Consider the following 72,089-nt stretch of genomic DNA (forward strand, 5'->3'; position numbering starts at 1 on the left):
AATCAGCGTCAGCAAAAGAGCACATCATAAGGGGAACTGGCCTGGTTGAGGGGTCAGGGGAGGCTTGAGAAGTGTCATTTAGGCTGAGACTCATAGTTGAGGTGGTGGGGTCAGGGGGACACACACATCTTTTATTCTCTCCATACCTCTTCATTCTTGGACTGGCCCTTGAAATTGCTCTTGCCCTCAATCTACTAACTCCTAGCTATCCCTCCAGACCTGGCTTAAACTCACACACACCTCTCCTGGCCTCCTTGAGCCCCAGGCTCCCAGCTTCACCTCTGCCACCGTGATGCTCCCCATTTGCTCCCTGTGGGTTATTCTGCTGCTCCTATTTTTGTTTTCTTTAAAGGGTAATCAACTTGGATTCAAAGGCCATTCCCTCCACGTGGTAATAATAATTATACTTACAGTTAAACACATGGCTGCTGTGTACAGAGTGCTTAATTTGCACTAGGTCCTATCCTGACACTTTTCCACAGGCCACCTACCTTAATCCGTACAACAATCATGAGGTAGACATGATTATTCCCACCTTGGAGGCAAGGAAACTGAGGTCAGGAGATACTAAATAACATGACCACATTTCCAAGACTGGTGAAGAGGATTGCTTCCCTAATAGGGCTCTGTCATATTTGCTAAGAGATGTGTTCCAGAGCTCTGTATCTGGAAGTAGCAATAACTTCTTTCAATCATCCTTATGGTACTTTTCTGGACCGTGAAGGTTGCATGAAAGCAATCTACAAAACTCTAACACCTTTTCCAAAGTTCCTGGCCTAGTACTGGAATCCTAATGGGCACATCCCTAGATGTGAGTCAGTGTTCATGAGCCCCAGGGTCAGGCTGAGGCATTTACAACCAGGTGCTAAAGCCTCCTCCCTCAACCACTCCTCATTCCACACAAAAGCAGAAGTGCCTTCTGGATGCTAGGGACTAAAAACCCAAGCTGAACAGAAGAGCAGAAAGGGAGGGCCCCAGCCTGCCATCTTGTCTCCCAAGGGCTGCTGTGAGCCCTTCAGAGACTAATAGTCTATGGGAAGAAAGTGACATGTAAATAAAAGATTGAAACTTCAGTGACAATGTGGTAAAGACAGGTGCTGATACTGGAGACCTTTAGGCCATAACAGCTCTTTGTGCCAACCAAGAAAAGATGTTCCCTTTGAGAAGGCCCAGAACTTGACAAGCAGGACTCAAAACATAAACAGACAGTGTCTCAAAGCTACAGAGGCAGGGCTACTCTGAGCCCTGTTGGGCCCTCCTCGGCTGCATGCCTTGGAGCATGGCATGGTCCAGCAGGAGATGACCAATCAAAATAGGGCCCCGGGAATCAGAGCTGTGCTTCAGCTCCAACACTGCAGCCTGGTGACCTTGGGTGTGCTAATTCACGACTGAGTTCATTTTCCTCATCTAAATAAAAAAAAAGAAAAAGAAGATGATGATGATGTTGAAGTTGTCGTTCAATTCATAGGGTTATTTTGAGGATTAAATGAGAAAATGTTTGAAAAGCCCTTGGCCCAGATTCCTTTTTGGTTTTAATAAGCTGAGACCTGGAGGACGGACTACCCAGGAAGGCTATCCAGGAAGTGCGGAGCCAGAGTGAAAGGGGAGTCTGATAGCTCAGCCAGGGGTCCTGCCACCCTGAGGAGTCAGCTGTCCACCGCTGAGGGCAAGCCCACTGCCTCCAACCTTGGTCCTTGCTCTCCACCAGCCTCTTCCAGAAAGGGAGGGCCCCAGCCTGCCTGCCGTCTAGTCTCTCAAGGGCTGCTGTGAGCTGAGTTCATCTCCCAAGTCTCAGCACGGGACATTCCATGCATTCTTTTTGTTTATTTATTTATTTATTTTAAAATTTTAATTTGTTATATATGACAGCAGAATGCATTCAAATTCATACTACACATATAGAGCCCAATTTTTCATATCTCTGGTTGTATACAAAGTAGAGTCACACCATTTCTGTCTTCATACATGTACTTAGGGTAGTGATGACTGTCTCATTCCACCATCATTTCTAACCCCATGCTCCCTCCCCTTTTCCCCTCTGCCCTATCTAGAGTTCATCTAATCCACCCATTCCCCTGCCCCAACCCCATTATGAATCAGCTCCTTAAACCAGGGAAAACATTTGACATTTGTTTTTTTAAGACTGGCTAACTTCCACTTAGCATTTATTATATTTTCCAGTTCCGTCTATTTACCTGCAAGTGCCATGGTTTTATTCTCTTGTAATGTTGAATAATATTCCATTGTGTATCTATACCATATTTTCTTGAACAATTTATCTCCTGAAGGGCATCTAGGTTGGTTCCACAGTTTAGCTATTGTGAATTGTACTGCTATAAACATTGATGTGGCTGTGTCCCTGTAGTATGCTGTTTTTAAATCCTTTGGGTATAGACTAAGGAGACGGATAGCTGGCTGGATCAAATGGCGGTTCCATTCCCAATTTTCCAAGGAATCTCCATACTGCTTTCCATATTGGCTGCACCAATTTGCAGTCCCACCTACAATATATGAGTGTGCCTCTTCCCCACATCCTCGCCAACAATTATTGTTGTTTGTATTCTTAATAGCTGCCATTTTGAATGGAGTGAGATGAAATATTAGAGTAGTTTTGATTTGAATTTCTCTAATTGCTAGAGATGTTGAACATTTTTTCATATATTTGTTTATTGATTGTATATCATCTTCTGAGAAGTGTCCGTTGAGTTCCTTGGCCCATTTATTGATTGGGTTATTTGGTTTTTTGGTGTTAAGATTTTTATAAATCCTAGAGATTAATACTCTATCTGATGTGCAAGTCAGGGGTTGAGCTCAGCTGAATTCCATTTGTAGGAACCAAAGAGTAACCAGGCAGACAGAACCCACTCCTACCCTATGAGCCCTAATGGCTAAATGGGGAGTCATTGTTGAATGGGCACAGAGTTTCAGTTTGGGAAGACCAATACAGTGCTGGAGGTGGATGAGGGTGATGGCTACACAATGACTTGAATGTACTTAGTGCCACTAAATTGTACACTTTAATATGGTTAAAACAGTAAATCTTATATATCTACATATCTATAGATACGCAGATAGACAGATGCATATTGGCTTAGGAGGGAGTTACATCCATCCCATAAATCCATTTTAAGTTGAAAATATCATATAAGTAAAAAATGCACTTGCTGCACTTAACCTGCTGAGCATCTAGCACAACGACAGTCACTGTAGAGTATCAGTTATTTTACCTCCTGATCACAGGGTAGACTGAGAGTTGCAACTGGCTGCTGCTGTTCAGTGTGGTGAGGGAGGTTGGCCAGCCCAGGAGCACATGCAAATTCCAAATTCCAAGTATGGTTCAACTGAATTTATATCTCCTTTTTATCAAAAATATCCTCAGATGAACCATCATATAAGGGTGGGGGGAGAAGAGAAGTTCAATGAAGTAGACAAAGGGGAATGAAGGGAAGGGAGGGGAATGGGAATAGAAAAGACAGTGGAATAAATCTGACATAACTTTCCTACATGAATATATGAATACACCACAGTGAATCTCACCACATGTATATCCACAAGACTGGTGTTGAGAGCCACAGCCGAAGGGGCTCCAGCAAACTTTCAGACTGCCAGCTGATGATTGGCTCACAGCGGCCCCAGCAACACCTAGCTGATTGGCTCCTCTGTGGAGATGCTCATTGAGCTGTTTCCCTGCCCTTTCAGACTACCAGCTGATGATTGGCTCACAGCAGCCCCAGCAACATCTAGCAACATCTAGCTGATTGGCTCCTCTGCGGTGATGCTCATTGGGCTGTTTCCCTGCCCTTTCAGACCACGGAGCTGCTCATTGGGGGACTTTTTTGGCTCCGCCCATGCGACCCAGCCAATCGGCCTCAAGAGCAGGAGGATTGTGGGAGGAAGAGGTTGTTGGAGTGTGTGGTGTGTGGGAAGCCGGTGGTGGCAGTTGGGCTCTGAGGGTTTTTTCCTGAGGAGCTGTTTTGTTTATCTTGTGTGGTTCTAAAAATAAAGTTAGTTTCTTTTGACAAGTGGCTCCTGAATTGTGCCCAGCCAGACTGTGGCATTTGGTGGCCCGCACGGGGAGCGACTGAGGGTAAGTAAACCGCTCGCCCCTGAGGGCAGGGTGAGAGGATGGGGAGCCATTTTAAGATTCCTCTTTTGTTTTGCTTCATTTTTGTTTTAAGTTGCCTGTCCCTGGAGATGAGTGAGACGGAAGAAAAACCGCTCACTTCTGAGGAAAAACTATTTACGTCTGAGGAACAGATAGGGAGAAAGGACGGATGCACATGTAAGGAGGATAGAAAGGTTATAATGATTTTGTGTGGTTCCATTTTTATTTCATTCTGTCTCGGTTTTGTTTGGCGTCATCTTGTTGGGTTGTATTATAGTAGAAATATGGGATCAGAAATTAGTAAAAAACAAACCGAAAGAGTGTTAAGTAAATTGTTAGAGGAAGGAGGCATCCCAGTAAAATCAAGAGCAGTCAGGGCATACGTTGATACAATGCAAAAATGTAGCCCATGGCTTTTTAAGGAGGAGTTGTTAAATATATCACAATGGAACCATCATGGTGAAGATTTAAAAAGAATAGAAAAGAACAGCCCAGGAACTCTGCCAGCTGGCACATTGGCATTGTGGGCGTTCGTATCTGGTTTGCTTAGTCCAAAACCTTCAATTCAGACAAAGGTAGAGGAAGGAGAAGACATATTGATTCAAGTAAATGAGGAGGTCTCTCAAGTTAGTCAGAAAGAGGAAAAGATTCAAGGAAAAGAGAAGGTCTTTCGAGCTAATCAGACAGAGAAAGAAAGTTTAGAGCAGAAAAAGCCATCAGGGGGAAAGTTACAAAAGGAGACTGCTACTAAAACCTTTCTATCACCAGAGGGCTTACGTGTCCAACCAACAGCACCACCTCTACAGGAGACTGCTACTAACACCTTTCTATCACCAGAGGACGTAAGTGTCCAACTGACAAGGCCACCTTCATATGCTGAGAGGCCCCCAACCCCCGCAGTGGATAGTTCAGATCCTGAGACAGGATCTCAAGTATTAACATGCCCTGTATTTGAGGTAGGAGGGCAGCGAGTTTACCATACTTTAAATTTCAAAACAGTGAAGCAGCTAAAAGAGGCTGTGACAACCTATGGTCCTCAAGCACCCTTCACTGTAAGCTTGGTCGAATCCATTACCAACTTGAACATGACGCCAGCAGATTGGGCTAATATGTGTAAAGCTGTGCTAAATGGAGGACAATACCTGTTATGGAAGGTTGCCAATGAGGAATTTTGCAAGGAGACGGCTAGGCGAAATGCAGCAGCTGGTTATCCTCAGAGAAATCTAGATATGTTGTTAGGAAAGGGACCTTATGAGGATCAGCAGCAACAAATTGCATATGATCCTGGTGTATATTTACAAATTGCTGTAGATGCAGTTAAGGCATGGAAGACTTTACAAGGACATGGAGGTTTACAAGGTCAATTATCTAAGATAATACAAGGAACTAATGAATCTTATGCTGAATTTGTAGATAGGCTTATTCAAACAGCTACCAGAGTTTTTGGGAATACAGAACAAGCAATGCCATTAATAAAACAACTGGCTTATGACCAAGCGAATCGTTGGTGCAGAGATATCATTAGACCATGGAAACATGAAGATTTAAACACATATATTAAATTATGTAGAGACATTAATGAACAAGAGCAAGTCATGGCAGCTGCAGTAAAACAGGCTTTAGATGCCAGAGACATTAATGAACAAGGGCAAATTGTGGCAGCTGCAGTAAAACAGGCTTTAGATTCCAGGCCAAGAACATGCTACAATTGTGAACAAACAGGACATTTTAAAAGGAATTGCCCCATAGGAGGAGGGTTTAACAAAACTAGGTATCAAAGGAGTAGAATACCGGGTATTTGCCCACGATGCCGTAGAGGGAGACATTGGGCTAATGAATGCCGTTCTCAAACCACCATAGAGGGTACTCCATTATCAAAAAACGAACAAGGACCAAGTGTTTATCCACGATATCGTGGAGAAAGGTACTGGGCTCCATTGCCAAAAAATGGACAGGGGGGCCCAATGCTCCGGGGCCCAAAACCACAAATATACGGAGCACTGGAGGAACCCAGCAACCCTATCAGGGTAGTGCCCAGGACACTGGAGGAACCCAGCAACCCTATCAGGGTAGTGCCCAGGACACATTGTCCATCAGATCCCTCATCAGACAAACCAGAGGGAGCGCAGGGTTGGACATCTGCGCCTCCGCCAGATCAGTACTAACTCCAGAGATGGGAGTTCAAATCATTCCCACAGGGGTGAAAGGACCTCTTCCCAAAGGAACAGTAGGCTTATTATTGGGACGCAGCTCTTCTACTCTAAAAGGACTTATGATAAGTCCTGGGGTAATTGATCCCGATTATGAAGGTGAAATAAAAATTATAGCCAGTTCTCCAAATGGTATATCAGTAATTTCACCAGGAGATAGAATAGCACAGTTACTAATAATACCAAGCCTACATGATAAATTTTCCAGTCGTGCTATAGAAAGAGGTTCCAAGGGATTAGGCTCCACAGGTGTAGATTGGGCTATGCTGTCTTTAAATTTAGATTCTCGCCCCATGCTAAAACTAAATATTCAAGGACATGAATTTAATGGGCTACTGGATACAGGTGCAGACCTTAGCATCATCTCTCGTCAAGAATGGCCAAAACATTGGCCATTACAACAAGCCACTCAAACGCTTCGAGGCCTAGGAGTGGCGACTAATCCCCATAGAAGTGCAATGGTATTAGATTGGAAGGATCCTGAAGGATGTGAAGGAACTATACAGCCATATGTATTGGATTATCTTCCTATAAATTTATGGGGACGAGATGTCCTAGATCAATTAGGTTTGACATTAACAAATAACATCAACCAAAATGCACCCACTATTATGACTAGACAAGGTTTTAGGAAAGGAAAAAGATTAGGAAAACAAGAACAAGGTATAGCAGCACCAATACAAATAGATCAAGGAACAGACAGACATGGGTTGGATTTTCAGAAAGGGCCACTGAGACAATAAAAATTACTTGGAAATCAGAAAGACCAGTATGGGTTCCTCAGTGGCCCCTGACTAAAGAAAAGATACTAGCAGCCCATGATCTGGTCAAACAACAATTAGCAGAAGGACATATACAACCTTCTGTATCTCCCCATAATACTCCCATTTTTGTCATCAAAAAGAAATCTGGTAAATGGAGATTATTGCAAGATTTAAGAGCCATTAATAATGAGATGGTTATTATGGGACCTGCTCAATCGGGGATTCCTCAATTGTCTGCTTTGCCAAAAACTTGGTATGTTTTAGTTATAGATATTAAAGATTGTTTTTTTTCAATTCCAATTCATCCTGAGGATAGTCCACGTTTTGCATTTACTATCCCTGCACTGAATCATGAAGGTCCTGATCAGAGATATGAATGGAAAGTACTCCCTCAAGGGATGGCTAACAGCCCAACTATGTGTCAAATTTATGTTGACAAAGCAATCCAGCCACTTAGAAATCAAAATCCTGAACTACAAATATTTCACTATATGGATGATGTATTATTAGCACACAAAGCTAAAAACACATTGCTAGACTGTTATGCCACACTTACAAACTTATTAAAAAATTATAATCTAGAGATAGCAATAGATAAAGTACAATTAAATTTTCCAATTAATTATTTAGGAGTTCTATTATCCTCAACCATGGTCCGTCCACCAAAAATTCAAATACGAGTAGATCAACTCAAATCACTTAATGACTTTCAAAAGTTATTAGGAGACATAAACTGGATAAGGCCTTATCTAGGCATACCAACAGGAGAGTTGGGACCTTTATTTGATATTCTAAAAGGTCCATCAGATCCAAACTCACCCCGCATGTTAACGCCTGAAGCAAGAAAGGCATTGAAAATTATTGAAACATATATGGAAAATATACATTTGGATAGAATTGATATAAGTTTGCCTTTATTATTTATTGTACTACCAACAAAAAATATTCCTACAGGAGTATTTTGGCAAGAAGGTCCATTATTGTGGATACATTTATCTTATTCTCCTAACACTATTCTTACTAGGTATCCTGAGGCTGTAGGGCAATTAATACTCAAAGGAATAAAAGCAGCAAAGGGAGTGTTTGGAATTTCTCCCAATAAAATTATTACTCCATATACTATGAATCAAATTGATGAGTTAGCTAATGAGTTAAATACTTGGGCAATAATCATGTGCAAATCTAATGTTTCATTTGATAACCACTTACCATCTAATCCTTTATTGTCTTTTTGGTCATCGCATCCTGTAATTTTTCCAAAAATGACAAGAAAAACACCTATCGGGAATGCTCCAAATATATTCACTGATGGATCAAATAATGGTACAGCAGCAATAGTTACACCTGATCAAACTTTTACATTTTTAGTACCCAAACAATCAGCTCAAAAGGTAGAGCTTAAGGCAGTATTACAAGCTTTTGTGATGTTTAAAAATTCTGTATTTAATTTATTTTCCGATAGTCAGTATATAGTTAATGCTATAGTATCCCTTGAAGATGCTGGTAGGATTTCCCCTTCCTCTACTATTTTCTCTTTGTTTTCCACTATACAAAGTCTAATCTGGGACAGAAAAGATCCATTCTTTATAGGACATATCAGGGCACATACAGGATTGCCTGGAGCCCTTAGTTTGGGCAACGATTTAGCAGATAAAACTACACATGACATACATATTTTCTCTACACTAGAAGAAGCTATAAATTTTCATAAAAAGTTCCATGTCAATGCTAATACTTTACAAAAGCGTTTTAAAATAACTAAGGAACAAGCTAGACAAATAATAAAACAATGTCAAAATTGTGTGACCTTTTTACCACAAGTTAATCTTGGAGTCAATCCTAGAGGATTGATACCTAACCATATTTGGCAGATGGACGTCACACACTTGCCAGAATTTGGAAAATTGAAATATTTGCATGTTACAGTTGATACTTCTTCTGGATTTTTGATGGGCTCCCTTCATGCCGGAGAAAAAACTAAAGATGTTATAGCTCATTGCTTACAAAATTTTGCCACTGTGGGCGTTCCAAAACAGTTAAAAACAGATAATGCCCCTGGTTATACTTCTACCTCTTTTAAACAATTTTGCTTATCATTTGGCATTACTCATATAACAGGAATCCCATACAATCCACAGGGACAAGGCATAGTTGAAAGAGCTCATCAAACTATTAAAATGTACTTATTAAAGCAAAAAGAAGGAATTGGGAAGGGGTATATATTCCCCAAAGATAAACTTAAAATAACCCTTTTTACTCTAAACTTTTTAAATTTGGATTCATCAGGGCTTAGTGCTGCGGAAAGGCATATGTGTCCAAAAAATGTATATAAGCCCAAGGTACTTTGGAAGGATATTCTAACAGGACAATGGAAAGGTCCTGACCCAGTAATTGTCTGGAGTCGGGGGTCTGTTTGTGTGTTTCCACAGGGAGAACAGCAGCCGATTTGGATTCCAGAGAGATTAACTAAGGTCCTGACCCAGTGATTGCCTGGAGTCGGGGGTCTGTTTATGTGTTTCCACAGGGAGAACAGCAGCTGATTTGGATTCCAGACAGATTAACTAAAGCGATTTCTACAGACCAAAAAGAAGATGTGATATCCAGAACTCCAGTTTGGTTATTCTTACATCTGCGACAGAACCAGAATGCTTTTTTCAATATTTATTTTATTATTGCCCTTTCCCATATTTTTTTTTTGAGCTCATACAGACCTAGGTTAATGTTTTGCTGATCAGTTCTATTTTTTGACTATAGAGTTTTTAAACATTGCAATGGAGATTTCACCTGCAAAAAGTTATAAGGCCTTTACTATTATGTTATGTGTCGTATGTATTATGTGTGCACACTTGTGTTTTGTGTTTGAATGTATGTATGTCCATATGTCATATATGATGAGCGCTCATGAAAAAATGGATCCAAATAATTTCTTTTTTTTTATTCACGTGATTTAAATGGTTTAATTTAAATTGGGTAAACAGCTGTTGAAGATTGTTTTATAATGTGAACAAAAAAGGAGGTTAACAGATCTGTTTGTTTACTTTCACCTTTCCTTTTCATTATATTTAATAATTCTCTTAAAGATAATGTAAATTGTTAAGAAAATTGTTTTCTTTTAATGCCTTCTGGAACGTTACATAATTTTTTCTTTAGCCATTATTGCCAAAATTCCTATCTTCATCCCAGTGCCGGTGAAGACAATGTAAATTGTTAAGAAAATTGTTTTCTTTTAGTGCCTTCTGGAATGTTACATAATTTTTTCTTTAGCCATTATTGCCAGAATTCCTATCTTCAGTGAAGACAATGTAAATTGTTAAGAAAATTGTTTTCTTTTAGTGCCTTCTGGAATGTTATATAATGTTATATAATTTTTCTTTAGCCATTATTGTCAGAATTCCTATCTTCATCCCAGTGCATGAAGACAAAGATAAAACCAATCTACAGCTTCTGCAATAGCCATCACTGAACTGCTTGCAGAACTTGCCTGGACTATGTATCACTTATATGCATTGTGAACTCACTTGTATGCATTGTGAACTATCTGTTGGTGCAGCAACTTCTGGTAGTGTTGGGGTATACATGCTGATGGTGTCATCGGTGGTACAATTTTTCCAAAAGGAGCGAGCCATCAACTGGCTTGGTGTATCTTCCTCCCTTCTGTTTGTCATGATCGTTCAGCTAAAATTTGGGGGCCAACAGAGGTGAGGCAAAGAACCTCACCCCCCCCGCTAGTACGAAGACCTCTACACAGGTGTGGCTATATACTGGACTGGTAGTCAATGACGGGTAAGATCCAATTACTATGGTACCAACCTAAGACAGGAGGCTGACGCCTTGAGGTCAGCTCATCCAATAACGGGTAAGAACCATATGTACTATTGGACAACCTAAGGCAGACACGGTCCCTAAGCCACATGCTTCTTGTTTAAACAGAGAGGGGGAGATGTTGAGAGCCACAGCCTCCAGCAAACTTTCAGACTGCCAGCTGATGATTGGCTCACAGCGGCCCCAGCAACACCTAGCTGATTGGCTCCTCTGTGGAGATGCTCATTGAGCTGTTTCCCTGCCCTTTCAGACTACCAGCTGATGATTGGCTCACAGCAGCCCCAGCAACATCTAGCAACATCTAGCTGATTGGCTCCTCTGCGGTGATGCTCATTGGGCTGTTTCCCTGCCCTTTCAGACCACGGAGCTGCTCATTGGGGGACTTTTTTGGCTCCGCCCATGCGACCCAGCCAATCGGCCTCAAGAGCAGGAGGATTGTGGGAGGAAGAGGTTGTTGGAGTGTGTGGTGTGTGGGAAGCCGGTGGTGGCAGTTGGGCTCTGAGGGTTTTTTCCTGAGGAGCTGTTTTGTTTATCTTGTGTGGTTCTAAAAATAAAGTTAGTTTCTTTTGACAAGTGGCTCCTGAATTGTGCCCAGCCAGACTGTGGCAGACTGGGGTCCTAATCAGAATACGACATATTCCGTGCTTGTATAATTATTTCAAAATTGATTCTTCTGTTATGCATAACTAAAAAGAGCCAATAAAATAAAAGAAAATATATTTTAATATGCATGTATCATATATACATATTTATATATGTATCTATACTATTTATATATATATATTTTTATAAAAAATATATATTTAAAAAAAAATTTTTTTAGTTGTAGATGGACCAATACCTTTATTTTGTTTATTTTTGTTTTTGTGGTGCTGAGGATCCAACCCAGTGCCTCACACATGCAAGGCAAGTGCTCCACCACTGAGCCACAACCCCAGTCCCCATTTATATATTTTACACATTTTATAGGTATATATACATTTTATGCATATTTCATATTAAACATTATTTACATTTATGTGGATATATAATATGTATATGAGCATATATATCTATGTGTGTGTATATATATACATATATACGTTATATATATATATATATATATATATATATATATATATCACATTTTTATTGCAGTTAAAATCAGAAAGTGAGCTAGGAAGAACAGGAGGTTGCTATTCGAGGGTGGCATGTTTGGTTGAATTATTTTGGAGATTGCTGAGTTTCCTATGGGAGTCTAAGGTGTGGCTTAGGAGTGGGTGTCGAGTGGGTGTCTGAGGGCAGAAGACAACATTATTAGAAGGCAAGAGGACAAGGAGCTAAGATGACGCCACCAGCATGCCTGTGAATGAAGAGAGTCATGGGGTGATAGGGATACTGAGGGCCCTGGTGGACCACCAGGATGCTCTGTGGAGGAGAGCAAGCCTCAGAAATACTGGCATTTATACAAGGCTCATGGTCTGCTGTAGGAAACAAGCAGCCTTCCTTGAAAGGGGTGCAAAGAAAGTGGGGTCCTGGGAGTGAACGAGGGCTCTCCTAAGGTGAGATGGCAGCATTGAGCAAGGGAAGGGCACAGAGGTGCCAGAGAAGCTGCTCTGAGTTGACTCTGCTGAGTTCACCTTTGTCTTGAGACTGGGCTCCCTCTCCCTGCCTCTGCCAATTTTCAGTTTCATGCACTCCATGCTGAGATGAGAATTGGTGCCAGTTATTCTTCGTGACTACTAACGAGCACCTTTCATCACAAAGATCAAGATGCAAACACAGAAGAGATCTTGGCAGAGCTATTCTCACTTTGAGGTCAACACAGTCTGGCCCCAGAAGCCATATCCCGGGAACAGGGCCTGGCAATGTTCCTCCTCCTGGTCCAGAAAATCTTATCAAAATCACTCTTGACACCTACAAAGAGTGCAGTCCTGGAGATCAAGTGCAAGCCGGGACTGCATGCACCCCTCTGCCCAGGCACACAGTAGGTCATTGAGAAGACAACAGGTCCTGCCTCATGTGCTGCAGACTGCTCACATGGGCTCCTGTTTCACGGGGTAAACCTACCAGCTCCACATGGTAATCCATCTGCTTGAATAATTAATCCAGCCCATGTGAGTAATTAAGGCTCAGTCGGGACCTACAGTTTAGAAATCCTGCAGTTGTTTGGCTTTTTCCTGCTGTGTGAAGGAGGGCACCAATAATTCTTTGACAAGGATAGGAGAGGTGACAGAGGATAGAACATGCTCATCCAACCTTGTAGATTCACCAGGAGCTCCCTGAGGTAACAGCTGCCTGCTCTTACTGTGTGCTAATAGCACGATTCCACCTGCTTGTCATTTCCCAGGCCAGTGCTGGAGCTCATGATTCCTCGTGCTGTGAGGGGCTTCTGGCTGCCTGGATCCCAGCTGCTGCAGAATCATCTAAATTCTAGAACATTCACAAACCTTGTGAAGGGAGCAAAAATGTGCTAAGGCTTTGATGGTAAGAAGGTGTGTGTTTATAGTTCCCAGAAAGAGAAGACCTACTATGCACCCACACTGGACAAGGAAATCCAGGCTGTTTGTTTCCTTGAACTCATGCTTCTTGAACCAGTTTAGGAAGATGGTAGTAAATCAATGTGTGCCCACCTTTAGGGTCAAGCTGCTTCTTGCCTTTTCTGATGCTATTCTTGCTCGAGGGCTGCTCTTCCCTACCACCTGCCCCCTGCTTTATCCTCTCTCCATATTTCAGTTTAACACTCACTCAAGGGAGCCCAGTCAGGCCCCCAACGGCATGGGCTTCCTCTGTGTCACCTGCTCCTACACATATCTCCACAGCCATCAGACGCTGCATGACATGTCACTCCAGCTAGAACATAGAGATGGTTCTTTATACTAAAAGTAGGTTTGAGCACCTTATGTTAAAAAAAAAAATTTAAAAATAAAAACAGTGTGATTGCAGATTTCACAGAGGCAAACAGAAGTGGGAGGCCTTGATGGGAGAGTGGTTCTGTGTGTAAGGACAAAGGTGTGGGAGGACATGGGGACCAGATCACTCACTGCTCAGGACTGGAGTCCTGAGAAAACCCAGGGGGTAGATAGAGGGATGGTGCCACCAACATAAGCCAATTGGGCTGCAAGATCCCACAGGCCAAAGAGCTTTCTTGCAGCAGTTTGAACAAAAATTGGTTAAACCCAAACCAACTATCCTTCACCCACTGTCTTCACCTGTTTCTCTCTATCCTGTTCCTTGAGCATATCCCTCTGATACCTGCTGTTTGTGTTCTCATCTGAATTATCCATGCAAATGTAAGAATAGCCTCACTCAGTCTGACCAACCATCCACCCAGCTCACGCCACCAACATCGGGGCACCCAGGGGAGGATAGGGTTTGTTCCGATCTCAGAAACGAATTGGCCCTTGGGACTACTCAGCTTCCCTCTGTGCCGCAGTCTGGCTGGGCACAATTCAGGAGCCACTTGTCAAAAGAAACTAACTTTATTTTTAGAACCACACATGCCAAACAAAACAGCTCCTCAGGAAAAAACCCTCAGAGCCCAACTGCCACCACCGGCTTCCCACAAGCCACTCCCCCAACCACCAGCCTCTCCACCTCCCACAATCCTCCTGCTCTTGAAGCCGATTGGCTGGGTCGTGTGGGCGGAGCCAAAAAGTCCTCCAATGAGCAGCTCCGTGGCCTGAAAGGGCAGGGAAACAGCCCAATGAGTATCACCGCAGAGGAGCCAATCAGCTAGATGTTGCTGGGGTCGCTGTGAGCCAATCATCAGCTGGCAGTCTGAAAGTTTGCTGGGGCCCCTTCGGCTGTGGCTCTCAACACCTCTGAAGATTCGCACGCTGTGAATTGTTCTCACCCTCTTCATGCTCATTTAGAAATATAAGTCTCTGATATGTGGATGCTAACCTACAACAAGGGAGGGTGGAGAGGGAAAGAATAGAGACAAAGGGGAATGAAGGAAAGGGCCGGGGGGAGAGGTAGAGGAAAGACAGTAGAATTCATCAGATGTAACTTTCCTGTCCTTGTACATGAATACACGAACAGTATAACTCCACATCATGTAAAACCACAAGAATAGGATCCTAACTAGAATAAGTTATACTCCATGTATGTGTAATATGCCAAAATACACTCTAGTGTCATGTGCATCTAAAAAGAACAAATAATAAAAAAAAATGAAATGCTTCATTTTTAAGAAAACCAAAATAAGTTGTTCCAGACCAAACTGTGACACAAATTGCTGAAAATAGAAACCTAGTAACAGAATCTATCATTGAGCAACCACACTTTTTAGACGTTGCGCTTTCCATCCTTATTTTATTTCAAGTCTCACAACAACACTGATTAGTGGTTATGATTATCTGAGCTTTCAGTAAACTCAGATCGTGTGACTGGTTCAGAGAGGTCACGTGAATGACTCAGAGAAATCATGTGATTGGCTCATCAATAAAGGGGATGAGAGGTTTTTTAGTGGTGTAGTCAGGATTTGAACCCAGGTCAGTCAACCTCTGTGCTCTACTGCTCCTTGGAGAATCACAACAGCAACTGTGATATTTGTTTATTATTATAAGAGAGAAATTATAGCAATAATGACTTCACTACTAAAGGATAATAATAATTATTAATAGTAACAATTAAATGGTACTTGAATCTATGTTGGTTAAGATAATCAGGAATGAATGTAAAAGTAAATCATCACTTCCAAGGGTGGGCTTGGCAACTTCAGGTATGAGAAGGGGAAAAGTCAGACTCAAGAAATAATGGCAATCATCCCTCTAATCCCGCTAGACCAATGTCACCCAGGCAGGCCCTGCTCAATGTCAATGTTTCCACCTGATTATTAAGAGTATGATGAAGTAATCAAACTTGTTAGATGTTCGTTAAAGATCTGTGAAACAGAACTTCTAAGTGATGCTCCAGTTGATTCATCTCCAGAACCAGCGTCTACTTCACTGTGAGAGAGTTGGCCACACAGAGTGGATTACGTGGGCTCTGAGCTGTGGATGTCAGAGCGGCAGACAGACACCTGTGGGGGAGGTGCAGTTTTGTAAACAAAGCACAAAAAGTACTAAATCCACTGCAGGTCGGGAGCCCCCTGGCAGCTATGCCATGTGCTGAGTTGGTGGATGACAGAGCCTTAGCTGTGCAAGGCTCTGGGGTCCCAAAGGACCAAGAGCTTCAGCAGGGGGGATGGGGGCAGGGTGCCTGGCAGGTGAAAGGCAGGTGCCGGGGCTCCACTCAGGAGAAGGTATATTCAGGAAAGGCCCTACCCATGAGGCGTCTGGATGCTCTACCTCCACATTGAGCCCATGTGACAGGAGTTAGGGAAAAATGAGCCAGTCCCTGGGTCCTTGTGACTCCTGGCACCCAGGTCACAGCCGACCTGCCAAGGGCTGGGGAGAAGCTCCTTTCATAGGACTGCCAACCTCTGGCCAAGCTGGGACTTTCTGAACCTCAAGGGCTCCCGTACCCTAAGGTGGGGCATCCCTAATGCTGTTCCTTTAAGCAGCTAAGTGAGACCTGATAACATGCCACAGACACGTTCTCATTTTTCCATCTGATGATCCATCTGGTGAGTCAGAGAGAAACTCTTTCTGGCAAGGGAAAGGTGCAAATCTCCCCCAGGGACTATTAAAGAGCAAGTTGAACCGGATTCCCAGGGGAAAAAAAAAAAAAAAAAAAAAAATGAAGCCTCCCTGGGGGAAGCTCTGGCACTTGGGAGAGGTATTAACCTGCTGGGGCGCAGGATATGCTGCTCGGTGGCTGTCTGGCGCCTCCCACAGGTGAGGCCTCTTTCCAGGGACAGCAACGAGACAGGCAAGCGAGACTCGCTAGTTCTCATTTCATTTAATCCAACCCAAGGGACCCTGGAGGAGTTCTGGGACTGTCACAGTGCTCAGTCCTTGTGTGGGTGCCCATCACACACCAGAGGAGTTCAGGTCTATAGAAAGAGCTGCTTGTGCATCCCATGACACCCGGTCTGAGCTAGGAGTGCAGACTCGGTGCAAGGTGAAGTCACGCAGGCTGGAGAATATTGCCCCTTCCACCAGGACGGCTGGAGCTCCCAGAGGCTTGGGGCTGAACAGAGACTGAAACAGTCGGGGACTTTTTCCTACCATGGTTAAAGAAAACCTTCAAACGTCCTGCCAGGTAGCTGTCCCTCGCACACCTTCTCATTATCCTTATTTTACTCTGATTGATTTTATTTCTTCTCCTTTTCCCTCTTCCCTGTCTCCTCTGCTCTTTCCTCTCCTTCCCCCATATTATGTTTAAGTGGGGTTTTTCATGGTGACTCATGTCCGCTCAGGACTGAAACAGCATCTCCTACATCTCTGTACCTTCAGTGTCTTGCACATGCTTGGGATATACAGTAGGTGCTAAATAAAAGTCCCTTCTCTTTCTTCTCCTCTTTCTGCTCCTTGTCAAGGGCCTTCCTTGGTTTCCAGATCGGATTTGGATGACAATTGTCACGTCACAGCAATAGTCGTGCCTCAGGAGTTATGAGGTCCTTGTCACTATCTACCTAAACTCTCAGAAGACTAACTTCATGGGCTTTACTATAGACCTTTCTCCCCAAAACAGCAGGTTCCAGGCTGACTCCGTCAAGTCCACTCTACTCAAGAAATAAAAAGAATAAGTTAAATGGGGGAAAAAGGTAAAGAAGACCGTTTTTGATGAGTCAAAATTTCAAGTCACTGGGGAATTTTCAATCCAATCATCCAATTGTTCCAGGGCATTTCTGAAAGCCCTCGCTCTCTGTTCTCTGTTTCCACCACGACACATTAGCAGCTGAAATCAGCAAAGATCAAATCCGCCCCCCTGCTGGGCTGTATGGAATGCCAAAGGGATACCTGGCCATCAAGCTCCTTTTGAATGAAGAAAAGTAAACTGCTTTGGAATATAAAAATCTGTTTTCCAAACCATGAAGGTGAAGTACACCCCTTATATTGTAGGAGTCCTGCCCCTGGTTCCCCCAGGCTCTGTCGCCATTGTGAGGGCCGTCTGTCTTCAGAAGGAAAGAGCTTCGTGGACAGAGACTCTCATTCTAGAACTAAAACCTACACTCAGCTTCTTTGAGGATTATGGCCAATCCTAGCGCCATAGCTGCCTTTATCAATAAAGGGGGTGAGAGTAATAACCCAAAATATGTGAAACAGTGGGTTAAGAGTGGACCTTTATGGACCGTTATGGATTGACTGATTACAACAATGACTCCCCTTTGTCCATGCCTGCCTGAATTCATGCCCTTGGGTAGTGTCTCACTACACTGACCCTGAACTTGGCCATGTGACTTGCTTAAACCTATGAGACGGTAACAAGTGAGTTGCAATCAGAAACTTGGAAAGCACTTGTACATTGGAGTTTTCTTTCTAACTGCTCTTAGAACCATGAGTTCCCATGTGGGGGGGGGGGGGGAACTAGCTGATCCAGATGGAGAATGAGAGGTTACATGGAGTGGAAAGGATGAGTTATTCTATCCCTCCGTGGACCCCGCCAAGACCATTCAACCCTGACCCTGAATAACAGAATGACCAGTTAAGCTAAATCCGAATTATGGGCTCACAAAGCTGAGAGCTAAATAAGCAGCCATTCAACTATCATGTTTGGAGCTTGTTACGCAGGAAAAACTGACTGATACAAGGTATCGTTTTTCTTCATATACAAAGAACTCCTATTTATCTTTCTCATACGGAGAATCTCTAAAAGTCAATAGGAGTCTTCATTCTACAAATGCATCCTTGTTCATGAGAAATTTTGTATATCCAGGTGTTTTGCTTAATACTTTGCTATAGAAAAGTATTTGAAATGATCCCATTTTCCATCAGTGATGGTCTAACAATATCCACATGCATTGCATACATTCAAATGCAAACTAGAATGACACTTATTGATGAAATTTGGCAAAATCTACCAAATTATAAGTTCATCTACCCTTTGTCACAGAAGCCTACTTTGGGGGAAATTATCCTATAGCTATACCTGCACATGTGCTGTGAAAAGGCTGTTCACTGAAGTATTGTTTGAACAATCAAATAATAATTACAAAACACTGGAGTGCTGCACACATGTCCATCAATACGGGACCACTCAGAAGATAATGGCAATGAAGCATTGTACAGAAAACGAAGAGTGAAGAAGCTTTTAATATCCTCAGGCTATCGGAAGAAAAACTTCAAGGTATAGAGAAATGAGTATAGTATGTTTGTATGTTAAAAAGTGAAGAATAAGAACACATATTTTCATGTAGAAATATCTGCATAAAAGTTCATAATCTATGGATGTGAAATTAATAAAATGGGTTACTTAGCGGAGGTAGAGGGTTCTCAGAAATGGAAGATGGTTTATAGGAATGGGAAGAATTTTTATTGTATGCTTTCTATTCCAATCATGTCTTCGTCCTCATCATTCCACTAGAACCGCTCTTGTCGAGATTGACAGTCACTTTGGCTGTGCTTAGACCCAGGGTTCTTTTCTCAATCTGCACTATACACGATTATCAGCAGCAACTGACTTAGTAATTTCTCTGCTCTTTCAAACTCCTTCTTTGTTGGCTTCCAGGATGCTATTTTCCCTTGGCTTTGCTCTTATTCCCTGGCCCATCTCAATCTACATAGTGAGAATCAGCAAAAGAATCAGTAAAGTTCCTTGTGGATTCATAGTGGTTCTTTGTAGAAGTTCTTTGTGCATGAGTCAGCTCCTGCTGTGTAACACAAGTTCACAAGCTCCTCACTCTCCTATGCGGGAGTATCTGTTAACGTTGGAGAGTCCCAGGGCTCAGTCCTCAACTCTTTTCTACCTCAACCCTCTGTCATGGTGATCAAGTCCAGTCTCATGGCTCTACATATTTTCTATTTCTTATGACACCTCCCAAAACCTCCACCTCCATATTTATTCTCCTGTCTGAACTCCGAACTCCAATAGTAATTACTAGTCACCTCAAATTCAACATACCTAAAACAGAATTTCTGATCTTCCTTTTCAAAACTGCTCTGCCATTGCAGTTGAGGTAAACGGAATGATCTTGGGCTCATCCCTCCATCTTGTGGCCAACCCTGAGTCCACTCCTCTCTTGCCCAGGGCAATCCAGTTACAACTTACCATTCACAATGGGCCGGGGTCTACTTTCTTCTCCTGCCTGCATTATTGGAAAGTCTCCTAACTAGCTGTGTGGGCTAAGTGTTGGTGTTTCCCCCCTCAAATTCACACGTTGAAGCCTAAGCCCAGTGTAATGAAGAGGGAGGTGATTAGGTCACAGGGGTGGAGCCCCCATGAATAGGATTAGCTCCCTTATGAAACAGGTCAGAGGGAGCCTATGTGTGCCTTCTGCCTTGTGAAGGCACATAAAAAGTGCTCTTTATCAGAAAAGGGACCCTCACCAGACATCAAATCTATCAATGCCCTGATCTTGGGTTTTCTAGCCTCTAGAACTCAGAGAAAAGCTTCTGTGGTTTATAACGTGTTCGGTTTAAGTCATTCTGTGATAGTAGCCTCACATTAATTAAGACACAAGTTTCCCTGCTTCCACTCTTGCCCCTCCGATCTGTTCTCCACTCAGCAACCAAATGATCCTAACCCATGTCCTATACCTCACTCCTCTGCCCATACCCTCCAGTGGTTGCCTTCTCACTCAGAGTAAAGCCAAAGCCTTGCAATGGCTTTGAAGTCCTCAAGGCTACCCCCAGAGAGCCATGTGACTTGCTCCCTCACTCCCTTCCAGATCTTATTCAAACATCACCTTCTCAGACGAAATGGCCTCATCACCTTATCTAAAATTATAGTCACAACCCTCAAACTCTTCTTTGCTGCTCATTTTTTTCTCCAAGGCCTCCAGCTTACCTTCTATATAATTTCCTTGTTATTATTATTATTATTGCTCCCCCTTTGCTGGAAATAAGTCATTGCTCATTGCTACATCCCTAGTGCATGGATCGTCATCTGGTATGCTGTGAGGACTCAACAGTATTCCATAATTGATTAGTGTGAGTCCGTGGGCTAAGAGTTTGAAACATATGAGTGGTTTACCTATTTTCAAAATTAAATTAAAGTAGAAAAAGAAACAGAGAGGATCTATGGAGAAATAAAAGGGAAAATGTAGCTTAGCTTAAAAAAATAAAAGGTACATAGGTAAAAAGAATGAGCGCTCTCTATGAATAATCCCCAACCCAACCATTAAGTGAGAGAAATCCAGGTGTATGAAAGGGTATGCTACCTTTTAAAAAGATTATATGCTTCTGAAGTGTTACCCAGGAAACTGGTAATAATAACTGTCCCTAAGCATGGGAACTGAGTGTCGAGGGACAGGGATGAGCAGGAACAATGTATTCAATGAGCAACTCTTTTTACTCTTAAATTTTGTACCATGTGCAAACAAAATACTAATAAAAGATGACTATTGTGGGTTATACTCTAAAATTAACACTGGGTTGGAGAAGAGATATGCAAATTTTCTTCAAATTGGAAGAATTGACCCCAGTATGTTAGTGTAAGACCTATATGAATGTAAGAAGTATCTAGGAAAGAATGTGTCTGGAAAGCACAGTCTACCACAGCAGCTTTGCAGAGGCAAGTCTTTCAGTGTCATCAAGCATCAGCTAGTGGAGAAGAGATCTTGACCAAGCCAACCACCTTTGAGTGTTTGATCCTGCAGGTGGCCCTAATGGCTCCCTCAAAGATGATGTGGGTAAAGCAGGAAAACAAAAGTGCTTATCCTCCTACCAATATGCTCCTCCTGGAGAAGCATTCCCCCGGAGATCAAGGATGCTTCAGGACCAAGAAGAGAACATCCTCCCTCCCCACCCTCATCTGGACATTTCAGCCATAGCTGCCTAACAGCAAGGTTACCCTGACTCAGGAGATACTAAGGTTTAGATTTCCATTAGTGAAGTCATCCCTATTGTCTCTCTGTTCAACTCAGGATTTCCAACAAATTCATTGCCTGTCTTTGTCAAGTTTTCACTTGCCCACAGAAAAATGAGAAAAGCATAGTAGAGTCACTTTTTATATTGCCAATTTATTCAATTAATGAGATGTGAAAATGCCTTCCATGAAAACTCTAAAACCTTGGTCCCAGTGATATTTCCAGTGGTGTTAATCTAATTATTTCCCTCTATTCCAATTTCTATATTGATGGAGCCAGCCATTTTCTATATTGATGGAGCCAGCCAATTTCTATATTGATGGATCATGATTTGACTTCCCAGTTGTAGGGAAAGAGAAGGTACTGGCCAGCCATAGTTTCTACATATTCTGATTTCTGGGTGACTTGTTCCTATTGTAAATTGACAAATGGGCAGCCATTATGGCATTTGGACATCTGCCTCAAGGTCATTTAAGGTGAGTGTGCTCACTGGAGAGGGATTTGCCCTCAAGTTTACTACAAATTACTGTTAGACCCTACCCTGTAGCAAACTCCCAGCCTCTACTACATTCCACCCCCCAATTCTCACCTCCACCCCCAACAGATGGGATCAAATAACAAAAAATCTAGCTTTATCTAGAAGCCTAGCAAAATTAAGCATATCTCAGATATGCTATGCTCCACATCAGCCAAGCCCTTAAGCCATTCACATTTTTATTAGAAGGAAAATGTATCAAATCTGAATAGACTATCTATTTCTGAAGTGCATATATAGAGAACTTCAAGACATATTATTATTGATCACAAATGCTGAATTTTATGTAGGCTCCAGAGGAATTCGTCCAGCTATTGTTTGAAAAGCATATGGTCATGTTTATTTGGTGTTTGCATATAAACATATTAGAAACTAATCAATGTTGGTGTTGGTGGGAATTAGGATGAGACAAAAATGGGAGTGTTACTTTCTGCTGAAAATCTTTTACATAATTCTATTTATTTGGACCATGGGAATATATAACTCATTTAAATAAGAAAAAGAGTTTGTATATCCATAAGGAATCTTGTTTCCTGTTGGAAAAGTTTATTGCTTGAAGTACACAGATATACCACATTTGGGATTTTCTCTGTGCTCCCAGCAGGGGATAAAAATCAGATCCCTCCCATAGCCCCAGGGTTCATAGGGTAAATATGTGTAATAATAACAATGATTTCTAGTTTCTGTATCTGATGCTTTGACATCTTGGGCTCATGCTGAAAATGGTCTGCCCCTTCAAGAGTTATCTAATTCTTAAGAGATAATAATTACCTGTTAGCAACACTTTCACCTGTAAACCAACCAATTCAGAGCCCACGCCCCCAGTGACCTTCTTTACTGAGCTCCAGGACTTTAGGACACTATTTACCTGATCAAAACCTAGTCAGTCCAGGGCTCAGGCCCCAGAGACCACTGTTCAAACTCACCAATCCTAAATCAGCCTGCCTCACCCTGTTACTTCCCACAGAAACCAGCATAAAGGTTCTTGCTATATTTTCCCTCTGCCCTCTAACCTACTCTGGTCCGTGCCTGCATGATTTCCTGTGGCATGGCATGCCCTCTCCTCCTGGATTCTGCAAGCACAACAAATCATTTTTCAATGCCAGTCACTTCCTGATCTGTTGACCTGGCCATGATCAAATAATAATAAAATCTACATGTTAAAACAGAATGAACCTAGAATAGAATCCTGGTCTGCAAGAGTACATTAGTAGCATGGAATGTGGGTCAGAAATTGCATTTGCAATAAAAACACACACACACACACACACACACACACACTTGTGCTTTGACAAAATGCCTCTTAAATGAAAGCCAAGAATGTGTTCTATCCCCAGGAGGAGATGGTGCTGGTTAGGACACATCACTCAGAATGATTTGGCTGCCAACACTCCTGCATATATTTCTATTAATAAGTGTCATATCCACGAGAACTGTATGTTTATTAATGAGCCCACGGTCTGCTCAATTACCAGGTGACTCGTGCTTCTCTGGTATCCCACAATAAGGGCATGTATTACAGTGAGTCCATTCTGCAGAAATCATCAGAGGGTGGGCCTACTTCATGTTCACAGTGTGCATTTTTCACTCTAAGCAAGCCTGTGTGAAAATCAGCATGGATTTACAAAACTAAGAGGAGACCTTTCCTCAGCCTATAAATAGCATTTGCCAAACATTCTTTTCAAACAGGAAAATGAGGTGACTTAAATAATTTGATTTGCCAAAAAGAATTTAATTGCACATTACTTTGCAGGAGGCTGTCTAATGTAGTAAGCATGGCTCAGGATAATAGCTGTCACACAATTGTCAGTAATAAAGAAAATGTCCTGGACACTGTGGCCAAGACTCCTTTGGTTGCCAGAGTAGCATGAAGATGTGGCGACAGAACCAACAAAGGAGAGGAGCATGTCTCTGGAAGAAGATATGGGCAAGAGTGCACAAGTCACATGCCAACCCGAGCTCCTCTGGTGTTAATCTCTCAACTGATGGTTTAGGGTAGACGCTGCAAATTGATGATTCTTTTCCTTGGCTAAGTTTCTTGTTATTATTTTATTGTTATTTTTCTTTCTAACACATCAAAGTTGGATTTTGCACATAAAAGTTCTGACTTTAGCTTCTATTGAAAAACTTGGATTTCTGACCATACTGGGTCCACACTTCGGATCAGCTAAACTGAGGAGCACCAGCTGCTCCCCTCCTGTGGTGCATGGGCTCTCCATTTGCTGCAGATGGTCCTCACACAGTGATGCTGAGTGCTAACCATGTTTCATTGCACTAACATATTTATCTCCTCTCTGGCTCTTTCCAAGATAGGAACATAAAGAATATGTTTTATTCCAAGCCAAAGTTTTCCAAGAAAAAAAAAATGGACGCTATAGGATGCTCTGGCAGAGCTCTGACAGGCCAATAAATTTCCAAACATCTGAACCCTGTTTAGAGGCTTCATTGTGCACTGATTGTAAACAGTGATACTTTTTCAATAAAGCTGAGAGGAAGAGCCTGGGGAACCAAACTCAGCTCTTAACATACAAATACAGAAATACAGTCAGAGCAGGTGGGTGAGCTGAGGAAGTCACCATCTCAGTAGGTAAGTGGCTGGAGAGAAGCACCCTGTGGGACATGGGTGATTAGCCTAATTCATGGATCACACTTTGAAAGTTGCATTGGAATTAACTGAACGTGTGGATCGATTCTAACTTTAAGTGGTAGGCAAAAAGTTCTATCCATGTATGGAACTGAGAACTCTGTTAAAGAGAGAAAAGAAACAGGCAACTGGTCAACCTCAGTCAGCCACCTAATGGCATATTTGAAGATCAGGTTGCATGAAACTGAACAAGGCTGGAAAGCAGAAGGGAAATGCAAAATCCATGGAAATATTAGATGTATTACAGCTGGGTCACCAGAGAAGTTTCCTGTGGCTGCCACAGAGGAAAAAGGAGAAGGAGAAAAATCCTAAGTGGAAAAAATAAAAGGAAAAAGGAAAAAAAAATCACAAAAAAACCCCAAAACTACCAAGCTTGTTTGTTCATTTTTCAGTTTGGACAGATCATTCCCCACGGGAAGAACATACCACATTTCCTAAATGACAATGTGACAGGGAGAGAGCTCAGAGCCAGGCACAAGGGGTCTGTGTTTGGTTTCCGTCCTGTTCCCGTAAAGGGGACAAATGAACCACACCTTTCTACACAAACATATCAAAGTAGAGTAATAGATTTTATTTAATTAAAATAGATTAAAAACAGACTGTGTAAAAGAATTAGAATTCTCAATAATTTACTATTATTTACATTAGCAAATGCTGGTCGTTAGTAGACACCGGGAGATAAATCTCAGAACCACCCCTGTAGGTATGGGGCCCTGAGCTTTCCTTCCAATTCCTTCCTTTCAGGTTCATTATGACAACGATGATGGCACCGAGGGCAGGAGAGAGGAACTCCCGCCCCCTGCAGGCGGTAGTAACAGCATCACACCCAAGTGGAAGGGCTGACTGAGGGAAGCTGGCGGCCCAGGAAAGGGCTTCCTTTGCTCCTGAGGGGCATCATTAACTCTCAGGCCAAGTTCAGACATGCACGCACCTGGTCATCCATGATTCCACTGCTCTGAGGCCAATACTCCCCGTGTGTGCTTGACCTTCTGTAAACACTCCTCCGGGCTGACCCCGAACTTGGTTTCCAGAGAGATGAAACACAAAAACAAAAGCTACACATCCTGGTTCCAGGGAAATCTGGATTACTAAACATCCCCTGCTTAAGTCATCCAGACCTTGGCAATTTGTCAAAATCTCCCCTTGAAATGCCTCCTGCCTTTCACGTATGAAGGAATGGTGGGGAGTCAAGGTAGCCAGGCAGTCTGAGGCCATTGGTATAAGGGAATGTCCCTCGCAGAGAAGGAGTAACAGTGAGAGGGAGGCCAGACACAGCCTGGCATCCCTGGCCTGGCAGAGAGCACGCCCTGCAGGCACTGAGCGTAGACAGCGAGTCCCAGGAGTGAAGAGGCATCCTGCTGTGTCAAGTGGAGAGAGAAGAGAAGACCCCGCAGAACTGCAGGCTGCGGAGACTCGGGGACATGAGCCCTGGTAGTTGGAGACCTGCAATCAGCCCACAGCCACCAAGAAGCCCTGCAGCTCCAATTGTCTGACACCAGGCCTCACCAGGGATGGGGTCTGGGACCCTGGGAAATCCAGGACTGAGTGGCAGCTTTGGACAGCGTCAGGACCTGCAGTCAAGGGCTGAGGTGGGGGAGTCCCAGTGGAGGGGCTCAGTCCAAAATGTCCGTCTCGAAGGGGACCAGGTGATAATAGGACAGGTTGGTGACATAAGCTGCTGGGTCGTCGCCGTTCTCCAGCTCTGAGGTGAACTCCCCACCGTTCTCAAACCTGAAACAGGAAAAAAGAGGTGAGACTGGCTCATGGAGTCCCAGATGGAGCAGAGAGAAAGGGGTGAAGGGACCAACAGGGTGGCCTTTCCAGGTATGCTTAGGACACATGAAAAGAACCATGGTTACAAATTCTTTGGGTAAAATGGATGCCCTCCTAAAATCCATCTCGGCTTCTGATTTTCCGCCTGTGTGGCCGCTATCCATGCTGGTTTAACCAATAGTTAGTGAGGACCTCGTTCATTCCCACATTTATGGGACCATCATTTTCCTCTCTTGTTTGGTGCCAGGTGCCTTTGGGGTCTAACAGTGGACAAGACAGGTGGGGCCTATCCTCAGGGAGCAGGAGCCTGCTAAGGAGACCAGGGAGGGGCAGGAGGCCCGTGGAGGTATGGAGAGGGTCCTTCTAGTGAGGAAGCCTCCTTTGGGCTGTTATTAACTCAGGTTGGGAAGTATAAGACGCATTTGAATGTGGGAGGCTGATGTGGGGTGGAAGGGAACTGAGTACCCAAATGTAAAGAAAAGTAAAGTCAAGTAAGTGCCCTCCTGCTGGGTTTCCCCCTGAACTAGAAATGTTTCTGCTGCCTGTCCAACCTAGATGCGACTTCCTGAGCCAGAAAAAGATTCCAAATCTTTCAAAAAAGGCATAACAAAGAAAAAAGTGTGATTGCTAGGATTCGTGTGTGTTCCCCCAAGTTTATCTGCTGGGAACTTAATCCTCAGTGCAACAGTGTCAAGAAGAGTCCAGGTCATGAGGGCTCTGCCCATGGGCATGGATTAATGTAATCATGGGAGTGGGTTTGTTCTAAAAGCCTGTTCAGCACCCACCCTCCGTCTCTCTCTTGCTTACTCTCTCTCTGTTTCTGTCTCTGTCTCTGTCTCTGTCTCTCACTAGAAGGCCCTAGTCAGGCATCAGCCCCTTGAACCTGGACTTCCCATCTCCAGAACTGTGAGAAACAGATTCCTTGTCTTCAGCCACACATATGGGCGTATCGCCAGGGAGGGAGACGGGTCCTGCTTGTGCTGCCTCCATCTTCCAAACCTGAAATCAGTGCCCAGGAGGGAGGAGGGGGGCGGGGAGGAGGAGGCAGGAGGGCAGGAAGGAAGCTTTGGAGTCCACTTCGCATGCTGAGTCCCTGGGTTGGTTCCCAGCACTTGAAGATGCCTCTGACCACAGGACAGTGATAGGAACTCGATGCTACTTGCTCAGTGGCCAGGAAGTCCATGAATTGTCCAGACCACAGGTCACCACCATTGATGTGGACATGCTGGCACACGATGCAATGGGCCCTAAGAGGGGGGCCTCCCTGCAAGCTGAGTACACAGCTGACCTCAGCTGACCTCAGACAATGGGGCTTCCTGGCAGGCTTCCTCTAAGTTGCAAATTAAGTAATTTGTGCTTAAAAACAACAAAAAAAAAAATGTAGAGGAGGAGATGATAGCTTTAAAATGTCTGAAGAGAAAGGGCTGCCGAGGGGGGCTTTCCTTTAACTCCAGTGAGGCGTGAGAGAGGCAAGGGGAGCCCCCTGTCTGTGCCCAGCTCAGGAAGGATGCAGGGCCCAGATCCTGCCTCAGGCTCCTCCTTGAGGCCCCCTCACCCCCCTGGCAGCTCAAGGTGCCCCGCGAAGAGCTTCCACTTGGTCAGAGTACCTCATGGGGACCAGACCAACTCTCTGGCTTCACCTTAAGGCACTAAATCCCCCTAAACCAGCCTGGGCCAGGGTCTTGGCGACCTTCCTCGCAGCTCCCCACCACCTGCCATGCCCTCGTCACCGAGAACAGAGGGTGACCCAAGGCCAGGAGAAGGGATTCCAGGTGGGCTGGGAGGCTAGAGCAAGATGGATCATGGGGCTGAGGTCCAGCCCTTGCCAGAACTGCCCCAGGCCTCAGCCCCGGGTGTCTGCCCAGGAGACTGGCAACCCCTTCAGCCTGCTGGGGCCAGGGGTCCGACAGCTCTCTGACTGCAGCTCATCTCCAGTTCCCAGCCCTGGGGTCCACCCGACCCTGGGCCAGAGTGTGGGGGCTGCCTGTACAGGCTCTACCACGGCCCCAGGGGCAGGTCACACAGTGGCCTCGAGTGCCACCTGCCTGACAGTCACTGGAGTTCAAACACTCCAACAGTCGGCTCCCAGGAGGCCAACTGCAGCCAGACCACCCGCTGGGCCTCACTGTCCTAGATCAGGCAACGAGAGCCATGCCGGGCCAGCCGTCAGAAATTCCCTCTCAGTGCTCCCCTGAGCCTCGGCAAGGCTTCCCTGGGAGCAATGGGTTTTCTTCCTTGCTCCTACTCTCCTGCCAGATGGGTGTCCTGGCGCAGGTGCCCACGATTTCAAGATTTGTCATTCCTGACCATGCAGAGTGCTGGCCAGCTGGGGGAGTCGTGCTTCCGGCCAGATTTTCTTTCCTCTCTGTTTCTTCTAAGCTCAAAACTGCTCACAGTGGAAACTACTTTGTAAATCTGGCATCGTGGGCTGGGGGTGTGGCTTAGTGGTAGAGCACGTGCGTGGCACACGTGAGGCTCAGGGCTCCATCCCAGCACTTGGGGAAAACCCTGACCCTGTTCCAGAGTGCTTCTGGAGACAGAGGTGTCCCCCTAGGGATACGGTAGAGTCAGAACCCAGACCCTACAGCAGCTAGTGGTGAGGAAGGGTCTCCATCTATCTTCTCCACCAAGACAATCCCTGACCACAAAGCTACAGGACTCTTGCCCTTCCCCCACTGATCCACATCAGTGGTGCACAGAGGCCTCAGTGAAGTGGTGAATTATACAGGGGGTCTGCCTGCCACAGGGTGTCCTGGCAAGGCATGCCAAGCCACGGAGCAGACCTTGCCAGCAGCACTGCTTCTCGTGCCAGCATCTCCTGGCACGTCCACTGTGAAGGACCCTCGCATCAAATACCCAAGAGACACCTGAAAAACTGGGAAGGGGTGTCTACGGGCTGGTGACAGTCCCACAAGCCATCAAGCTCCGTGACGGAGCAGGAGTGTAGCACAGGAGGCTCAGGCCACCCCCAAGAGCCCAGGCTCATTGCAGGTCAGGGTCTCCTGCAGCCGACTCGCCCAGGTGTGTCACATGGGTGCTTAGCTCTATCTTAGGTGTTTTGTTTATTTTTCCTTCTGCCTTTGAGCGCTACCAAGTGGCTGGGGCTGGGAACATTCCAGATATGACCTGTCCCCATTCTGTGTCACTCATGGGGCCCCCAGGGAGATGCTGCAGCCTGGTTCTTGAGCCAGACAGTTTATGCTTGTCATCTGCAGTCTTCAGAGAGCCACCCATGAGAGAGCAGAATGGTCCCCCCTTGAAGATAAGGGAAGCAGAGAAGGCTAAATAATTTCCTGAACTCACACAACCAAGAAGCCTGGACCTGGCCTAGACGGTAAACAGAATCAAGGTGTAACTCCCCGCTCTCAGTGTCTGGGGATGCTGCTGCCTCAGTGATTCACCAAGGAGCTGCCAGACAGAGATCGGAGCAGAGGGAAGTCTTGTGCCTCGGTGCCCAGGTGTTTGTGCTTTCCAGAGCACATACTATGGTCAAGAATTGTATTGTCAAAGGTAGAAGGAATGGAGGGGACGATGGTGTGTTTGTCCATGCAGCCTACAGTGATGGGACATGCCCTTGGTCTCAAAACAGGGCCAATGGCTTGACATGAGCTTGACATGAGGCCAACATGGATGTTACATCCCCAGTCTCAAGAGATCTCTTGAGGATGTAACATCCTCAAGATGTAACATCCATGAATCAAGGTCTCACCAAACTCTAGAAAAGGGCACATCTTTAAAAATAAGTATCTAAACGTGGGCAGAGTCAGCTGCGGGTACCTCTGACCATTTTGGTTCCTTCCGATGGGGCCGGTTTGGGCCGCAAACCCCAGTCTCCAGCAGGGGCCGGCAGCTTGGGGACCCTTTCTATAAAACCACAGTCAAACCAAGATACTTACAAATGCTCTGCGGGATCCACGCCCAGGTGCTGGTCTTTTCCATTTGGTATACTGTGGTCAATGACTATCGTTTCTGTGTTTGCTAAACAAAACCCATTGGACCTCATGATTTCTGAAAACCAAAGCAATCAAGTAAGTATTCGGGAGGGGAAGAGTTTGAGGTTTTGAAGTTCAGGGATTACACCATTTCCCCACTGTCCCCGCCACCTATTGTCCCCCTTTCTGTCCCACTCTGCACAGTGGAGGTTCATTCTGGTGCTCTCCCCGACACCAGTCCCTGAGGGAGCCATGCGGGCTGACCCTGTGTCAGTCAGCCAGTGTGGCTCTGCCTGGGGAGATGCTCAGATCTGTGAGCACTCCCCCCATGGCCTTCCCACTGAGTTTAAAGTGACATGCACCATCTCACAGGTCACCCAACCTTTTCTGAGCTCTCGCCTGTGGCTGAGGCAGAGCTGACAACATCCACCACCAAGGCTTCCTGTAAGGATCAAATGAAATCAAATGTGTATTTTGAACCAAACAGGACACTTTCACTTTTTGTCTATATATAGTTCTTTATAGGCACTTATTCCCCACCCCCACCCCGACACACACAATAAGCACTGATGTTGGTAACAGAGAAAGATGACTTCCTGTGTTTATATTGGCTGAATGGTGTTAGTTTGCAAAGGTGGAGGTCTGGGGCTTGGGTCCATGGCTAGGGGAGGTGGAATGAAAGATGTGGGACCAGCACTGGGCTGGGGGCCCGGACACTGCAGGCAGCCTGGCTGTGAGCTTTACTGCAGTTTCAAAATTATAAGAGATAACCTCTGAGGATCCTTCTAACTCATTATGGGATATGATTCATCATGTTGTCTTGTCCATTTAAGTACAGTGGTCCCTTGGGGTCCATGCATGATTGGTTCCAGGACCTCCAAGAACACCCAAATCCAAGGCTGCTCAAGGTCCACACATGACATGGCCTAGCACCGGCATGAGATCTGCACATATCCTCCTGTATGCCTTGTATCGTCTCCAGAAGATTTAAAACACCGAATACAATGTTTAAGTAGTTATTATTCTGCATTATTTAGGAAATAATGACAAGAGAAAGAGAGTTTGTATGTATCCAGTACAGCAGGGTTTCTTTTCCAATTCTCTTGACCTGTGTTTGACTGCATCCATGCGTCCTGGTCGACTGCATAAGAGCCAGCTGCGATTTGCCTCTCTCCTGCTCTAGTCTTTATTTATATTTCCCAAGGGTCTGCTTTCATCCCTTCCCTCAGTACAGGAACAGATCTGGTGTCCATTAATGCTCCTTGGCCTTGAAGTCCTAAGGGAGGTTGGCTCTCTTCCCTTCCTCAGCACCACGCCCAGGACCACCTCAGCTGTCCTATCAAATCAGGCTAACTGCATTGTCAAAGACATGCTGACAATACACCTCAAAGTCCTGGTGCATTCTCAAATGCAAGAAATCACCATCCCACCATGCGGAGCCAAGTTCACGCTCACAGGCCGCTCGGGATCAGCCTTCCCATCCTCTGAGCCCGCCATACCCAAAAAAGAGCATCACTCCCGGCCCACAGTGTTCATGGAAATATCTTCCCTTCGTTGTCTGGAGAATTATTTTCTGTTATTTATCTATTTATTTTCTTATTCTTTAGCTATAGCTTAGACTAAATTCTTCCAAAGGATGAAGTTGCTTTTTTTCTACCTGAAATTGTCACTTCCTGAATACCTTTGATCTTTCTAGGCATTCCGCTCTCAGCTCTTTGAACTTTGCTCCATATGAAGAGAATTAGGGAAACAACACAAAAAAAAAACAAGAAAGAAAAATAGAAAATTTTTCTTCTGATGGGATCAAAATGATGAGTCATCAATCAGACGAGCCAAGTTCTTGCTAGAGGGGGGTCGCTCATGTTCCATGGGTCTCTTGTGACACTTAGCTACACCCCGTGGGGCATCCATTGGTGGCCTGTTTGGGTCTTCCTCCCTGCTCCACTCTGGTGGGGACTTTGGGCCTAGACGAGGCTCTGCAAACTATGACAAGTCGGTCTGGGAACTCTAGGGTCAACTACATTTCTAGGTGTGAAAAGAACAAAAAGAAGATCTTTAGCTAGGTCTGGCTGAGCAGGCAGACTCTGAAAATTAGAAACCTTAATAAGGTAGGTTCAGATCCCCTTCCCTCTCAATTTAAAAGGTTTGTGGCAGCACAGAACCACTTTTTTTTTATTGTTCTTATTAACTCTGACCCAAATCTGTCTGTCTGAGGAAGCACACAAAACTCGGGAGCAGCTTCCATACAGCTAAGCTGACAGCCCTCATCCCCTTTCTCCCCACCCCTCTGCCAAGGGAATTTGGGGGGGGGGGTAATCCTACAAGTTCAAACAGATGTCACTGCTGCAAATCATTTCTGAACAAAACTCTGAAGTTATCTTACATTCCTAATGGTTCTTAAATGTGAACTCTGGAGTTCTAGAAAATGGAATTTTACCAATCCCCTCCAAAAATATCTGAAACTAATCATTTCTTAATTATCTGACCAAAAAAAAAAAATAAATAAAGGCTTTGTGCATATAAATGCTGCTTAATTGTCTGCAAGGCCATGTGGGCCCCTTAGGACACTGAGGTTTGTCAGTGCTTGAAGCCTCAGGCCCAGTCCCTGTGAGGGACCTGGCTCAAACTGCATGTTTTCCTCAGGGCAACTGAGGGCCCCGGAGAAAACTCTGGTTCCCACCTGGATCCCACCTCCACTCTGTCTGGAATAACAGAGAGGCAAACCAGGTTACGGAGCTGGTGGGTTTGCAACCGCTTTAGGAACATACATTCCCAACTCTGGTTTGGAAAGGGATGGCCGACTGAAAAGCAAATGATCTTTTAACATGTAAACAAGTATCAGATCATGGCAGCCTGAAAGTCTAGGAAACATACGCGGTTTTTATATCCTGCGCTAGTTGAAAAAGCAGCACAGATTCTGTGACAGTTTGTATTTTTATTCATGCCATCACTTGGGGAAAAAAAAAAAAGTCTTAAGAAGAGTTATACAAATTAGTGGTTGAGGGAGAGAGAGAAAGCATTTAGCTATAACAGATTTCTAGCAGGGACCACCAGTTTAAGCAGATCCTCTTTGCTAATAACCTTCTAGCTCTGTCTTTTCCTATCTGTGGACAAACAGGACAGCAAATGCTCGATTGGGAATCAGCCTGGCAGGTCAATTTTCACAGAAGGGTAGGTAGCATGGACAGGGGACTCAGACCTTCAAGCAAAAGGTTTCCTTGAGATTCATGGTTATTGGATAGGAGAATCTGACCTGTAACAAGACCCTCCTGTTAACCTGCCTTGAACACAGCATCAGCAAGTGTTGGAAGGCCTGCAGTTTAAAAGACTGGGTCCTCCAGGGTACAAGGCATGTGGACTTAGAACTCAAATAGGCCTGGTTCAAAGCTCAGGTCTCCTCGGGATGCTTAGGAAGTAAGTTACTTCTTGCCCAGTTTCTTCATCTGTAAAATGGGAATAACTGTATCCATTTAACAGGGTACACGCTGAGGTTAGGGATGATATATATAAAGCATCTAACAAATGCTGGGAGCTCAAATAAACTTACTGATTACCCTCACTGTTGGTAATGTCTTCCTGTCTGTCATGACACATGGAAAAAAATAAAGAGAGAGAGAGAGAGACCTGAAGGAAATGGTATGATTAAAGAAAAATTACAGCCCCTGAAGCCTGTCTTCAAACACACTGAAAATGTGAATTTCTTAGATGTCAATTTAGCACCACCAACAAAAATCATTGGCCAGTCTAATTACTTTGATCATATACATGACTGACTCCATAAAATACTTCATTTTCAAGCTTTTTTTTTTTTTTGCATTCCTATCTTCACATGGAGAAGAGCTCTACTTTTAGCATGTCTCTTCCCCGCCCCCCAACTTTTAATCTTGAGCTAATTTTAGAATTGCAGAAAAGCTGCAAACACAGTGGAGAGGGTTCTCACATTTCCCTCAGCGGCTTCTCTAACGTCCAAATTGTACACAAGGATGGCAGACGGATGAAATCCAGGCAATTCACGTGCGGACAAAACTGTTAACTGAGACCTTCTTTACTCAAGTTTCACCAGCTTTTCCACTAATATCCCTTTTCTCTGTTTGGCCTCCAATCCGGAATGCTGGTGCATCCAGCTGGCGAGTCTTGGTCTCCTAGGACCTCGAGGTTTCTCCTCTTTTCTTGTCTCTAACGACTGCAACACTTGTAAGGAGGGTGGGCCATCTATTTTATGGAATGTCCCTCAGTTGGGTTTCTGAGCCATGAGATACAGGTGACACACCTTTGGCAGGGATCCCACAGGAAGTAATGCTGTGTTCTCCACAGTGTAGCAGTATGGTGGTGGTGGTGGTGGTGGTGTGTGTGTGTGTGTGTGTGTGTGAGCGCGCGCACGTGTTTCACAGGCCCTATTACTAGTGATGCTGGTATGGATCATTTGAGGAAGGAGGGTTCTGCCACTTGTCTCCAAAGTAAAGTTACTCTCTTTTCCTTTGAAATTAATAAATATCTCAGATGACGAGGGCTTGAGAGCACCAAAGTTCTGTTTCTTCTCAAACTATCACCCAATATCTCACTTGTAGATCTATTTTGCAACAACTACCATGGTGCATATTGTCCTAATGATGTACTTTCTTTTTTTTTTTTTAACTGCACTAAGTTTTCATTTGTCCCCTTAAGCCACCACCCTGTCACTCCACTAACTTTTCTATACCTTGTATTCAGCAGACATTTCGTCTCGGAAGTATTCATAATGTAGCTTTCCTTGCTTGCAAATCCTCTCTCCCATTATATTTTCAACGTACTCCAGCAACAGGACAAAAACCAAACCCATGCCTTTCTATTCATTGGCTAACTGGGCTATCTCTGGATAGTAAAAATTAAGGCTGAGATTGTACAGATGCCAGAATAATAAAAATTAAAATGATCGTTTTCAGGCCCCTCAGACCTGCATGATCAGGTTCTGTGGCTGAGATCCATCCATCTGTCCAACTAGCCATAGCAGATGAAGGCTGAAAACGATGTTTTCTTTCACTCTGCATAGACACAGTTGGCACAGAACACTTTAGATTTTGGCTTCTTTAGATCTGATGAGCATTTAGATTAACATGGGGCCAAGAATGCTGAAGGCTGCAGGGCTAGCCTTGCTGGGGAGCCAGGAAATGCACAGGGTTCTCACCACGACTGGTGCCTGGCGCCATCTAGTGGAGCCCTGACCACTAAGCAGTCTCACCATTTGGAAAGAAAGGAGCATTCAGAGTCTGGGTGCTGTCTCAATTACGATGGTAAAGAGAGGGTCAGTGCCCTCCCTACCTGTGGCACCTCCTCGCTGAATGGCACATTGGCCCAAGAAGGCATCAAGAAATTAGGGTAGGCGGAGAAGCATAGATATAGGTCTCAGCCATGAAGAGTGTTTTCCCAAATGAATGGAATTTACCAGAATAGCAATGGATGGGCAGGTTTCACCTGAAGGACCCTCAAGGTCACCAGGCCAGCAGCAGCCAGAGTTCAGACTCTGACACACCCTGGACAACCAAGGGACCAGGCTTTATTCTGAGGGTGAGGTTTTAAGAAATTAATGAGGTTTTAAGTCAGTTTGGGAGGCCTGGCATCAGCACTCGGGGTATATTTCTGGAGAAAGAGGAAGAATGTCAGCCATGTGGATGATTCCTGTGAGGCCAGCACCACTCTCTGGACCCTGAGTCTCCACCTGGGAACCCAAGAGTCCACCTCAGATATGGCACTGAGACTGATGACCTGATGTGCCCACATGGGAGCTATTTTCTCAAGAGATGTTGTTGCTACTGGGACTAGTAGTTTCATTAGGAAGCATTCTGGAAGCTGCCATGGGTCATTATCAGTGTATTTCCTCGCTCACTGAGTAATGAAGCACTTCCTGCACTGAGTGGGTGGGGGCGCCCAGGGGCATGCACTGATCTGTCAGGAAGCCCTTGCTCAGACAGTGAGGGGACAGACAATTGAGGGTAGGCTGCTCGGGAAGCCGAGCCAGAGGACTGGGAGAGTTCATGGGGAGAACCTGCAGGAAGGGGAGGAAATATCTAGAGGGGTTGAGGACGCTTCTCTCTGGAAGGAGGCTCATGCAGCAAGGCCCTGAAGGCTCCCCCAGCCTTAGCACGGAGACTTTCAGTTACAGGCCATTTACACTCTTTGGTTGTCAGAAAGTATTCTGTGCTGAGCCAAAGTCAGCAGCAGCACTTCTTCCCAAGTGCTGGTGCCACACTAGTGGGGGCCTGCCAACACCGGAGCCACATCCTCTTCCTCTCAATCTCTCTTCTCCATTTCTTCCCACTCTTCTGACCCCTCCCCTCCCCAGAATCTCTTCTCCAGATGCAATGGCTGTTTTGCAATGGTTCCAGGGCTGGATAGGACATCCCACGTGGCCTGGGTCTTGACTTGCACTAGAAGGTCAAAATCCCTACCTTCCTAGACCTAGATGCTGGGCCCTGGGCGTGTAGAAAGGCCCCAAGGAGGCCCCAGGAGGCTCACAGAAGGCCGTGGGCTGAAACCTGTCCTTAATCCTTGCAAAAAGACACAAAGAACATAAAGCCCCAGTGTGGGACTCCACATTTATCCCTTTTAATTCATCTCATTACTTTCAGCCCTTTAGGAAAGACGCGGCCCATGTGTCAGTCACATTGCTAATAAAAACAGGACAGAAGGATAGGGTTTAAGGGACTCCAGGTTGTTGCTCCCAAGGAGTCATTCCCCAAGAGGCAGCTCCTCACAGCTCCAGCCTGACCCCTCAACTCTGGAGTCTCTGGGTCATTCCAAAGCAACGGCCCAGTTCCTCCCATGACACAAGGTTCTACGACAATTCTGCTATTCTTCGCTTTCTCATTTTCCTAAAACAGAACAAAATAGAGCAAAGCACAGACACTAAGATTCAGTGCAAGGACCCTACCCACCCAAACTAAAGAAGAGAAGCTTCCCCATGCCCCAGGCTATGCAATACAGAATCCCACGTGATAGCCAATGGGGGATTCCAGAGCTCTCGGTTATCCCTGCAAGATGAGGGTCTGTAGACACCCAAACAGGACAACAATATAGCCATCTTCACTTTGCTGTAAAGAAAGTTCTGGAGACCAGGTGCCAGCTAAGGAGGGGCCCTTGCACTGCCCACTCTTCTAAGAACACTCAAGAAGCTGTCGTGGGAGGTATCAAACCTGGATGTCCATCCACCCTGCACTCCCAGGGGTACCTACCAATACCTCTTCCACTCCAGGCTCCAGAACCTGCCCACCCATGCAATTCGCCCCCACACACAGTCGGGAACCTCATCCCTGGGTGGCGTGTACTTCATAAGGACACTACACGTAGGCATCATCGCTCTGTCCCTATAAGCCCTCTCTCTGTGATTCCTTTACAGTAGACAGCTCTGGGCTCAGCTTCCCACTGAGTCCCCTCCTCTTCACCCCACCTTCTCCTCCACTCAGAAATGCAAACATGGTGCCTAACGCCCTCTCCCCTCCTTCCTACAGATCATGATGTTACACAGAATCCCACCCTTAGCCAAGCGTGTCTCCTCTCATATCCACTTGCCCTTCTTCTGCTGGCAAGCCCCAGCAAGATCACACTCTTATGTCACCTCTTATGTTACAAGGTGACTACCCCTTACTTGGGGAAACCCAGTCTTGGGAACTCCCAGGACAGAACTCTTTTTTTTCTACAAAATTCTTCTCAGAAGCCTTGAAAGAAACAGCACTGAAAAAATACAAGTCTACTATCCTTATGACACATGCCACCTGGTCCCAGGAGGTCACCATCCATTCTCTTGTGGGTGATTCCCCCTTACCCTGCCTGCTTTTACTGATCTTTACAGCCAGAAGCTAAGGTCCAATGTCCACACCAACTATACCCACTCTTTGTACTTCCCCTGGGCTGGCTGCCCTAAAACCAAGAACCAAGTTCAACACCACACAGTGACTATCTTACTAGTTCCGAAATAAGTTCCAATTTAAATGCAAAATAAATCCCTTTGGAAGTTGGAAGAGTGTGAACTGCAGAGCAATAGGTAGAAAACACATCGCTTAATAAAAATCAGAAACAGTTTTTCAACCACTATTTTCACAAATTCCAATAACTGTCTTTCTGGAGCCCTAAGGTGGAAGTTGTATCCAAAAACACACCATGGCCATCAACAGTGGGACCTTCCCTCCACGCCTTCACTGTGGCTCTTACCTGATATTTTGACTGGACTTTGAAAGCTGGGTTGAATTTTATGTACATTATCATTTTTTAACACCTGGTCCAGCGGAGATCTTTCAAAGAAGGTGAGCACAACTTCAGACCTAGAATACTGGAAAGAAACACAGAAATTACCCAAACTGAAAAGTTCCTGTAAGTTGGCCCCATACTTTTGCCTGGGACAGGGCCCTGCTCCCTGGTAGAGGTGGGTCCTGCCTGATGCTGATGCCCAGGGAGCAACGTCCAGCACTTCAGAGGCTCCAGTGAGACCTGAAGGGCTACAGCCAAGGCCCACTTCTCTTCCTGTGTGGTCCCCTGTGGCTAAGATGCAAGGCCTCAAGGATAGAGTGGGGATAACAGAAATAATGGCCATGGCCATTGCTTCTCACAGGGATTCACAGGGCCATATTCTCCCCACATCTCCCTGTTTCTGGATGAGAAACTCGGAGCTGTACTTATTTCCATATGTGCCAACTGAGCAAACAGAGGCTTAAAGGAGTTCAGTAGTCCTACCAGCTGCCTGTTGGTGGAACTGTAAATTAGTACAACCACTACGGGCGTCAGAATGGAGAATCCTCGAAAGATGAGAAATGAAGCCACCCTATGACCCAGCTAGACCACTCCTCCATGTTTGGCCTAAAGAATTAAAGTCATCATACTACAGTGACACATGCATACCATGTTTATAGCAGCACAATTCACAACAAACTATAGAACCAGCTTAAGTGTTCATCAACTCATGAATGGATAAAGAAAACATGGTATATATATATAAACACACACAATGGAGTTTTATTCAGCCATAAAGAAAAAAAAATGAAATTATGCCATTTGCAGGAACATGGATGAAACATGAGAACACTGTGTTAAGCAAAATAAGCCAAACTCAGAAGTCAAAGGTCATTTTTTTTTTTCATATGTGGAAGCTAGGAAAAAGGAAAAGAAGGTGGAGAAGAATCTCAGGAAAATCAAGAGGAAATCAACAGAGCAGAGGAAAAGGACCAGGAGGAAGAAGAAGAGGGGAAATACTGGGCAATATGGGCCAAATTATATTGTCGTGCTGTGTGCATATACAAATATGTAACAACAGAGTCCCTTACGTACGACTATAATGCACCAATAAAAAAATATGGAAAGAAAAAAGAAGTTCATGGTTCTGCCTGACTCTCAAGTCCAGGTACTTAACTGGTACTCCATCCAAAGCTCACAAACCACCTAAAGAGAGCGAAGTCCCAGCAATGACACCGGCCAATGTGGAAATGCTAGCACTTCCCTGGGCCTCTGTGTGCCTGTTCTAAAATCCCCTGAGCAAGAGCAGGTTCTGAGCTGAGGTAAGGAAGCAAAGACCCCTCATTCATCTGAAGAGGGTCCTGTGCCCCTTCCTGCTCCACCCCTCCTGGGGCCCTTTGCTTCTCCTTTGTGCCAGGGGACAGAAAAAGAAAGTAGTAGGGAGCCCACAAAAGTCTTCCGCTCCCTGATGACATCTTCCTGCTTCCCTCTTGCCGGGTGCTCCCAGGGAGGGAACAAAACGCCAAGCAGCATACAGCACACAGGCAAGTTACCTGTGAGGGTGCACATCTTTTAAACATGGAAGACGACAGGCCCTCTCCCTCCATGGAAGACGACAGGCCCTCTCCCTCCCTCCCTCCTGCAGACCCGGCTGTCCTTACTTTACACGGCATGCTGATGATAGTCTTGAGCAACTTTTCCACCTCGTTGAGCCTGGTCTCTATGTCGTGTGCATCCTTTATGGCAAGCAGTCCTGGAATAGAGAGAGAAATGCCCCAAGTCAGAAAAATCACACCAGGACACACATCCCCCTAACGAAATACACAACAGGAGCCCCAAGACAGGAGCATCACCCCCAGGTGTCATCTTCTCTAATGAGATGTCTGGAAATATGGAGTCCCCCATTATCTGAGGGAGATACATTCCAAGAACCCCAGTGGGTTCCTGAAAACATGGATAGTCCCAAACCCTGTAATTTAATGTCTTTTCCATCTTAACTAAGCATGTATCTCACACTGTGCCTCTAATTTTTGCAGTTTGAGGGAAGAGAGCAAAATTAACACAAGTTTCAGAGATTCCCTCTTACTGTAATTTTTAGCAATCTCAGCACATGATTTTTCCCCCTTTTCTTATTGAGAACTTTCACCTTTTCATGGATAGTAAACACTTTACCATTTCTCTGCAACATATCTAAATTGCCAGCATCACTCTTGTGTTTTGAAGCCATTATAAAGTAAAATCATGGTTTCTTAAATACAAGCACTTCGGAACCACAAGTAGGTCTAACCAAAAATGCTACTAAGTGGCTAAACAGAGGGTAGCATATACAGCATGGAAACACCTGGTGGCATGAAATAGGATGGCTCAAGGTTTTATCATGTCACTCAAAAGGGCACACCGTTTAGAACTTACAAATTGTTGACTTCTGGAATTTTCCATTTAATATTTTGACACTGTGGTTGACCACAGGTAAAACAATAGAAGTAAAACCTCAGAGGAGGAAGGCCTACCTTACTCACTCAGCCACATGTATGGGAAGCCCTATCTCGAAGTCCTGCTCTGAACTTCATTTCAGGTTTTATCAACCCAATGAATGGTTTATGGCTCCTTTGGGGTTGATACTGTAAACCCAAATACAGGGTGGAGAAATGAAAAGCAGGGGAAAGATAACCCAGTGTGGAATGTCCTGGGACCACTCTGCAAACACCATGGACATAGCCAGAACTTGACCCAGGACTACTCTGTCTCCACCAGCATGGTGGCTGCAGCAAGGGACAGCTGGCCTAGGATCTACCACCCCCAACAACACAGGAAAGGGCTCACCCTGCTGGTCTCGGATGCCCAGACCACAAGGCCCATGTAAACAGAGCTCATATTTAGACAAGTCATGTAAATGCTGTATTTGGGAGGGGAAAAGTCCAGATTTTTGCCCAGAGAAAAACAAAGTGGTCATGAGTCATGGAACTTTCCAGGAATCTGAGCATTTATGCTCATTACAGTCACCAGAGGCTGTGATTGGCTCTTGGGTGCACAGTATTTTATTTTTAAAATACCATGACTCCAGGACATTCTTAGGCGACATGGGATGCTTTTCTGCCTCCCCATGAGCAACACAAATGTAAGACTTCCCATTACAATTTCTACCCATCAGATTCCCAAGGGTGAGAATTAGATTCCCAAGGATACTGGCTTTTCCCCATGTTTTGAGGGATTTAGGATATTCCTGTCCTGTCCCTGTGAACTACAGTCAAGCCATAGAAGCCTGAATCCCAGAACTGTGATCACTGAGAAGTTCTTCAGAAGTGACTTGTTTGTTTTACGAATGAGGAAAGGATTATTCAGTTTTCAGGCCACTCATTGCCTGGGTCTACAAAAGAAATAGAAAAAAAATTTTTTTCTAAATGATCTGATTAAAATTAAGAGGCCCCAATAGGCTAGGTGTGGTGGCACATGCCTATAATCCCAGTGACACGGGAGGCTAAGGCAGGAGGATTGCAAGTTCAAAGCCAGCCTCAACATTAGCAAGGCCCTAAGCAACTTAGAGACCCTGTCTCAAAAAAAAAAAAAAAAAAAGAAAAAGAAAAAAAGGGTAGGGGGGCTAGGTTCAATCTCTGGTACAAAAAAAGAAAAAGAGGCCCCAGCACCTTAGCTCTTGAGAACTCCCACCAGGTACTCCACAGACATAGTGGGGTGCATTTCTGAAAGCCTAGGCCCTAGGAGGAGGATCCCTCACATCTGGAGTCAAGGTCAGAAATTAGGCCCAAAGCAAAATCCAGGGAACCCCTTTACCTGGCCCATCAGAGATCACGGGTCTGAGAAACAGCAGGGCAGGCTGTGACTCGCCCATTGGAAAAGACTGGGGCTTGTCCACATGGCCCCTGTATGCACCAGAGCACGATGCCCTGGCCATCACCAGAGAAAGGGACCAGTTCACCCTGTGTCCCTTCCTACCACTCTGCTCACTGGAAGGAGCAGGAAGAAGAATGAAAAATAGAAAACACCAGAATGCCATATTCTATGGATATCTCTGCCCAAGCTCGAATGCCTTGCACAGAATTTCAAATAGTTATGAATCTCAGTTTTCACATCATGTGCCACATACCATCATGGTGTGGCATCCATGACAGCGGTCCTGCACAGCATATCACCCAGTGATCCCACAGCTGGCTTAGTCTATGTCAACAGACTCTAGGATGTCTACACAATGACAAAATCACCTTATGACACATTTCTCAAAACATCCCTGTCCTTACGCAAAGCATGGCTGCACATGCGTGCAGGCTTGTGTGTGTGTGTGTGTGTGTGTGTGTAAATGCTGCTCTTTGCACCAAAATGCTTGGATCCCCTCCTTGTTAGGATGAAGTCTACAGAGGAAACAAGAGCTAATTCGAAATTCTCTGGGAAAAAAAAAAAATGTTTTTAAAGAGAAGACAATTATATAACTCCTTCCCACAAAGAGCTTCTTTATTCTGAGACAAGCTACTGTTATCCTTCGGCTCTTACAATACTAGCTTTGAACCCAGCAAATTGATGACACAGTACTCGTACTTTTATGTTCTGAAGATTATCCTCTTGTATAGTCAATGCATCTGGCGTGTTCACACCCACTTTACAGGATGTAAAGCATTGTGCAACAATTCTGCAACATTACAGGGTTTTACAGTCTTTGCATGCTTGCTTTGATGACATATTTCCGGCTACCTCTTTGATTTTCGTAGGTGGGTTTACAGTCTCTGAGGGCAACTCTTAGTGAGATTAATACATCCTACTTCAGATTTATCTTTTAGGGTGGCCAGATTTAAATATATCACCTAGTTAAATTTGCATTTCAGATAAACAACACATAATGCAAAAGTAAGGCCTGGCACACTAAAAGCATATTTGTTGTTTATGTTCCAAGTGAGTTTTGTGCCCTGTATTCCGTCATCTCTGTGACCCATTTTTTAGATGGAGGCAGAGAAAGGCAAGAATGCCCCATCGGGCCTCTGGAAACAGCATCAGTATTTTGGCTGGGCCAGCAGACCCTCCTGGACTTGACCCCAGGCCACCTTACCAGCTCTGCACCCTGTAATTCCCCCACACCCTCATAGCAACACCAAGGAACAGGTGCCGCTAGCCAACCTGACCCCTGCAGTACTCCTCAGGGTGATCCATCCCCAGGGACATTAAGACTTGGCCACTCTGCTTTGGTTTTATTTGTGGAAATGTAGAGAAGCAGGTTGCTTCCTTTCTCCAGTTTCTATGTTTCTGAATGGAATCCAAGTGTCACTCCTTAGAAAAGCAAACATGCTTGAAAACTGGACGAGGCTGAGCACAAGGGGAAGAAGCTGGACCCTGACCTGCAAGCACAGAAACGGCAGGTGATTCTTTCTGAAGCTCTGGGCTTTTAAGGGCACTTTAATCATTTAGTTCCCCATCCTGGCTCCAGGGTGTCAATCAGGCTAGCCATGTGGATCTGCTCTCTTTAACAGGCTGACCTCCTTTCTCCAAGGAACCGTCCCTCCTGATTCTGTAGATTCTGTTGAACTTACTGAAACCCACCTACTGAACAGCACTGCAACTGGGCTACCATTGCTTCAGCTGTCACCAGCAGGGCTGCAGAGCAGTGATGAGAAAGTGCACACTGGCCCTCAGAACTGGCCCTCAGCCCAGGCAGGCTGCCCAGCCCAGCACAGGCCCCACCCCAGGGCATGGAGGACTCACTGCTGGCCACGTGGCTTCTGACAGCCCCAAACGCTGAAGTTCACAGTGCCCTTCTCCCAGGCCCTGGGCGTCACTCCCCTTCAATTGTTTCAACAGTATTTTCCACAAAAAGGATGGATGTGGTTAATGTGGAAGGAAAACACTTAGGAACCAGAATCTGTACTCTGGGGCCCGCACTGCAGAAATGAATTAAGTCTTTTGAAATTTCTAATTGCTTCACACTCCCTGGGGTTCTGGTTTCACAGCTGGTGGGAACCTCAACACCTGCTGCCCAGGCCCCAGATTACCATAAGCTCTCAGAGTGACAGTACTGAAAGATGCAGTTCTGAGGAATCCACATGTGAGACACTGCTTTCTTGTTTTTCAAGGACAGAGGACAAGAGCTGTGAGTCCAGTAAGGACTGCTACCCCCAAAACACACTACTTGTGGCCTTTGTGCCTTAATATCCTCCCTGTTGTTCTGTCCCTTTGGGACTCAGGTCCTTTGACTCTTAAAGGCAAGTGCAGCTATTCCAAATGTTGCTTGTTTGTCATAAGAAACACTTTTAAACATTACTTTCAAAACTGTGCTTAAGTACAGTAACTTAGGATAACATAAAACTTTTATTTTTTGTATTGCAAACATTACTGAGAGCATAAAAATTTTGTCTAACACATTTTTACTATGTGGGCTCACAAACGCTGCATGGGGGTGGGATGGTTGTGAATTTATTTGCACAGTTGAAAATTAAAGGAAATCAACCCCCTCTTGATGAGGATGTTGTTCCAGAACTGGCCAATAGGGGGCGCAAGCACTCTGTGGAAGCTGCTGGGTTTGATTCAGGGATTCTCAGCATAGGAAGGGACAACTGTCCACTACCTATATTTAAAGAAGTTGACCCAGAAAGTGTCACAGCTTCTAGAAATGTTTCTAATTTCTGATGAAAGTAAAAATCTCACTTCACACAATTTATGACAGAAGAATTTTACCCAGGTTTATCCAAGCAATTAAGAATCTGAAACTGAAAAATTATTAATACTATTGTATATAAACTTCAGTGAGTCAACTGCACATACATTTAGGGGTTAAATATCAGTCCGAAGTAGCACCAGGTGCCCTTTCTTCCTAAATGACTTGGGCCTTGGAAATTGAGAACACAAGGTGTGCTTCTGTCAGTCTTAGGATTAGCCATCATATGCAAATGCAAATAACTGGTTTATTCCTGAAACCAAAACCGACCCCAGATCTGTCAGAAAAGCAAACATAAATAAATGCAGTTTCCTAATCTCAAACCAGGGTTCAAGGCTCCCGTTTCCTGTCTTCTTTGAGACTTTGGGGGCTCCACACTTCTGACATCCGCCCCAGGCTTCCTCTGTGGAGGACCTGGGCAGTCGGAATCTAGCCTGAGTGCTTGTGTGGCTGAAGTTTGGACATAAAGGCACGATGCTGCGTGGGTGAACTGAGAAGAGCACACATTAAGGAACGTCCATGACCCAAAGCAAGGCCTCTCTTATAAGGAGACAGCAAGCTTCCGACTGAGACACAATGGACAGCCCAGGGGGAAGCTTTCTACCAGGGAATTTTCAAACACAGTCAAATAGCAAATTGCATTCAAATCATTTCTTTTCCATTTAACAAATGCACATTGATGTACTGTGCACAGAAGCACACTGCTCCGTAAAGTGCTATGATTGTCATCAAGAATACATATATATGTATATGTATGTCTCTATATATGTATTCTTGGGGCTGAGTGTGTGGCTCAGTGATAGAGCACATGGTTAATCAATCCCCCAAAAGAATATATATCTCTATCTCTTTTTTTTTTTTTTTTTTCAGTTCTAGAGATCAAACCCAGGGTCTCACACAGGCTAGGCAAGCATTCTCCCCACTCTCCCACTAAGCTACATCCCCAGCCCTGGATATACACTATTGAAAGTGTAATACAAAGTTTGGAAACACAGTATTTTAATTTTTTTTTTTTTTAGGAAAACTTTAAGTACTTCTACATATTTTTCTTTTTTCCCTTTTTTGCGGGGGAGGGTAGTGCTGGTTCTAGGGATCAAACTCAGGGACTCAAGTATGCTAGGCAAGTACTCGCTCAAATACTGAGCTAGAGCCCCAACCCCCAACTTTCTAACCGGGTAGTTAATACTCCAGACCGCAGGGAGTAAGGAAGGAGGGGCTACTAGTTTGCATGACTGAAGCATCCTAGAAAATGGCCACACCCTTCAGTAAGGGCCCCACCGGCTTCCCCCAGCGGTGTCCCAGTGTGTAACTGCGGAGCAAGAGCAGAGCACCTGGCAGGTGTGGACCAGGGCAGGACACTGCTCCCCCTCACTCACTCACAAGGGGACACTGGCTGGCTGGTCCACCCCTCCACTGCGGCTCCCCTTGCACAGTATTGGGGAACGATCAATAGGGATGGAGGGTCGATTCTGCTCTACATTCTTCCCAAGAATGAAGAGCTGGGCAGAGAATGCAGAGGGAAGAGACAGAAGAGGTGGAGATGAAGTAGAACTTCCGGAGAACCCTAGAAGAGGAAGTTGTACTTCCTTCCCCTCCAGGACAGCTTCCTGCTCTGGGGAGTGGCCTCTTTGAGAAGTCAATTCATGAAGTGGGAAAAAAAACATATCTGACTTGAATTTTCTGATTTTTACCATGCTCTCCCCTTAATTCTTCCTCACTGGGCCTCTTCATTATTCTCCCCACCAAAAGCAAAACTACCACCCGACACTTTAGACTTAAAGTGTTTTTAAAAAGCCATTCAGTTGGCCAGTGTGTCTTAAGACATGGAAAGCACCGACCCATTCAAATAGGCAGGAAGCACTGGTTCATTCACACACCAATCTGTGGGGCTCACCCATCAGGCCCTCAGGAGCTTCCACAACACAGCCACCAAGACAGGCAGGATGCCTGCCTCCCCCGTGTGTTCCTGCTCACCAGGAAGGTGGACAGGAGGCCAACACTGACCATCCAGTGTCACCTAGGAGGCGGACTCCAGGTGCTAAGCAACACAGCAGGGCATGCCCCACTCCGGGAAGGAGGCTTGCCGGTGAGCAGATGGCAGAGGTGAGACGGGGGAGGGAAGCAGGTGAGATCAGGGAGTGAGGAGGCCCTGAGGCTGGTGACAGTGGGAGGGGTAGGGAGAGCCCCGTTAAGGGTTTTCCCAGAGGGCGAAGGGGACCACAGCTTCCTATGTAAGTTTTAGCCACAAGAGCTCTATGTATCTGGCAATTCTATTTCTTGGGATAAACTACACATTGGCTTCAGGATTCCACAGTAACTCAAGCCCAGCTCATATGCAAGCACCAAATTCTAATTTCTGAACCAACATGAGTCAATCCATGAGGGTCCCAACAAGGCAGGGTGGTGACCCTCCTTTGTGAGTGCTCCCCTTAGTCTGGGCAGGGATATCTTTGAAGGATGAGGGTGGCCACAGCTGCAGAGGGTTTTGTGGGGAACAGCATGCTGGCACACGTTTGGGTCAGTCCTGCAGGACACCATACTCCCTCACTCTCCCTCTAAGAGGCTGTCATCAGGGACATTGCCTGTGACAGGGCAAAGGGCAAACAGCCCGAGTTCAAGGCCAGCAACTCACATGGGTCCAGTTGGTTCTAGGCACTTTGTGGCCATTACAGATTAGCAGGACTCTCAACAAACATGTCATGCAGATACCATTATTACTCTTGTATCCACAGGGCCTGGAGCCCTGGAGCCCTGAGCAACTTGCTGAAGTCACTCAGCAAGGAGCAGGTGGCAGAGCCAGTATCCAAATACCCGCCTATGTGTGTCCAAAGCCAGTGCTTTCAACCAGAACCTGACCATCACTTGGTTGAGTCCTCAGGCTGGGGACCCCCAAGCCTGACTTCTTCCACCATCACCTGGCTATAACCCTGGTTTGTCACTCAATCTCACAGAGCCTGGATATGCTTACACAGGAGGCAGGAAAGGTGACTGCGGGGACTAGGAGACACTGTGTGTAAAAGTGCCTTCCCCCTCCTCCCTTCCCCCCTCTGTCCAGGTGCTGCTCTTCGTGTTTTTCCAACTTGACTCTAAATTACATGTCAGCAAAGGATAATTAAGACTTTTGTTCTTAAAATGAATGGGGAGAAAACCTGCAAGTGTGAGTTAGCAAAAGAGTAACCATGTTTTGTCCACCACCCTCACTCAGCTTGGCGGGTGGGATAAGAAGAGGGCAGGGGCTGGAGGGGTCTGTGTGGAGGAGGGTCACCGTGGGTGTGTGCTTCAATGACATGGTATCTTATAAGGAAAGAAGGGAGTCCCGAGCCCTGGGCCTCACACTCCCTCCCTGCCCTTCACATCATCAGGGAGAGAGTTCACGTCAAGGGCACTAGGGGCTTCTCAGGCCTGTTATGTGAGAAAGGAACAATATTCTTAGGGGTAACAACCAAAACCAGCTACTGGATACCTTCTGTGAACAAAAACACCAATAAAAGGGGCTGGGGTATAGCTCAGTAGTAAAGCATGAGTTTAGCCTGCATAAGACCCTGTGTTCAATCCTCAGTCCCGCTAAATAAATAAATGAGAATAAAAGTCTTTCTGTGCCAACAACTGATAGCAACGTACTCTCCTATCTACTGTCTCCAGGCTGCTACTGCCCAGGGGAGGAGGTCATGGCGTGGATATCTGTTACTGATGCCCCTCAGAGAAAATGTGCCCTGGGCTCAAGTTCTCCCAAGTCTGTGCAGCCTCCCAAGTCTCACCCCTGAGTGTCACTTGCCTGCATGCTAAACTCCAGTAGAGGTGCCAAACTCAACAGGCACTGGATAAACTGCTTGGTACAATCAGGGCTCACCAGAACTTCAACTCTGCCCCGATTTTAACTATTCACACTGCAGGAACATCTTTGGACCCTGGGAAAATATCCATCAAAACGGCACAACCGAGCACAGGGCTGCATGCCTATAATCCCCGTTATTTGGGAGGCTGAGGCAGGAGGAGCACAGGTTTGATGCCAGTCCTGGCAGCTTAGTGAAACTGTGTCTTGAAACTTTTTTTAAAAGAGTTGGGGGTATAGCTCGGAGGTAGAGCACACCTGGGTTCAATCCCCAGCACCACAATAAAAAGAAGAAAAAGCAAAAACAAAAAGCACAGAAATATTTGGCCCAGACATTTTTAAAGGGTAGGGTGCCCATGTTGCTGGGGGAAGTGCAAGGGCAGCCGGATGTTGCCAGCAGGTTCACAGTGACTTCTGACGAGGTAGCAGAGTGAGTTTCTCCTTTAAGATCTGGTGAGAAGTGAGCAGGACCTGGCAGCAAGCTCAGATCCATCCACATAAGTCCCTGGCTGGCTCTTCTACAACTGGCAAGGTAACTCATGTGTCACCTGGGACAGCGTGAGATCTGTCAGCATGAAATGAGGGGAACAGAGAGGATACATGAGCACCACACACTGGCTAACATTACAGAACTTACTTGGAAAACATGCTAAATGCTAATTCCAAGCCAAGCTCCTGAGCCACCTCCTGCCCACACCAGCTCATGACAGTTCCACGTCCCAGAATCAACACTCTGGGCTCATCCTGAGGCTGCTCACACCGGACCTGTGGTCCCTCAATGTCTCCTGTGCCTCCCTCTTCCAGACCAACCAGTTGAACACCTTCTAGACTGGCTCTGCTGCGCCTGACCCCAGGCTCGGTACCTCTTTACCTGTCTCAGTGTCTCCCTCTTGTCCAGCTCAATGTCCTTCTCATCACAGTCATCTGAGTTCACCTGAGATCGAGTCAGTCATCTGCTCAGAGCCCTCCAGGGAGGATGGCTACCTCTGAATAGGAGCCCGAGTCTGACTGCAATCTTCCTCACTCCCAACCCATGGTCTCTACTGCAGATACGTAGAGACTCACTACTCAAACCCAACAGGCACACGTGGGACTCGGGGCCTCTGCACTGGCTCTCACTCTACCTGGGTGCCCTACCTAGATATCCACTGGCTTGCTCCCTTCTTTCCTTCAAGTGTCTGCTCAAAGGTCACTCAAAGGTCATTAGTCCCAGACCATCCTAAAAGCTGAGCCCCTCCCCTTCCCCTAAAGTCATAGCCCTTCCTTGGCTTATTTATTTTCTTTCTGAACATTTATCACTATTTAACATATTTTATCCACTTGTTGATCTTGTTTATTATTGGATTTCTCCCAATCAGAATATAAAAATCATGAGGGTGGAGGGTGGGGAGGGTGGTCTTTTCATTTCATTGTCCAAAGCACCTGAGCCTGGCACGCAGTAGGCACTCAGCAGATATTTGATTGAATGAATGAATGTAAAATCAAAATGTTGATGGTATAATCCCCAAGCATCGAAGATCACCCAACTACTTAGAATCTGCTGCAGCAAATGTGACCAGGCCAGCTCAAAGGTGACAGGCCTGAAACAGGTGCGATTTTAAAAGGACCAAAATAGTTAAAAAGACTCTTTCAGTGAGTAAATATTGCATGTTGATGTTCTAAATCCCAAATTTTCCTAAATGTGAGAGATGGAAATAAGGTAAGAGACCTTGATCATGCTCCAGGGAGGAAACCCTGAACCCTGTTAGGTACTGCATAGAGGAGATTTAAGTTCAAGGCCTGGCCCTACTGGTGCTAGAGTGCAGGGAATTATCTTGTGAACCCAGAGATAAGTAGCTACCTCCCTCCACTAGGGCTGGGGGACTAGAAAGGAAGAGGTATTAGACTTAAGTCAAGAAGAGGGTTAGGATCTGGTGAGAGGCCCAGATTCCAAGGAAGAGGCCTTGCCCTACTTTACCCAAATAAAAGGCCAGGAAGGGAAGCTGGTGAGCACTGAATCTCCATCCCATACTGGGGTTAATATCCTTGCAGATGTGTCATCAAGGGCCCACGGATTGCTACCAAGCATGACTCCAGAGTATGCAAAGGACAAAAAGGATAATTGTCTCCAAATGCACACTCACCCCCCCACTGCAATATTTGAGGGACCAAGAAAAAGGGCTCCACATCATTTTAATTGCACACAGATTCAAAAATGCAAAGCAGGGGACCAAAGCTTCCATACCGTCTGAGAATGTGCAGCCAAACACTGATGAGAGCTACCAGCTTGTCGCCAGCAAAGCTCAGAACTCAGATTTCCTCTCCAAGCTTTTTCATGAAACCAGAGACTGCAAATTTAACACAGCCCAGAAATTTCAACAAATATAGACCAGAGAATCTTAACAGAGAAATTATAGGGAGAGAAGCTGGCATTGCCAATACACATACACGCATCTGGTTGCCTTTTGGTGTTTATAGTTTGCAAATTCTGATAATCTTTCTATGCAAATAATAAATCTCCATGAGAAAAAAAGAAGAATCTATTTTTCTATTTCTATGATATACCTTGCTTACCAAATAATTTCCCTGGACTTAAAAGGATCAGAAAAAGAAAAGGGACTTCCCTGGTGTGGCACAACAAAACTCTGGTGGAACTGGGGCAGACCCAGCTTGCCTCCAAGCAGAGACCAAGGACTGGGAGACAGGGTTGAAGGTTACTCCTCATCTGGGCCTCTCTTCAACCCCTCTAGGAAGCTGTGGGCTGGTCTTTACAAGAGGCCCCCACCAAACAGGTCACCATCAGCCTCAGCAACAGTTCCAACAGTTCCAGGGCAGGTTGTCGGGAAGTCCTTTACATCTGGTAACTGGTCCCCAACCTAACCGCCCTCTGCCAGTCCTATCACCTTGGCCTCCAATCCCTATTTCTGACTTTTGTTCCCTTTTTAAAAGGTAAAGGCAGCTATCATAAACCTTCTTATTTTTCTTCATGATAATCAACCACTTCCTAAATATTTCTTTAGTCACTCTGCAGAGACACTCCATTCCAGGAACTGACCCCAGCACAAATTGACCCCATGCATTGCTGGGACATGTGCATGACAAGGCAAATTGCCCCCACTCACCTACCTTCTGCTCCTGGGAAGGTGTTTACATCTGGGCCTCCACAATGGAGCCACACCCCTTTCCCCACCACCTGGAGCAGCCAACCTAGCCAGAAATAGCTAATGCTGACAGTAATGAAAACAACTGCTATTTACCAAGGGTTTACTATTATCAGGCACTTTATCATGCATTTTAATCTTTGCAAAAGAGGGGCAATCAGTACTATGTCACAGGGAAGAGCTGGATTCCCACCAGTCTGCCTGGGGTCACAGCTGAGCTCAGACACCTGGCCAGAGTGAGTGAGACTCAGGAAGTCCCATTTGTTTATGGCCTGCCTTGTTCCAGAAAAAGCCACTGAATAAACTGCTGTTCCTTCATCATCCTTTTCTCAATTGGCATTCATTTGTTGAATTACAAATGTTATAATAAATAGCTAATTCAAAGAAATCTGTTTCCATACTTGAAATAATACTCCAATTCAAAAACAGTTACACATGTAAGAATCTGGGAATCGAAGAGAAGTGGGGAGGCAGGTTTTCTCACCCAGGGCTGACTTTGGGAGCCTTTCCAAGTGATGTGTCTGCCAGAGGACTTGTCCTGAGAACTGAGCTAATTATCCACATAATTCACACATGGGGTGGGGCCTATTGCCAGGGGAAAATAGAGGTTATCTCAAGACTTCAGCCAGACAGGCAGCCAAAGAGACCTGTGCTGGCTGCCCAGCTCAGGTAACTTCACCTCAGCTGCCAGGGGTCTTTGCTTAGAAGACGACTCAAGTGACCACACAACTCTAGTCTTCTCTGCCCTCATGTCTCCAACCTACTCACCCCACATTCTTCCCTTTTCAACTTCAGCCCCTCTCTTTCTTGCTTCTTCCCTTTTTCCAGCCCCCTTTCTGGCAGTAGGAAAAGGGAAGCCACCAGTTTCTGAAAACAAGACTCCTGGCCAAGCCGGACTAGTCACAAGGCCAGGGAGGAGGCGGCCGCAGCTAATCAAACCCGAATGTGGACTCAGCCCTGGGGTGGGGACCCTGTGCTGTCCGTGCAGCCGCAGGCGGGGCGGCCCCCTCTTGGGGAGGGGTGAAAGGGCTGCTGCGTGGCACCTCGCACTCAAGCTCAGCTGACTCCCAGGGAAAAGGAGGCGCGGTCTCCCCAGGGAACGACTCAGAGGCAGCTGTCCCAGCCGTCTCCATCCCCAATTCGGACACGCTTTAATTGTTTCCAAACACTTCCCCAACCCTCCTTCTGCCACCGACTGGCTCTTCTGAGGGTGGAGGTGGGGTCATCGCTCCAGCCTAGGGGGCTAGGGCTGAGTAGTGATCAGACCGTGACTTCCTCAGAAGTGACTTGTCCTTGGAGACAGGGGACCCGTCTGCTGGCCTCGGCCCCCTTCCCATCTCATCTCATCTCATTTCTCCCTCCGGAGTGAGTGCCTCCTGGCTCCAGGGCTGGCGCTAGGTCTGCCCTGACGTCCTTCTTTTAGAAGCTCCAAGTCTAAGTGTCCCCTGTCCCGCCGGCAACAGAGCGCAAAGACGCATAATCGGTTTAAGTTATTCTTCCCTGCTTACTTCACTGCACTGCCTCTCCACGACGTGTCCCCTCCCCATCTCCTGGTCCTCCCTGCCCAACCCCTGCCCGGTGCTCTGCAGCCCCACACCTTGCCGCAGCGGCCCGCGCGCCAGCTCGGGCCGGTCCTCGGGGAAGGCGTCGCGGAGGCGCTGCCACAGGCGGCCTAGGTCGGCAAAGCTGCGGTGCAAGTAGAGCACGCTGCGGTCCGACCACTCCGTGCGGATCTCGAAGAACTCCTCCTCGTCGCCGCGCCGGCTGACGATGAGCCTGCGAATGCCGTTCACCCAGCAGCCGCGCACGAACATGTTCACAAGCGACGTGCCCTCAAACACCGCCGAGGCCATACCGCGGGCCTGGCATGCCCTGGCCGCCGGGGGCGCCCTCGGCCCCTGCCTGCCCGCCCGCCGGCAGGAGGCGCGCCCGCGCCGGGGGTCTGTTTGGAGCTAGGGTCCGGCCGGGTGCGTCTGGTCTCGAGGGCGTCAAGGGCCGGGATCCGTCCAGGACCCGCGTCTGTGAGAGACTGGAGTCGACCTGGGTCGGTCCCCAGCCGGGGTCGGTCCCCAGCCGGGGTCGTACTGGGGTCTGAGGTCCGTCCAGGGGCTGCCGGAGCTGCAGGAGTCTTCCCGCGTCTGCCCGGTCTCTGCGCGCACTCCGGGAGCCTTCGGGTGCTGCCCGCGATCCGGGCGCCGCCGCGACAAAAGTCGGTCTGTCCGGCCCGGCGGCTGCTTTATAAGACACTTCCCATCGCGGGCGGTGCGGTTGTCGACGTCGAGTCCTGGTCGCGTCCGCCTCCCTCCCTCCTCCCTCTGAAAGGCCGCAACGGGCCGCGCGCGGAGGGGGTGGCCTGGCCCACCGCGCCCCACACCCCGCGCTGCCTCCGCGGAGCCCGCGCCTCTGCGGCCGCGGGGACCCGAGCGCTCGTCCCCGCCTCCGGGCCGCGCCGCCGCTTCCTCCCTCCGCGGCCCCCAGCCGCCGGTCGGTGACTGGACGAGAAGCTGGAAGGGGAGGGCGGGGCCGGCCCTGCGCTCACGGGGGCGCTTGGTGGAGACTTTTTTCTTTTTCCGTTTCTCGATCTTCAGGATTTCTCCGTTCTAGGAGCTGCGGGCCCCACCCGCTCCGCGAGGGGATGGAAACAGCAGGTCGCCGGGCTCGCCGGCCGGCGTCCCGAGGCAGGCCAGCGCATGTCCCCGTGGGGGGCGAGGGCCGGGCGGAACGCCAGGAGTCCGCACGGTTGGCTTTGCCTTGATCTCTTCGCCGCCCCCATCCCATCCACCCGGGCCCGGTGGCCTTGACCGGGGCTGGACGCCCCATGTCCCCTCGGGTGCCTGTCGTCTCCGCCCCGCTTCCTCCCGCGCATTCCGGTCGTGCCTAAGCCTGGCCACTGCCCGGACGCGGCGGGACAGTCAGACCAGAAGCGTGGGTGGAGGGCCCCTAGGAGCTCAGCCAGCTAGCTGAGGGGCAGCTCTCCAAAAAGGGACGTGGGACAAAACAGTAATGGGAAAAGGGATCCCCTTGGAAAGGGCATCTGGGAGTGATCCCAACCCTTTTGAGAGCTGAGGGATTTCGGAGATGGAACTGGGAAATTTGCCCACACTAAGTAGGCATTTGCGTATTTCTTAGGCTCTTCCTAATTGGAAGATAATGTCTAACAATAGTTTAAGAACTGGAAGTTGGGTTCCTTAGTGACTCGGTGACGACACATTGCTAAGGTCTGGGTGGGAGACCAAGAGAAGCCCTACAGCCTTTTACGCTGTTCTAGAAAATCTACAGCACCCAAATGAGCCCAAACGCAGCGTTAGAAACGTCAGCGGCTGAAGACAGGTGGCTTGTCTCGTGTCCAGTCCAGACCCAGATGTCTGTCTTTCACCACCCTACCCCTCCCCAGTCTTTTTCAGACTGCCCCCAGGTACTTGTGAATATATATCTTCAAAGTTCTTTATCAGGGTTTGTCTTTACCCCTCTCTCTGTTGGTCAGTCTCCCCCTTTGCCCTGCAAACCTGAAGAAGATGTTTTCCACAATCTGGAACTACTCCCCAGACTACCACCCACCCGCAACCAGCGCAATCAGTGTTTACTGATGGATAACTGGCCAGAGGGAGGGGGCCTGAAGACAGAAGCACTCAGGGAGCTGGCAGCTTCAAAGCCCGGTGGAGGCACCCCTGTCCCTCCATCCTCCCTAGACACACACCTGATTTTTCTCGCTGCTCTCTCCTCCCCCATCAGCATCTCTGGGACCTCCAGGTTTATGGTGCTTTTATGAATCCTTGCTGGGTGAATGGTCTTTGCTAGGGACAATCAAGTCTTCGTTCCCCTGTTGCATTAAGAGGCCTAATCCCTTCAGTTTGTGCCAGGCATTCCTGTTCACTAAAAAAAAAAAAAAAAAAAAAGTGTTTTCATATTAGTGACACGTGTTTGTTTAAAGAAACCTGGAACTTGAGAAAACTAGATGGCTTAGTAAAAATAGCAAATGCTGAAAAGTTGCTCAGATTGAAACACAATGAGATGCTATCCAATTGATGCATTTTAGTTAAATAAGAGAAATTATCCAAATTCTGGAAATAAGATGAAAAGGATAGGCATGCATTCAATGTCATGTTGAATTATTGTTTAAAAGCCCAAAGATTATTTAATTTCTTAGGAAAATATACCTTTCTTTTAGTTTGCTATTTATTATTAACAAAGTGCTAGGACTGTGAAGTCATGTAAATTTGTAGATTTATGCCCACGACCGATACAAATAATTTTTGTCCAGAAAAAATAAAGTTTACCTTAAAGGTTATCTTTTATTGCCCTTTAGGACATTAACTGTTTTTTTTTTTTTTTTTAATCTAGCCTAGTAAGCTTATTTTAACTTTTATTTTTAAAAGATCATATAAACCTAGGCCCTCAAATGGTCTTTGAATCAGCCTTATCATGTTACAAATTCTCATTAATTAACAAGTAGAATATTTTTGGACACATATTTGTAGAACCATTTGAGAGTCATACTTCTAACCTGTAAAAAAAAAAAAATTGCTTGTACAAGTTTAACAAGAACAAGAGCTTTTGCAAGGGTATGGATAGACAAGGACCTTTATAGACTAATATTGGTGCATCAGTTGGAAGAGGTTCTTTGGAAAACAGGTTTGCATTATTTGTTAAAACAACAACAACAACAAAATGTGTATAACTTGTGTTCTAACAATTCCCTTTTCTACGATTCCATCCTGGAAAAACTTTTCCACATATGTACTAAGAAAACACAAGGGACATTCATTGTTGCACAGTTTACTAAAGTGAGAAATTGTGATTTAAATGTTCATTGAAAGGGAGAAGAATAAATTACTGCCACATGAATAAATTACAGCATGATGGTCTACTACACATACACAAAAAAGAATCAGTTAAAAAAGCGTGGACCAATCTCAGTTACAGAATGTCAGTGGAAATAGATGATGGGTATAATATGGTAATATAGCTACACATAACAAAACAACAATAAATTTAGAAGGGACCTACCAAATCAGTAAAGTTCCTTTAGAGGTGGTGAACAAGCCTAGATGGGAGAGTGTCAAGAGAATTTTTGCTTTTTCTACAATGTTCTTATGTATATTTTTAATTAAATAAATGCATCTATTACTTGTGTAATTGTTAATAGGGGAATGGGGCCTGTGGGAGGCCAGTTAGTAGTGCTTAACTCTAGATGGTGGGAATAAGGGCTGTTAATATTTTCTTCTTAGTATTTTTCTGTTTTTGTTTTTTTAAAATATTTTCTAAGGGTGATGAAGACAATGAGGAAAGAATCCCTGAAATAAATACAAGTTGACTACCCCTTATTTCAAATGCTTGGAACTAGAAATGTCTCAGATCTCAAAGAATTTTTTGTTTTGTTTTTTAATTTTAGAATATTTTCATAAGCTTCACCAGGCTGATCACCCCTAATCTGAAAATATGAATTCTCTGAAATCTGGAACTTTTTGAGTGCTATCTCCAATTAAGTTGGGAATTTAAAACCAAAATATAAAAAAGTCCTCAACTGTTGTTAAGGATAATAAAAAAGCATATGGCAGAAAGCGTGCTGTAAACACCTTTGAGGACCTGTGTTATATAAATGTCAGGAAGCCATCCAGAGGAGCAGGAGTAGTTTCGGGTTATAAATCAAGCTGATTAGCTAGTCCAGTGCCTGGGGCTACAGAATAGAAGCTGAAATGGAAAACAAATAGGAGCTCTCTGGGTCACCTGTCCCAGATCCAAGCCCGGTTTAAAATTACAAAGGTGTATCCAAGGAAGGGCCCTAGTTGTAGGTAAGAGCCTTGGAAACAAGACACTCAGCCCAATTAATAAGAGTAAATAATGAGAATAAAAGTCTTCATGAAATTCAAGGCCTTCACTTTGGAAGGGATGTGTGAATGTTTTGTTGAATTTTCCTTTGGGGTTGTTTTTTCTTGATTTTAGGTGTTTGGGTTTTTGTTTGTTTGTTTCACTCTATCCTTTCTCCCTAGCTTTCAATGTTAAGAGAAAGATGACACAAAATTGACAGTCATTTCCCCAGTTCACCCTCTGTGATCCATTCCTTTGGCATCTAACACAATAGCAGCTCAGTGCTGCTAGAGTCTGAAAATAAGACTGAGTACTCTGCCCAAAGTCTAGAGCTGGGAGGTGAGAACAGGAGAGGAGAGGAGATTCTGGCCCCAGAGTGACCCACACCTACAGGTTCCAGCATCTGTAACCACTCCCACTCCCACTTCGTTCTGGCTCCCTCAGTATACAAAGCTAGAGCTAAAGATAGTCTTTATCTCAATATACAATCTACTCAGTATACAATATACTATATCTCAATGTACAAAGCTAGAGCTAAAGCTAGACTACCTGTGCTTGGGGTGAGTTGGAAGCTCACGGATTGATAAAATACTCACAGGAGCACCATAATTTGACTTTTGCCTCTCTGGTTGTTCTAGAAGCAGTGAAATAATTCAGTAAGCATCCCTTGAAGTGCAGCTGGTATGTGCGTGTGCGTGTGCGTGTGTGCGTGTGCGTGTGAGCGTGCTCGTGTGCGTGTGTGTATGTTCAAAACAATAGGGACAGGATCTCACAGTTGTAAACAGTTCTTCGAACACACTGACTGATGTGATCCTTACGGCAGCCCAAAGGGACAGGGAGGAGATAATTCTTCCCTAGCAGAAATAGAAACTGAAGGTTCCTAAGAGTGGCTCTGGACAGAGGGTTGGCCCCATACCAAGGACTTCCAAGGCTCTGCTTGACACATACTCTACCACTGTCTCTTGGCCTTGATCCCAGTCTTCCTTCACTTTCCCAAAGCACCAAGTGCCTTCCCACCCAGAGCCACGAACAGACCTAGCAGGCCCTCAGTGTAGAATGGCCTTCCTCACCCATGCCTGGACTCATCTTTCTGACCAGTGCTTCTCAAACTAAAATACCTGGGAATTCTCTGAGACCTTAAAAAGCAGATTGTGATGCAGAAGTTCTCGGTGGAAGCCTGAGCTTCTTCATTTCTAATACAATGCAAGAGCTTGTCCTTCTGTAATCTGCTCTAAGTAGCAAGGCTAATCCTAGCATAAACCTCATTTTGTCTAGAAAGCATCAGAGATATAGTGGTGCAGTCGTATAGTACCCTGCATAGGTTCATAATGATCGTGAAGTATTCCTCATGTTTTTCGGGCTAGACTGTAATCTCTAGGAGGCCAAGAATGATCACCGTCTCATTCATATTCGTATTCACAAGGTACAATGGCTGGCATCCAGTAAGTGCTCACTAAATACCTCTTCAATAACTGACTGAATGACATACCTGAATGAATGAGCCAGCAAACCAAAACTGTCCTCATAGAAACAAAGCCATCCCTTGATTTCCAATAATGAAACATTTTTAGCAAGTTTCACAAACCATCATCAACTCCAGATTTTCCCAGAGACACAAACCCCAGGCAATAAACCATCTTAAAAGGGACAAACCCAAATGTTCATGGTAATTTTCTCTCAAGAATGTGATTACAGACTTCTATTTTTCTTTGTGAACTTTTCAGTGTTTTCAAATGCTCGCAGTTATTGAGCACTACTGAGGTAATTGAAAAGGATTTGAAAGTTCATCCAGGCAGATTCTCTCATTTGCATGGTCACTTCTCTTGCATCATTGCTGATGATGAGCTACTCTATGGCCACGGTCCATCACTTGAGCTTAATCTGTCTCAGTTTCCTCAACTACTGTGTGAACTTTCTGTTACTGTGACAAAATACCTGAGATAAAGCAGTGAAGTTTTATTTGAGCTCACAGTTTCAGAGGTTTCAGTCCCTGCTCACTTAATCGTGTTGTTTCGGGTCTATGGCAAGGCCGCACATCCTGGTGGAAATGCCATGTCAGAGGAGTTCTGTTTGTCTCATGGCAAAGGAGGAAAGGAAGGGGCTAGGGTACCAATAGCCCCTTAAAGGGCACGCCCCCAGTGACCTAACTTTCTCCCTGGAGGCCCATTTCCTAAGGATTCTACCACCTCTCAATAGTGCCACAGGCTGCAAGCCAAGACTTTAGCACATAGGCCTTCAAAGGACAGTTACGATCCAAACCACAACCACCATGAAGTCAACTTGGGCTACAGATGACCATCAAGATTCTCCCCATGTGAATTCTCTATGAATCTATCTTTTTATGTCTTCTGTTCCTTCTGAGCCTTGCTACTCCAAGGTGAGGCAGTCCCTCCCCATCCTGACTGCCTCCTTTCTGCACGCTCCTGCCAAACACTTGTGATTCATGCTACCCTTTTTCTGAGGATGGAATCTCTGATCTAAGGCCTAAGTAACAGACTTTACACTTAGCTGCCTCCGAGGTGTTTGGATATAAGTTCGTTTTCTCTCTCTCTCTCTCTCTGCCTGGTAGGAGAAGGTAATTGAGAAATCATATCCATAAGAATCAAGAGTTTAGGTGAAAGATAAATATAAAATCAAAGAAGAAAAACTCCTGTAGTCACAAGTTTGAATTGGTGATATTAGTATGAAATAATCATTTACATTTCTGTTTGTAAAATAATCACCACAGTTACCCCTCCAAATTTCTTAGGGGGATTGATTTTAGGAGCTCCAAATCCAAAAATGTTTGAGTCCCTTCTTTAAAAGGGTCTAGTATTTGCAAATAATCTATATACACCCTTCTGGATATTTCAAATCATCTCTAGAGTTTTTATAACACCTGATATAAGGTAAATTCTATATGGATAGTTGTTGTATTGTTTAGGGGATGATCAAAGAAAAAAGCCTGTTCATGTTCAATACAAATTCAATTTTTAAAAATATCTTAATTCAGCAGTTAGTTGAATTCATGAACATGGAAGGCCAACTGTCTCTTCTAGCTTTGTTCATTGCAAAGGCTTAGACACAACATGAGTCACCATTCTTGTAACAACCAAGACTTGTGAAAACCTAAGAATGTTTAAGACTATCAGTATTAGTCACAGGGTTAACTAATCCCATTGGGAAGGGCTGCTAGAGTTTTACAGTCTTCCTACTGGCACTCAGTAAACAATCTTAAAGTAAACAAATAATCCACGAGGTCCAAACAGCTTTGGGACAGCAGAGCTTTTGTACTAACCCCAGCCCCTATAGATCCCAAATGTAGGAATGCATGGATATATGACATGATTGACATTATTTTTTGTTTGAAGCTGAGCTTTTTTCCGCCCACCTTTTAGCTCACATCTGCTCAACCTACTGGCCGTTAAATTGCCGCAAGCATAGTTAGTGAGCTTATCTCTGGAAACTATGTAGGAAAGAAAGTCTAAAGTTTGATTTTGAAATATTTATGGATCAACCTTGTGACTTAAGACAGACATAGTGCTTGCCCAGAATATTTGTACTAGGTTTGTCTCTTACATTTGGACAAACATCGTGTCTCTCTGCATCATTAAATAAGAGATCATTATTACAGCTAGGATTCTGCATTTCCTTATATTCTGAATAGAAGTAAAACCTCCATGCACGAATTTCATTCTTACCTGTTTTGAGATAACATAGCCTCATGTCAAACCCTAATATTAAAACAAGGATATAAATTTTTACCACAAAGTTAAATTGATACAGAATAGTGACATGCATATAGAGATAGATATAAGTCTTGTTTGATTACACAAAGAATTGAGATAACTTCCCAAAACATATGTACAATAAAAAAGTACATAAATCAGGATTCAAGGCCCAGGGAAATGTTGAAAAATAAGGAGGTGGCCAGTGTGGTGGTACACTCCTGTAATCCCAGTGGCTCAGGAGGCTGAGGCAGGAGGATTGCAAGTTCAAGGCCAGCTTCAGCAACTTAGTGAGCATCCATCTTGAAATAAAAAGAAAATAAAAAGGGCTGGAGATGTGGTTCAGTGGTTAATCACCTCTGGGTTCATTCCCCAGGATCAAAAAAAAAAAAAAAAAAAGAAGAAGAAGAAGAAGAAGAAAGAAGGAGGTAACAAATGGCTGGATAAAAAGCCATTCAATTACTAAATATGAATTTCACATGGCTTCCCTCCAGTGACTTTCTATATTAGAATTAAACTCCAAAATGTTAGCCTAGCCTCCAAGACTTCCCCGTGGCTGCCTCTATCACCCTGCCACTCCCATCTTCCCTGACACATTCATATTCTTAGTCTGCTCTTCAAATATGCCAGGAAGGCCTCACCTCAGTGTCCTGCAGTAACTGTTGCATCCACCTAACGCTCTGCCCTGTGTCCTCCTGGATTCTCCCTCTGTGATCTCTGCTCAAATCCACCATTTTTAAGACATCAGAAGTCACCCTTGACCTCCTGCCTGAAGGGGCACACTCCTGTTCATCACTCTTTCTCTTTGCTGTGTGTCTTGGTCTGTTTTCTGTTGCTATCAGAGAATAACTGAGACAAGGTATTTTATAAAGAATAGAGATTTATTTCTTACAGTTCTGGAGGCTGGGAAGTCCAACAGAATGGCACCTGCATGTGATGAGGGACTTCTTGTTGTGTCATAATATTGTGGGAGGAATCATGTGATGAAGAAGCAAAAGCAGGTAAGATCAGGTCTCTCTTCCTCTTCTTACAAAGCCATTGTGATGGCCCACGCTCATGACCTCACCTAGTCCTAATTTCCCTACCTGAGGCTCCACCTCCAAATGTCATCAACATGAATTTGGGGGTTAAGTTTCCAACATATGAACTTTCAGGAGACACATTCAAACTGTGCTGTATGTTTCTTCAGAGGATGTGAGTGTGTGTGTGTGTATGTGTGTGTGTGTGTGTGTGTGTGTGTGTGTGTAATGTCTGTGAACTGTCCCCTAATTACGAGGTAAACTTGTGGGAGGCTTTTTGCTTTGTAGACCACTCTATCCTGAGAACAGCAAATGACTGAGGTCATGTTTGCTGGCCTGGGGCAAAGTGCAGGTATTCTGTTTTGCTGATCAGAGGCATTTCCATGTGCTTTTTAAAACCAACTGCATACACAGATTGGACAGGCTTCCTTTCACAGGAAAAGCTTGTCTGAATCTGATCACTCCTCACAATGACGTCTGAGGAGCTTCTCACTGCTGCACCGTGGTAGGGCAAGGAGCGGCCACTGACAGTTCCTGCAGCCCAGCAGCTGCTCCGATGCAGGGACAATGGAACAATCAGCATCCCAATGTCATCTGCCCTACAGTGGGTCTGGGGTGATTTGGACCTGGGAAAATTTCAGTTATATTATTTCATTGTTCTTCACATGTTTCCAAATATAGATTTCTGGTGGCTTCACCAGGTTAACTTTGTTGTCAAATAGCAAGTGCCTCCAGGTAACTCAGTTTAGGAGTATAAATGACAACTTCAGCATTAGAACAGTCCGTTAAGCCCTGCTTTCTGACTCGTGTGTCAATATAGTCACTCCTAGTGTCATGGTTTGGATGTGAGGTGTCCCCCAAAAGCTCACATGTGAGACGATGCAAGAGGATTCAGAGGGGAAATGATCGGGTTGTGAGAGCCTTAACCCAATCAGTGAATTAATTACCTGATGTGATTAGTCCAGGGGTAACTGAAGGCAGGTGGGGTGTGGCTGGAGAAGGTGGGGCACTGGGGACATGGCTTTGGGGTATATATTTGTATCTGGTAAGTGGAGCTCTCTCTCTCTCTCTCTCTCTCTCTCTCTGTTTCCTGATCATCATGTGAGCTGCTTCCCTCCACTACACTCTTCTGCCATGATGTTCAGCCTCACCTTAAGCCCTGAGGAATGGAGTCTGTGGTCTGTGATTGAGACCTCTGAAACCATGAGCCCCCCCAACACACTTTTCCTCCTCTACAATTGTGCTGGTCAGGTCTTTAAGTCATAGCAGTGAAAAAGCAGACTAAAACACCTAGTATATAAAAGTAAAACCATATAATAAGCAAAAAGAATAATTCTTAGATCACTAGGAAAACTTAAATATAAACAGGATTCATATGCTATTTTAGAATTTCTGTTTATTTTTCTATGTGTATGTTAGAGTTTGGGCCTAGAATCTCCCCATATGCTGAAGGCTTCATCACCAGCCTGTGGTGTTATTGAGGAGTGGCGTAACCTTAAGAGGTGGGGCCTAGTGGGAGGAAGTTAGGTCATTGGGGGTGTGCCTTAAAGGGGATATTGGGACTCTAGTTGTGCTGGTCAACTTTCCATCACCATGACATAAAAAAAAAAAAAAAAAAAAAAAAAAAAACCACCCTGAAACAAACGGCTTGTAAGGGTAAAAGGTTTGTTTTGGCTCATGTTTTCTGAGGTTTCAGTCCATGGTTAACCCAGTCCCTTTTGGGCAGGAACATATGGCAGAGGAGGCTGCTCATCTCATGGCAGCCAAGAGGCTCCAACATCCCCTTTAAGGGCACTCCACCAATGACCTGACTTTCTTCCACCAGCCCCACGTCCTAAAGTCCTACCACCTCTCTATAGTGTTATGGGGTTGGGGCCCAAACCTACAACAGATTGGCCTTTGGGGGACTAAAGCACTGACCCCTTTGCATCACTCTCTTTGCTTCCTGACCACCACAAGGTGAGTAGCTTCTGCTGCCATGATGTGCTGCTTTGCCATGGGCCCCAAACAGGCCATGAACTGAATGACCAATGACATAAACTGAAACCACCAAAATTGTGAACCAAAATCAACCTTTCCTCCTCAAAAGTTTATTTAACTCAAAGCTGGGCATGGTGGCCCATCATGCTTGTAATCGCAGTGACTCCAGAGGCTGAAGCAGGAGGATTACAAGTTTGAGGCCAGCCTCAGCAACTTAGCAAAGCCCTACATAACTTAGCATTACTTCTTGTCAAAAATAAATAAATAAATAAATAAATAAATAAAAGGGGCTAGAATTGTAACTCAGTGGTATAGCACCTCTAAGTTCAATCCCCAATATAAAAAAAAAAAAAAGTTTTCTACCCCCGGAATTTGTTATAGTAATGGAACACTGACTAAGGCAGCATATTAATGTACTTTGTAATAGAAATGTCCTTTTTTTTTTTTTTTTTTTTTAGGGCTTGTAGGCTGAAGTACTTAGTATGAAAGCATTATGATGTATCGCCTTTCAACTGACCCTGCAATAAATAAATACAGATAGGTAGATATATAAATATATGAAGAACTATAGCAAAATATTAATAATTGTGGTATCAAAGAGAAAGGATTCAGGCCCTATCACATTATTTTATTTTTTCACCTTTTCTGAATACGTGAAAATTTTTACACAAAAAAAAAGTTGGCGAGGAAAAATAATATATTTCTACTCTTTATAGAATTCAGATAATATAAGCATAATTTCAAAACATTAAGCTGTACATTTAAAAAAAAAAAAAAAGAGAAGGGTAAGGTCCTACTTTCTGCATTGAGAACACATTTATTTCTTCTGCTATTCTCACCATGATATTAAGGCTGAGATCAACTATCAGCATGAGTAGCCACAGGATTTTATCCATCACATTAAATAAACATTTCTCAATGAGACTATTCATTGAGCCAAAGGTCAAGGAAAAAGAAAAACAAAGTCAGTCAATACTGTGTCTTCTATGTTTAGAAGACACATATTATGTAGAATTTGTAAGGTAACTTCATAGAGTATTCGTGGAGCACGTAAGATAACTTCATAGAGTGTTTACAGAATATGAAAAATAACTTCATAGAAGTTAGGGTATACCCCATCTCTCACCAGTTATGAAGATCAACTCAAAATGCATTAAAGACTTACATGTAAGGCCTAAAACTGTGAAACTACTAGAAGAAAACCTAGGGAGAAATGCTTCAGGACATTGGAATGGGAAGAAATTTTTGGTTGAGACATCTAAATCATAAGAAATAAAAGCAAAAATTAGACAGATTATATAAAACAAAAAGCTTCTGTGAAACAGAGGTAACACTCAATGAATGCAGAGATAACCTACAGAATGAAAGAAAATGTTTGCAATGTATATTCTATCAAGAGACTGATATCTAGACTATATCAAGAATTCCAAAACCTCAATACAAAAATAAATCCAATTTAAACATGGGCAATAGATCTAAATAAACATTTCTCAAAATAAAAATGGCCAATCAGTACATGAAAAAAATGCTCAACATCACAAATTATAGGGAAAATACAAATCAAAAACACACAAAGTTATCACCTCACCCCAGTAAAAATGACTAATATAAAAAAGTCTAAAGAAAACAATTTCTGGTGAGGTTGTAGAGGAAAGAAATGGATTTCTTGCACTCTGTTGGTGGGAATGTATATGCCTGGAGGAAATGAAGTCAACATGTCAAAGAGATATCTGCACACTATTCACAATAACCAAAAAAATGAAAATGATCTAAGAGCACATCAGCTGAGAAGTAGATAAAGAAAATTTGTTTCTTGTGCACAATGGAGTAGTACTGAGCCATAAAAAAGAATAGAATTCTGTTGTTTGCAACTACATGGAGGAAACTGGAGATCATCATGTTCAAGAAAGTAAGTCAGGCATTGAAAGACAAGTACTGCATGGTCTCACTCATAGGTGAAATCTAAAAATGTTCATGATGGGGCAGGAGGTAGAGGGATAGGGAAAAGTTAACCAATGGGTACTAAGTTACAGTTAGATAGGAACAGAAGCTCTGGAGTACTATTACACAGTATGGCAATTATAGATAACAATTATACAGTATATGTTACAAAAAGCCAGAAGAAAGGTATTTGAAAGTTTCTACCACAAAGAAATGATGAATATCTGAGGAAAAATATGTTTAACTTAATTTAAACATAATACAATGCATATACACATGTATCAAACAGTACATGGGTACCCCATTACTGTGTACAACTTTTTAAACTTTGGGGATGTCAGTTAACAGTTTTTAAAAATACACAGAAAAATTTAAAAAGTAAAATAAAATGAACCTTCCTTAAAAAGATTTCATGGGGTACTAAAAAGTATGTAAGACAACTTCATAGAATATTTACAGAGTGGGTATCACAACTTCCTAAAGTATTCATGGAGCATATAAGACAGTTTCACAGTTAGCCACACGGTGACAGATGTGGCAGCAGCTGTATTTCAAGCCTCTTTATTCCTGATAAGTCAGAGATTACTAGCACACCTCCCTCAACAAAAGAGCCCCACATAAATTAAGTCCAGAGTATTGCATTTTATATCCAAATCCCCCAAGTTAGATATAGTCAATTCAACTTTAAGAGAATCATTTAAACTTCCAGCTGAAAGGGACTTTAATCATCACTTAACTGCAGTGAACGTTGGTTGTGAAATTATTCAAGCTCTGCAGGGCAGAGGTATTGTCCTGAATGCATTAGTTGTATCACATGACATGAAGACTTTTCAGGCTGGTACTCAGTAAGCTTTTTATTCTATGAGTCAATGAAAGGGGATGTAGTTCCTTCAGGCTTGTCCAAGGAGCTGTGGCTGGAGATTTGGGTTGATGCTCACTCCATCGGACATCTGCTCGTGTCTACATGCCAAGCATCTTGCCCATTGGGTGCAGTCTCAGTCTGATCACATGATCAGACACTTAGGACTTAGTGAGCAAAAGCTCGTGGTGTGGAAGACCAAGGATGCATCCCAGTGCCTCTCACCTTATAAAGTTAGTGTATTGCAGAAAAGATGTGGATAGATTACATCCTTTTACATGTATCAGAATGGACACAGATTTGCAATCGTTAGTATATCCTACCCTTTAACGTCTCCCACCTAAAAAGGCTTGGACTTGTCCCCAACAGCATTACTGAGTAGCAAAACCCTGCTGTGTTGGAGGAATTATGTTGTTTGGGCCATTCAAGGGAGGTCATATGCAGCCAGGTCTTGGCCCAACAAGGACAGGAAAGCAGATCCTGGCCACCTGCAGTGCACGAGGTGTGGCTGGCATCCATGGGGCAGCCTGTGCAGTCTACCAATTGGTCCTCTTCATTCTCAATTCCCTTCCCGTCCAGCACCAAGGCACCCTGGCCACTACGTTCCCTGCCCCATGCCCCACTTGACTCTAGACATTTCCTTTCTTTTCTTTCTAAGGCTTAGCCATTATTTCTTGATCTTCTGTGGTCTTCCTATGAGAATCTCAAGAGCCTTCCTTTTGGAATCTCACATCCTGAGGGGAGAAACTTTGGTTTATTTCTCTTTGTATTCCTGACATAATAATTATGATTATTTTTTTGAAGTCTGGTCTAAGGAAGTGGGGAAATATTAAATGAATGCTTGAAGATACCTTACTACCAGTTGAGAGGACTTCTGAGTTCCAGGTAACCCTCTTACGTAAAAAAAATAACCACATTCCGATTTCCATTTTGGCTTTCATGTATACCGTCACCCCCCTGTTACCAGGTGGCCCCAGTACCAACCCAGGGAGGGAGAGGCTAGGCTTGCTGCTCTAGCAACATTCAGTCCAATTGGTAGAAAAATAGATTATATTCAAAGCCATCTTTGAAGGAAGATAGAAGAAAATTAATTGTTCCAGAAATTCCATCATCAAAATCCCGGAAGGTGAGCAGAACTTTCAAAGAAGAGACCGAGGAGTGAGAAAAATGGCAAAGAATGTACACATGCAGATTTCATCAGCTTGTGCTATACAGGCAGGGGCTGGAGACAATTTCCATTTTCAGCTTCTTTGGTCCCCATCTGGTCCCCCACCCAGCCTCTACTCTCAGCCCGAGGAAGCCATTCCCAGTTTCAGAGAGGAATCACCAAATTCATTCTGTTTACACTCTCCTTACTGCCAAGGCTACATTCCAAGCCCCCATGGATACTTGAAACCATGGAGAGTACTGAACCTGATATACACTATATTTTTTTCCTATACCCCCCTATAGTAAAGACTAATTTATAAGTTAGACCTAGCAAGAGGTTAACAATAGCAAGTAATAATAAAATGGAACAACTATAACACTAGACTATAATACATCTGCTGACATCACTAGTCTTGTACTTTGGGGCCATTATTAAGTAAAATAAGTTACTTGGACACAAGCACTGTGATATCTTGACAGTCAATCTAATGATCCAGATGGGTACCCAGTGACTAATGAGGAGGTAGCATATAGAGAATGGATACACTGAAAAAAAGGATAATCACATCCCATCTGGGATGTTGCGAGATTTCATTATGCTGCTCAAAATGAAGTATGATTTAAAAGTTTTTATTTTTTTATTTTTGGAGTTTTCTATTTAATATTTTGGATGCATGGTTGACTATGGGTAAGTAAAACTGCAAAATGCAGACTTATAGATGGGGAGGAAACCTGTACCTGGGTTTGCTCAATGCAGATGGCTATATCAGTAAAATCTATAATTTTACTTTTCTCCCCTCACCCCTAGTTGGCCAGAATATTTATTTTGAAGTGTGGCCCAAATTACTTACCTTATTACTTACCAAATTACGTAGTGGTCTGTATTGTCCCAAGTATCTTGGCTGGTTGTCAGCTTTCTGCTCTACATTGTCTTGTGGTTGTATACACCTTCTCAGTGGAGAATTACATTCTGCTCAAGTGAAGTGTTTGGTGAACTGAAACCAGGAAAAAGCCCAGGGCAATGAAACAAAATCTACCGTCTTATTCAAGGAGTGACTTTTCTAGGCTCCAGTTCATTTGTACTAGTTGTCATGATGAATTGTTCTGACAATTACCCAGGCAGGACAATACTTGAAACCTCTTTTCCCAGGGGCTCTGTAATTCAGACATTCAAAACAACCTGGCCTCGATCCAGAACAGAAGTCATAGGCCAAGATGGAAAAAAATAAATGAATAAATGTTTAAAGAGTTAAGAGAAAGTACTGTCTTCCCTCCAAAATCCAATTTGGACCAATGATTGAGGCAGAACTAAGAAAAAATGGAACATCTACTTCCTACTATCTAATAAAAATTAATTGCTTATACTGCTTATATTGGACCTCTGGGTGCAGAGAAAGAGAGAGAGAGAGAGAGAGAGAGAGAGAGAGAGAGAGAGAATAAATGCACGCACACAGTTCTGTTTCGGGGTCTTTATTGCCACCATTCTCTTGCCAATCCCAAATATATATATACTTTTTTTTTCCCCTAGAAAACCAATGCTGGTTTTTATGCCCAATCTTGGACTAAACTACAGCTATCGTTTAGAAGCTAAGCAATTGCAGACAGATCCACAGATTTTGTTTTTTGTTAATAACCCATTTCGGAGTTCAGCAGACTGGCATCTCTTTAGATTCTGATTATACTCCGTCTGAAACTCCACTCCAAATCCAGCATCAGCAAATCCCTGTCTGACAGTACATTTTCTTGGTTTGCAAGTGCACTGCATTTGAAAGACAGACAACACAAGAGTAGCTGCCTTGACAGAGCCTAAATGGCCCTTTTAACCACATTGAAAAATGGTCAAGCCTCTGGCGTAGCTGTCTAGCCTGGGCAGCTGTGTGGGCATGCCTGGCCAACAGCCAAAGCTCACACGCTCTCCGCATCTCACACCCACAACCACACCCGAGTGTCGTTTAAGCCCTGTCTAGTCTTCAGAGGCCTTTATGTAATGTAGTACGCAAAGATAACAGTTCTTGGTGATTAATTCTGCTGTTTGGGGCTCCCTTCAGGGAAACAGGTTTTGACATGTTGTCAGTATTTTTCATTAGAGAGAAAATGGCATTGAGGAGAGTATTTTCTAATGAATTAATTCCAAGAATTGTGAGTCCCACATTAGAAGAAATGTCATTCTTCCTAGAATGTAACTGCACGCATACTTTTCAATTGCAGTTGTCCCTTAGTGTCCCCTGTGGATGGATTCCAGGACACCTCAGGGACGTGAAAACCTGCAGAAACTCAAAGGTCCTTTTATAAAAATGATGTGGTATTTGCATAGAACCTGTGCCCATCCTCCTGCATATTTAAAATCATCTCTAGGTGACTTCTAATACCATTCAAGTAGTTGTTATATTGTATTGGTTAGGGAATAATGACAAGAAAAAAGTTTAAGTGTTCAGTCCAGTGCAATTTCTTTTTGAATATTTTTGATCCTTGGTTGGTCAAATCCTTGGATGCAGAACTCACAGATACGGATCCCATGCATATGGAGGGACCCCTGAACTTATAACTATCTCATTCCAAAAAGGGATTGAAGTAGCTTCCCCCCCCAAAAAAAAATGAATACCTTTGATAACTCAAGATATTGGGCAGAAACTGGGTTCATCCGATTCATTTCATTTCCCTATTGTTGGGTTTCTCATTTTATTTCACAGTGTGTAAGAATGAGGAAGGGTGATGGGTGAGGGGAAAGCAACGCTAAGTCTGGAAATACCCTTGTTCATATCACAGACGCATAGGAAATAGACCTAAGGATATTTTTAAAGGATATTTTTAAATTAATTTTATTTTTTAGTTGTTGATGCAACTTTATTTTCATTTATTTATATGTGGTGCTGAGAATCGAACCCAGTGCCTCACACATGCTAGGCAAGCGCTCTACCATTAAGTTACACCCCCAGCCCCCTAAGGATATTCTTTAGGCTAATTTTTCGTGCCATTTAACTAATTCATGTAAATATTGAATGTCAAGCAATTTAATAATAAGGTGGCTGGAAATATTTCCACATACTCCAAATTATCCCCAATTAGATACTTGACTGTACCTGTGTTCCTGAAGCCTGTCGCTGGCTTCTGCCTCCTGAGGTTTACTCTGTGATAGCTGCGTGTTCCCCTGTCGTGCACTGGTTCTGATCCATAAGGGGTA

At 44.7% G+C, this 72,089-nt stretch overlaps 1 protein-coding gene across 2 annotated transcripts; it reads right to left on the minus strand.

The window, feature by feature from the left end:
- Positions 1 to 25,314: 25,314 nt before the first annotated feature.
- Pxdc1 (PX domain containing 1) lies at positions 25,315 to 54,863 on the minus strand. Of its 2 annotated transcripts, XM_076859141.1 has the most exons (5): positions 54,043 to 54,863; positions 40,483 to 40,574; positions 38,807 to 38,924; positions 30,587 to 30,698; positions 25,315 to 26,648 (listed from the first exon to the last, which is right to left on the minus strand). In XM_076859141.1, exons 1-5 carry the CDS (start codon positions 54,296 to 54,298, stop codon positions 26,531 to 26,533), a joined length of 696 nt encoding a protein of 231 aa, XP_076715256.1. In that variant the 5' UTR covers positions 54,299 to 54,863; the 3' UTR covers positions 25,315 to 26,530. The 2 variants fall into 2 exon arrangements, with proteins under 2 accessions (XP_076715256.1, XP_076715257.1); XM_076859142.1 differs by lacking the exon at positions 30,587 to 30,698.
- Positions 54,864 to 72,089: the final 17,226 nt, after the last annotated feature.

Source organism: Callospermophilus lateralis, chromosome 6, assembly GCF_048772815.1.
Source record: "Callospermophilus lateralis isolate mCalLat2 chromosome 6, mCalLat2.hap1, whole genome shotgun sequence".
NCBI classification, from domain to species: Eukaryota; Metazoa; Chordata; class Mammalia; order Rodentia; family Sciuridae; genus Callospermophilus; species Callospermophilus lateralis.

Excerpts from the sequence above, each read along its gene's own strand:
- Pxdc1 (XM_076859141.1), bottom strand. The coding sequence starts at position 54,298 with ATGGCCTCGGCGGTGTTTGAGGGCACGTCGCTTGTGAACATGTTCGTG. Across the intron at positions 40,575-54,042 it reads GCGCGGGCCGCTGCGGCAAG|GACTGCTTGCCATAAAGGAT; the intron begins GTGTGGGGCTGC and ends TCTCTATTCCAG. Across the intron at positions 30,699-38,806 it reads AAGTCCAGTCAAAATATCAG|AAATCATGAGGTCCAATGGG; the intron begins GTAAGAGCCACA and ends TTTGGTTTTCAG.